Source organism: Mizuhopecten yessoensis, unplaced genomic scaffold (assembly GCF_002113885.1).
Source record: "Mizuhopecten yessoensis strain PY_sf001 unplaced genomic scaffold, ASM211388v2 scaffold7201, whole genome shotgun sequence".
Classification (NCBI taxonomy): Eukaryota; Metazoa; Mollusca; class Bivalvia; order Pectinida; family Pectinidae; genus Mizuhopecten; species Mizuhopecten yessoensis.
In genome coordinates this window covers 721,152-793,240 of record NW_018406931.1, presented here as the reverse complement: position 1 = coordinate 793,240, position 72,089 = coordinate 721,152, and the positions used below count along the sequence as shown (strand labels likewise).

Genomic DNA, 72,089 nt, shown 5'->3' with positions numbered 1-72,089 from the left:
TGTATCCATGTATGCAATAGAAATTACCATTCATTTAAATTCCAATAATTTTATTATGCTTTTGACACATTATATCCAGGAATTATATCATTATTCAGGGGTACATGCAATGCTTCACATATTAATAGTTATCTCCCAAAACTTTTTACATTTTAATAGTTTACTCCCTTTAAAAAATTTAAGCATTATCTGGCACATTACAGCATTATCTGAGTACGTTTAGTGCAAACATTATTTCAGTATGTGTCATTGTGTCATCAAATAATGAAGCTTGGCAACTACACCATTTTCTATGACATTTAAGGTTTCTAAAGTGAATCTCTTGTGTAAAGTAGATTTATACCTCCTTAAGTGACGATTTCTTCTTCCATGGAAAAAACAAATTATCATTGGGAAAACCCCAACATTTCATGCTATTATGATAATGTTTTTATTACAAATCAATGATATTTGTATGGTCCCTGTACAGCTTGAAGATGTTGAGGTTTCGGTGGCTGACCACGTCCAACGGGTGATGAAGCCTAACTTTGGTGTGTCGTGGGAAGAAGTAGGACTGGAGAATGAACTGGAGGATACATATGCTCTGTCGACTATGAAGACACTTGAAGGTAAGGCAACATTCACTTCTATAGTGAATGTTAACACATTACTGCTTTATTTTGATATTGAAAGTCTTGGGTTTTAGGTGTATAGATGTATATATTTAATCTGCACCAGCACTTAGAATTTAAAAAAAAATGTATGAGTATATTCTCTTAAAATTTGTTAGACAGTAGTAAAATTGTTTCAGGCAGTGAGAATTAAAAAAAAAAAAAATGAGTATATTCTCTTAAAATTTGTTAGACAGTAGTATAATTGTTTCAGGCAGTGAGAGATAAATTATATAATTGAATTGGTTGCTGACAATATTGTGTTTTATGTTTACAGAGGCTGTTCAGAACATTATTAAGTTTATGGGTATGCAACCATGCGAGCGTTCAGACAAAGTGCCAGAAGGGAAGTCATCACATACTCTGTACCTGGCAGGAGTTTACAGGGGCGGTCACGATGGCCTCGTTAGAGCAAAGCTCGCACTGTCTGATGCTGGCGTCACCATGCAGCTGACTGTACGGTCAACTGACCCGGATGTTTCAGAGGTCATGGCCACAGCCATAGGTTAACTGGACCTACATGTGTGGGATCAGCAATACCTTGTTGAGTCATTGTGTACCGCATGTATGGTTTCTGGAACCCTGTAGGGTTGTCATTACCACTGTTTTTGATAGACTGAGAAACATTTATATGACTTACACCAGAATAAGGACATTCTGATGTCAACCATTTAATATTTAGTACATTTACTGTGAACAAAAATTGGAATTACATTTTGTGGTGAAGGCAGAGAGAGAAAAAATAAATCTTTATTTTGATAATACAACTGTTAATGATTTAAAATATTCAAATATGAATTGTTGAAGTGTTTGAACACGTTATTCTGGTATGTTGGATTTTTCATTCATATTGAATGCTGTTATGGTGTATAAATTCCTTACTCTGATGCCTGTAGCTAGTAGAGTTTGTGATGGGGATATGGAGAAGGTCAAACAAGTAGATTCTTTTCTCAATATGAAATAGAATACCGCAGGAATTCCCAATGTAAAGTATAATTATGTTCAAAATTCTCCAGTTTTTATTAAATTCTGAAGAAAGACATTTTTAAACAATCATATTTAAGTTTTATTGCTTTTCATTAATGGAGAAGCAATGCATATATTTTGATTAAACTGAAATGTTACTTTGTAATTAAATTTTTATGTATGTATCATTGATGCTATTGTCTTGTGAAGAAGCCATGATATGAAGGTAAGCTAAATAAAAAAGAACAAGAAAATTTGTTTTTGTTTCAAAGTTATGTTTATGAACTTGTTAGCTATGACAAAGTACATTGACAATGCAAGCATGCAGTGGAATGCCCTGCTTCCATACATGAAAAGGTCAGAGGTTCCACTTTTAGTATATACAGTAGAAACTACAGTACAACAAAACCGTTACTACCGTAGAGAACTACTGGGATATTTTCTTTTGTCTAATAGAGCATATAAGGTCAAAGGCCAAAAATAGGCACTTCAACATGGCTTTTCAAAGCGAAATATTCTTTAAATATAAAATATCTGAAGTGTTTTAGATATAAAATATCTGAAGTGTTTATGCACACTTCGGTACAAAAAAAGGCAAAACTGCGTGCACAAGATTTGATATAACTTAGTAATAAATTAATCAATTTGTCGGAAGCAGCGTTTGAACAATGTGATCCCACAGTTTCACTAGGCCAACGTTAGCTGCGACAACATAGCTTCTAAAGACGAGACATTTTTTTATATAATTGTGTCTGGGCAGAGGAGGCCGGGTATCAATTTTAGTACTAGGCCAACATAGACTGCAGGGTCATATATGAGACAAATTTAAGAAAAGTCCCGGATTACAGAATTTATGACCTGATTACCCGAAAGTTGAAATTCAAATCAGTTTGTTCTAATTGATAATCACACAGGGACATATAATAACATGTATACCTCTCTGATTCACGGACTTGCAGAATCTAATTCGGTGCTTTTATCTTCTCCCTGAAATGTTTTGGAATATGCCTAAGTGCTTCAAAGTGACTTTCACTGAAGATTGATCGTAATATTTCACTTAAAAAACCCATTGTTTTTCGTTCTGTTTTTTCCACACAAATTATCTAAGGGTCTAAAGTTTTGCCCAACCCATATTATTACGATAATGAAGAGCTTCAGACAGATAAATTTAAAATTTAGCAGAATACTAATTCGTCTATGTGAGAAGTTTTGTAATGAAGATAGTGAGAGTGGACTGTTCAGGAAATAACGATTTTAGCATACAAAAACTCTCTTAAAAAATGAAGTTCAGACAGATATCATGAAAATTGAAAAAAATCATCATACGAATGTTAAATAGTAATCTGTTCTCGGACAGAAATGTCATTAAATCACGTCTCTGTTTTAGACTATTAAAAAAAGATCACTCTATAATTATCAAAGAGGTCAATAATGATAATGCAGTAGTAGTAATGAAGAGATTTGTATTGTGAATGTAAATGGAACCAACAACCACCGCCGCTCCATCAAGCAGAACAAACCAGACTTCCCTGTGGCAAGGCATTTTAATATGCCTAGCCACAGTTTGAAAGACATGCAGGTTGTTTCCATAGATCATTGCCCGACATGGGATGAAATGAGACGATGTACGAGAAAACGGTTTTGGATCACCAACAAACCAACAAACCCGCTACCCTCGAGGTATGAACAAACGATAGGCGGTTGCCATCCGCTCGTTTTCCTTCCCGGGGGCATTTGACCTAATGATGCATTACTGCACAGTTGGTCTGCTATCTTGCCTGCCTGCTGCTTCATGTCAGTGTGTGTGCCCCACGGCCGTTGTCAGATTAATTTTTCAGATTCATACAGTATCTTAGCCATTTCATCTACTTATTCCTCATGCACTCGCTTATTTGACAATTACATGTATTATTCCTGCAAACCAAAAGAGGCGACTAAGTGTGAACCCCCTGCTGTGACTGTTAGATCCACTGCAGAATTGAGAGGCGACTACTGAGACATTCTGTAGCAAATTGAGTTTTTTTACATTTACCGGGCCAGATTTCCACATGCACATGTTCCACGTTTTTGATATCTCTTGTTGACTCACTTTATGTGATAGTGCATCTTGCACAAGAATAGGTCCTCTACATCAGCGTTCCTTGTCCGCGATGCTCTCAGCTTAATTGCTACCTTCAGCTGTCTTTAGCCGAGGGGACTATTGGTTTTATATAATAGCTATATTTTCAATTATAGTATATCAGTTCTATCTTCTTGTAATATGATGTATATGTACATGTTACTGTTCTGTTTCACTGTGTCTTGAAAAAGGAGCGGACCGCTCCGAAAATTTGACAACCTAAACTTGTCCACACTGTTGGAATTACTTCCTTGCCCCATATGTAAATGGAATTATATAGTTCTGGGTCATATTTTAAGACTGGGACATATTTGATAGTATTGGATCATACTTTTATTTGGCAGTATTGGGTTATATCTTGCAGTTGTCAATTATTCTGCATCAAATCGCAAATATTTTAATTTAATTTCACAGTATTATTTGTTGCATAACTGGGTCGTTTTGAGTAGTATTGGATATAATTGGGTCGGTATCAGAGACGGTATTTAGTCCATTTATATTCGCCTCTGGTCGTATTTGGTTCTAGTCTCAGTATGTTGGTCAATTATTCTGCAACTGATTCTCTTAGGAAATATGACAGATAGAGAGTAAATTACTTCTGTTTTAGGTGATATTTCACAGCGTCGAAGTAGTATTGGGAGCGGCAAAGTTATGGAATAAAAAAGCGCTAACGGTCGAACTGACGAACTCAAGACAACAATTAGCTGGTGTAATGCGGTAAATAAATGTAAAGTGAAGATAATTAGTTAACATATTTACACTGGGTGGTACTGTGTGTCGTATTGAAGTAGAGCTGAACATAGACACCCATTAGGTCCTGGGTTCAGAATCATCATAAGGTATCAAGATATTTGGTTATTATTGGGTCAAATTAATAAGAATGATGTTGTATTGGGTTTAGATTGTTTGGTTTAGTATTGTTTAACGTCCTATCAACAGCTATGTTAATTTAAGGACAGCCTCCCCTGTGTGCAAGATGCATGTGTGTTTTGGGAGTCTGCGATATATTCGTGTTTGTGTACTTGTGATAACGCAGAACTGATGCCGACTTTATAGTGCTACCTCACTGAAACATACTGCCCCTCACCCACCCGGTACATTATACTGACAACAGGCGAACCAGTCGTCCCACTCCTAAATTGCTGAGCGTTAAGCAGGAGTAGAAACTACCATTTTTACAGACTTTGGTATGTCTCGGACAGAGGACAGAACATTAAACCTTCCTCACAGGGGCGAACGCTCAAAAGTGAGGCATTGTCAAGGGAGGCATTAGGATGAAGAAAGTGGTTTAGAAAGAAGAGAAAAGATAAGATCCCAAATTAGTCGCCACTTTCGATCATGCAATGGGGGCAGCAGGTACAATTCTTACGCCCTACCTGCAGGGACCCGTTGTATTGGGTATGATTGGGTTATAGTATTTCGGAAAGGTTTTCTGCACTAAATCGCATATTTACTCATTAAATATGGCAAATAGAAATATATAACTATTACAAATGATATATTTTACGGTATCAAAGTAGATTAGGGTGCATAACTGGGTCTTATGGGGTAGTATTTGGTCGTATTTAGTAGTATTAAGCCCGACCCCTGCATTCGTAACATTGTGTTATGTCCGTTTCTCGGATAATATTATCTGTTCTCATCGCAAGGACCATACCGCGACGGGTATGATACGTCCATTATCAAAAGTTTGGTTAAAAAGATTTGGTTGGAGCCGAGGGTTAATTTATGCATATAAATAAATAGCAAAAGAATATAACAAGGGTTTGCAATATTTAAATGTAAAGATTAAGTTATATGATATTTAGCTTGATTTTTTTTATGACAAATATCCCCTTATTATATGCTAAAGAAGCATGAAAAGTATCTAATATATTGACGTTCAAGAAATACGAAAAATATTTCGTATGATAGGGTAGAATGCATTGTTCGTCCATTTCTGATTGGCATTTGGCAAGGGAGATAAATCGTTGATAATCTTTTGGGGAAATTATTGTCGAAATTATTTGTTTTGTTATGTTTCTTTGTTTAAACAGTAAACTAAAAGGAAATTCCTGATCCCTGAGCTGTTGCACGTGATCCCAGACAGGCAGCATGTTTGTATACGTTATGAAAACGCATTGAAAATTTTGACAATAGCAAAAGACATCAATTTTCTTCAGCTTTGAATTTATCATGAAGATACCAAATATATATTTAGTTATCTCCCTTGTTTAAACGGGGGAATCTGAATTTGAAATAATTATTTAGAATACTTTTATATTGACATAATTCATATTTTCTATCATCCACAATATAAAACAGTATTTTTAGTAGTTATTTTACTGGAAAACCCGATAGTTGCACTTAAATACAAATCAATAATCAGTCCAATCAATGTGTATATTTAAATAAGGAACACCATCGTTACACTTTTCTGTTTATCATTCATAACATTTTTTGATGCATAATCAATTGACCTTTAATGCGTGCAAGACACGCATGACTTTTGACCAATTTTGGTAATAAGGACTCCGGCCCTTCGTGGTATTGTCCTTTTAACAATTTAATGAAAGATTTCATACCTCCGTTATAACAGAGGCGTATATAACACATAAACATAAACATGTAATATACGTCTCTGGTTATAGCGAGAAACACGCATTTACAGAGGGGCCCATACGAGTACCTCATAAAATGGAAGAGTTGCACATAGTAGCATTGGAAACATACCGAGATAATAAATAAAATCGATCCTTTATATACCCATGTTTGTTCAGAGATAGTGGACTATCGATTGCTCGCAATATAGTCCATCGTTAAATTTGATAATATTAGTTGGTCAACAAAAAATATCAGAGAGCGAGGGGCTGGATTTGCAAGGTTTATCATCTCAAATCTAGTACAAGAAATCATTGTTGATTACAGCACTTCCCGATTGTTACGATAATATCAGTGCAATCATGTCTTTGATGTTCGGTTTGCTAACTATGTCGTGTACGTGACAAAAGTGGTTTCTCCTGCTGACTCAACACATTCTGTAAGGTGGACCAAGTGCATTATGTTTCAAAGGGGTGTGGCTTAATTTATACACCGTCGAATCAAAACTTTGTTGCTATTTCTTTTATCTACATCACAGTCAGTCATGCTTCGGCCGTTCCTTCTTAATGGGTGACCAATCATCTGCCATCTACCTGATTCGTGAATGGAATTTTCTGATTGATAAATTACAAAGAAGTTGCTGCGTGTTCTCCAAGTGAAATGCTACATTAGTAAAGATGAAATTCTGTTCGTGACCAAGTCTTTCATTTTTCCAACTTTGATTATTTTAATCACAGTACATGTCATTATGTATTGGCTTTAACAACAACAAAACAACAACTGCAATCGCACCGCTACAAATAGATTNACGTCATCATAACGGTACCACCCGGTTAGGGTGGTGCTGCAGGGTGGTCTGCGGGGTGGTGGTGAGGATTATATAGGAGACTGCACTCAATGACCCTGTTGATGCAATCGGGGAAAATCCGTGATGTCATCATAACAGTACCACCCGTTTAGGTTGGTAGTGCGGGGTGGTGGTAAGGATTATATAGGAGACTGCACTCAATGACCCTGTTGATGCAATCGGGGGGGAAACCCGTGACGTCATCATAACGGTACCACCCGTTTAGTTTGTTACTGCAGGTTGGTGCGGGGTGGTTAGGATTATATAGGCGGGGGACTGCGCCAAAAGCGGTACTTTCCTACTACTCAGGTGATTTAGCATCCATAATATAAGTTGTATCCCCGTATGAACCGATATTGATATGGCAGTGACAATTGCACACAAATCGAGATATATTATCAAAGTAAGAATTTGAACTGTTATACTGAACTTGGCTTATATGACTCATTAATAAAATAATTGCTATTAAACAATAATCATTCTTCGTAGATGATAGATCCATATAAACAGGTAGAAAGCGAATATTCTTTGAAATTAACTGACATGTACCTTGTAACTGTTTACATTCTAGGCGCAATGAACAAAAGACACAACAAAATAGCAATGACCATGACTATCTTAACCCTTTCACCACTGTAGACCATAATGGACTCATCTAGATCAATGCATGGTAGAGTCTACTAAAGTAACATAGGGGTGAAAGAGTTAATGTGATTATTTCTTAGAATAGGAATTTGCGACGAGAGATGAGCATTTATTTACATTGTACCAATTTCAGGTTAATTTGTAAAAAACAAAACCTATAGGATTGTTAAATTACAATGAAGTGAGAGAAAAAAAAGACAAAAACTAAATTTAGGAATTAAATATTCATATGGTATTTAAAAATCATATCAGTGCATGTTGCAATAATAATGTAAGAGATGACAGTATGGATGTAAGTGCGAGTATCGATTATTGTTGTTTGCCGAGTTCGTTTATATAATAATAAACAACTGTCACTCTGGTAAATACTAGCTGCTTCCTACCACCTCCCTAAAGTATAGACATTCTCTTTAGCTCAATGGGTAGAGCACAAGACAAGTAAAACAGAGGTCCCGAGTTTGAGAAATGACCTCTGTTACTTCCCTTGTATAATGTAAATCAGAATTAGAGTAACAGTATTACTTATCAACAATCCTTTAGGATTTCATTGCTTTTTTGGTTTTCCTGTTAATAATGTCAAAACTTATCAAAATCGTTAGCGGTAATGAATGACATACTAGATATCCCTCATCGTACACTACCCAAGAATTTGTAATTGAATTTTAATATTAAGATAAAACAGATAGAATTCTTAACTTTTCTGCTACTAATTTATAGATCAAATTGATGCATTTATTACCTTCATTACTTAAAGCGTGACCTGGCACGCTTGGATTTGACAACTTTCGGAAGTGATTCATTCATTCTTTATTACCTTAAACCTTGCGGTTTGATGAATGCCGCTCATGGTGTTCATTAAAAACTTTGCGATTTCATCCGAATAAAAGATAGCGAATGAGGCTTTGTCATCTATTAAAATTTACATTTCAATTTATGTAATGTTCTAATTATTCCTTAATGTACGAAGTTTAACAAGTTGATTCAATTAGAAATCATGTGATGATATGCCGTCAGCTGTCTTAGATAATTTCTCGTGTGCTGTTGACAAAACAGAAATATTTCTAACAATAGTTATACCTGAAAGCTTGAAAATGTGTATCGTAGCAAGTGCGTACTATCCAATTTTGCAGTACAAATAAATGAGCATAGGTTAGTGAAAGGTCCCTCATTTAAACCATTTCAATGTAGCATTTATAATATGTATACTTGTGCATTTACTCATGTTTTAGATACCGCTATTTTACCAGTAACGATGAATATAAAGTTGATATCATTCTTTTGTGAAAATAAAACACTTAGTTGTTATCCACAGTTAATCAACTAATCAGACAACGGGGTTTAAAAGCATTGTCTACTGTGTCATTCTGTACACAAGTATAATGCTAGTCATTAGGTCTTTTTACTACCGATATTGTTATAAGGACGTTCTTACGCCCTACATTTCCAAAAGCTACTTTTTGCGATTATTTCTCGCAAAGCTAAGGTCATGGATCGCCTCATAGTTACAATTTAATATAAAAGAATTGCAGAAACGGGTATCGATGGTTTGTTTTATTTAAATATCAGAATATGTTAATTAATGTCATATCTTGTGTTTAAACATTAATGTGATAATTTATAAGCTATTTATTAAAGTGAATATTATTTTAATAATGTAGATTAAAATTCCATGAAAACGACTAAATATAAGAGATTTTTGATCAGGTATAATACCAGTTTGGTTAGAGTTCGGTACAAGGGAGATAACTCGTTGACAACTAGTTTCTCTATACAAATAGTCCCATATATACATATATATTGGACTATTTTGTATGTATACGTCCGTGTATTACAATAAAAATGCCCAATCTCATGGCGTCAAAATAACCATCCGATCAAAATTCCTCGTCATCTTTATGAAAGTTGTAGCAGATGTCTATAGATTATACATTCCAACAGAGACATATTTCAATCCAATTCAGTATTTTATTGCTTTATTTTAGTTACATGTTTACTTGAAGGCAATATAGATAACAACAAACAAATAAAGAAACTGAGTTAATGAGATTTTACTCCTAATTTTTGGGCATTACATTTTATAAGCACTACTCTACCATATATTAATACTCATGGCAAGAAATATCAACAGGGAAATGCTGAATCAAGAATCATTTGTTTAGTCTCATGCGGAATAAAATTGCACTTTCACTTATTTGTCTCCAGGAAAATATAATAAGCATTCAAGATAGAGTCGATAAAAAATGGTAATCTATTTAGTGATAAATTTAGTTTAGAGACTTAAAAATATTTACATATCTTATTTTTCGACAATGTTTGATTTCATTAATCATTAACTTAATTAAGAGCCTGCATCGTCTGTGTTAATTACAACAAAGCCAATTATTCAAAGGAAATGTGATCAGGGAAGCCCTAACAACCAACTCCTGCCTTTTATGGATATTGGAGATAACGGCATTATAAGCTGTGGGGCTATCATTTCATATATCACTCGCCACATTCACATAAAAAATGGTCCGGACATTACACACTTCTAAACGGTCACATTCGAGTTCAGAATATTTTTGAATTTACAGAAAAAGTTTGATGTCGCCCTACCAACACAACTTTCAAAACATTATTTCCGAATGGATTGCTTTCTTTATTTTGCAACTAAGTTTCTAAACAAATTTTAATGTTAAGGTGAAATTAACGTTCTATTAATTCGTTTACAGCATTTAAACTAATCAACAACCTTCCTGTTTTGCAGATATCTTTTAACAATTCAAGTTCGGGTTTTAGATAAATGATAATGTGTTGACCATGCAATTGCAATGTTGCTCACATATTACTGTACTGTTTCTTTATATAGGAACTAATTATGCGTTCCTCTTATAATAAGGTAGCTTTTGACGGTGGACTGACATTTTCTAACTTTACCTGTACCCGAATATGTTCACTCAAAATGACGTATGTCACAAACTTTTGCATTTCGATTTCTCCTTCTCTCACCGCAAAAATAACCTTCGGTTCAAGAAAGTTTTAAAAAGACATGGAAAACATGGATGTTTTGCCGTTTCTTTTCTTTTTCCTGTATATGTACTTTCAATGTATTGAAGAATAAACTGCTGCTTTCATAAAAACCGTGTTAATTTCGAATATGTATTTAACGTTGCATACCATAAACATATGTAACAGGAAAGAGAATAGTGTGCTTCCACCGGGGATCGGACCCTCGATCTCCAGGTTCCAAGTCGGACGCTCTACCAATGCGCTAAAGTGAAATTCCCTCTAGCTGTAAGCTAGAAGGCGACCGTAATCCTATTTACAACATTAAAACCTGCCATACAAACATTGGCTCGGTAGAGCCATTTCTGCGACAAACCAGGGATGTGTAGCGCTGGACAAACATAGGTATAATTTTAAAAACCCCACAAAAAACATGCAAATAAATATAGGCCTACATAGATGAAAAATATAATATAACTTTAGGATAAGCTCTTATAACTGAATTGTTCAATAATATTATTATAACACCATAGGTGCCACGTTATCGATGCCTATAGCTGGGGGTGGGTCTGGACTGGCTACCAGTTCAATAGCAAATTACTGGTCAACATCCCACTCGGGTACGGTCCAGTATATTGTGGGAAAGCTCTAATTTCGTTTATTTTTGTTTAAAGAACCACAACCACGAAGGATATTCGGTTCTGTCCAAAATTGGTCAAAAGTCATGCGTGACTTGCACGCATATAAGGTCACTGAACGTACGTGTCGAAAATAAATATAAACAATATTAACAGTTTGTTGTGATGGTTTTTCTAATTTAAATATTGATATTATTTTAGTTGAATTTTATTCTATTCTTTAAAATGAATTTGTAGTTATCAGACAGTTACATGCCGATATATATTTTACGAAATAAGACAACAATAGATAAAGAAAAAACCCATTGCTTTTGAATTTATAAACCAAAAACAATATTATCTAAATTACGATTTTTTCTATTAGCAAGGGAGCTAACCTTTGTTAAAGAGGTCTCTAGTTTTTGAAGATAAGAAAAGGTATCCATATCCTGTGTGGAAAAATCGCATTGGAAAATCAAAGTTACGTGTTTATCTCACGTAATATAGATTTTTTTGTTAATTCAACTTGAGAGTATGTCGGCGAGGGTTATTAGAAATGAACTGTATCCTGACTCAACCGTGACACTTGCACTCTTTAAAAATGTTGACAATGCGAAAGAACTCCGGCAGTGTGTAATGACCGGGAAATTCGAGGCAGCGCTGTTGAAGACTTCTATGGTTCGTCCAATAAATTATTACACGTTCTACGAACATACGAATTTTAAATTTAATCTGTGCAACAAATAAAAAGGCTATAATTTAATAAATGAAGCATATTCTGTATGGAAATAAAGCATAGACTATGGGTTTCATTTTCTATGTATGCTCTCTCAGTTTCGACCCCTCAGTTTGGATCGAAACACTGCTCTTTATCCGATAAAGAAATAATGCAGTGAAAACAGCGCAACGTATCAAGTTCAACACCACCTGACCAAAGCCGTTTAAAAGGGAAGGATGAAGTTATCTAGTAACTGATACTCTATAAACATTACAAGATCAGTAATTTAATGATTACCACTACTAGCCCGAGTTTCCTCTGGCCGTGACACAGATTTAGATATTTTGACAGATAGATGTCTGGTGTGATGTCCAAGGATTTATATATAAAAAAAGTGTATTATACTTTATTGAACAGGCAACAGAAAAAAAGATAGATTAATATGTGTTGTTAATACTTTTGAAGTAATTTAGACTTTTATTTTGCAAAATGATTTCATGTAATTTGCTTATGATATAATTAAAAGCATTTATACTAATGTGTTATTCGAATTTATATTCCAGATAATTGATCCATTCCAAGTGATTGTGGCTGCAAACAGAGCGGTACATTTAAACAAAGTCAACAAGATGATGACGAAGAATGTTCACACAGAAATTCTGTTCAGTTTATCACCCACCAAAAATGTAAGCAGGAGAGATATATTTTTACAGTAGACAATCACATTGATTGTGATATCTTCAGATTGTTGAAGTTGATCAGTACCCTTTAGAAGAAGTAGAAGTACCAAACAAAATTTTCATGGCGGAGAAAAGACTTTGTAAATTTTCAGATGTCTGCCTTCAATACAGGTACATTCAATGCCATATATGATGAAATCATATTATGAAGTTAACTTGTGCTAGATGTTCAACATTATATTGAGATTAAAAATCAAGACGCCTCCAAACATTTGAAGGTTTTACAGGTACAGTGTATCTCTAATCTTTATATGTGTATTGTAACTCAAATGATGACACCATCATTTTGATATATAAAGTAAATGAGAAAATGTCCTATTGCTTAAAAAATCTGTCTGTTGACTAAGATGCCTTGAAATTCTTAACTTATAAGTTTCGATTATTATTTAATCAGAAGTATCATTATAGTTTGTTCAAAACCCCCGAATACATGTACAGAGAAACCAGACATAAAAAGATTTCAAGGGAGACTACCCATCATTTGGTTAACTGTTTTAGTGTTCGTAATACCAAAAGACTAGAGATGAGATGTTTGCTGTCAGTAATGTCCATTTACATTGAGGAAGAAAGTACCTTCAATGTAAAAGTATTTTAAGAGAAAGTAATTATACTGTATAATGCACACATAGGTTTCGTTTGCTGATAACGTTTTATTTTTTATTTTCAGATTTCAGAATCCTTCAGAAAGTTTGGCCTTGCTGACACTGACAGAAGTGTTGTGGTAGCCATTATGGACGACATTGATGGAACAGTCCTCAACTCTGTACTTACTTATATGCAGGGAGAGCTCATTGATGTAGCAGAAGTGGAATCATTAGCTGATATAGCATTGATAAAGAAAGTAGGCAGTCCATTTTATACCTAAATTTTACAGCAGCATGAATTGGGAAAATGAAGCAATATTTGATTCCTCATTTTTTTCATTTTGGGAAAAAAAGCACTTTTTAGCTAGGGAAAGCAGCCTGGTTTTGGCTGCAAACAAGGCAAAACAGAATAATTGGTAATAACAAAGAAATTTCATTGAATATTTGTTATTTAATCAGTATTTCTCAGTCATTAGGGACAAGTTTTTTCCTAGTTCATAAAACCCTTTTTTAATTCTGCTTAAATAAAGCAAAAATTTATAAAGGAATATCAAAGGTCAACTTATCACGGTCAACATGTGATAAATAAATTGTTAGTGTGATCAAGAAATGTCTTTTTAAAGCTAATCAAGTAATGCAAATTTCCTGCTTTGTGACAATCAATACAAAATTTACCTGTAAAAACTTCTCTGGGCCTTGAATTTTAAAAGATTATAAATATGACAATGAAACTTGCCATGACCTCAAAGTCAATGGTCAAATGGGTGCAAAATGTCTTTATGAGGATAATTGCATCACCCACAGTAGGTGTGCAGTACACTGATTTAGGTCACCATGACCTTCACCCATAGGTCATTGACAATTGAAGATATCATCAAGTTCTTGTGTAGGTGGAACTAATAAATGTTGGTGATATTAATTACATGTATGGGTCATAAATATTTTATGATTTGGGTTTTCATATTTCTTAAGAAACCTGGCATTCTGGATCTGTTGACAGGTTTACGTTCTACATATCTATAGATTACACCTACAGTATTACTCATGGGAAGCTTCAGTCTATTCAGAGTCAGCGCTTCCTGTATTAGGAGGAACAGGACAGAATACTCAGAGAAGAAAGCTTCTGTGTAATTGCATAAACATGCAAGACACTATTCACAAACTGACAGAGCAGTAGCCTAACCCAAAGTCATGTATCAGTAGTAGTCAGTGTCATATAGCTTGTATTCATTAAGCGATATATTCTATTTCATGTCTCTTCTGAGAAATACGAAGCATCCTGGAGTATTAAATATGATAAAAATGGTTAATAAAGAAATAGTGGAAAGTCTTTTATTATTAGAACATGTGTTTTTTGTTGCAGATTTACAAGATAACTGACACTGAGTTGACGACGTGTTCTCTATCCAATGCTATTGTTGCCAGAATCTCCAGTAAGGACATCGTGATCGTATGAACTTTAACTGCTATGGGCGTGCAAATTAAACACCAAGAGTGATCGCATAATCTTAAACTATTGCTAACGGCACAGTTAATGGATCAGTAAGAATGATTGTTTCTTATCCAATTCTGTCATTGCCAAAATCTCTTGACATCATGAGCATATATGTCTGAACTTAAACTGATGTGGCTGAGCAAACGAAATGCCAAGAATGATTGTATGATCTTGAACTACTGCTGACGGCACAGTAAATGAAGCGGTAAGAGTGATTGTTCCTTATCCAATGCTGTTGTTGCCGAAATCTCTAGCAAGGACGTTGTGACTGTGTAAACTTTAAGTACCATGAACGAGTAAATACAAGAATGATTTTATGATGTTTAGCTACTGTTAATATCAAAGTAAATGGATTCCAAAAAGGATTGTCTGCTGTTTAACTCCATGTTAAGGAATGTAAGGAAAATCAAGAATGGTTTCATGATCTGTTACTGAAGTTAAAGAATAAAGAAAACAACAAGAATGGTTTATGATCTTTAATATTAAATGTGTAAATGGAATGCATAGAATGGTTGTAGGATCATAAACCACTGTAATTGTCTTAGTGAAGGGAACACCAGTAATGATTTATGTTGTTTATTTAATGTTAAAGGGGCAACTGGAACATCAGGAATGTTATTTGACCTTTAAGGTCATAGGAGTGTATTGATAAACGGAAATAGGAAGTGCATCCCTAGTTGAAAATCCAATGTAGGGAGACAGTATCACAATTTCCACATATTCTGATGTTTAATATTAAACTGATAAATATTGCATGTTTATTATTGACAGAACAGTGTGTTCTCTCAATATTAAAGTATTTCAAAGCAATCCAGGCATTAATTCAGTTGTTTTTTATCAATGAGTCACATGTGTCCATTTTTCTGTACTTCAGGAACCCGGCTACCTATTTCACTACTGTGAAGTTTTTCAAGAAAGATAACTCTTTACATGCATGTACATGGTTTTATTATAAAATGTCAATTTTTAAACGTTTATAGATAATTAATTTTACACTATTTCAGCCTTTATTAAATTGATATACATTAATGCAATACTAATCTATGTCAATATCATTTTTATTGACATTATTTTGCCTAAAATTGTGTCTTTCATTTTTTTTTCAAAACTCACTCCTTTTTACATAAATTTTCATTTCAAATCCTTTAAATTCTGACAACCTCTATTTTTTTTGTGGCAGAAAATTTTCTTTACTTCAACGCAATATAACTACAAAATTGGAAGAAATTCTACTGAGAAATGGTGACACAATCCTATTAACTTAACCAATGTTAAGGAGTAAATTGAACAACCCCAGAATGAATATATGATCTTCAAGTTCTGTTTCATGAGTAAATGGAATTAGACTGGTCGTATTCTCTTTTAATTACTGTAAATGTAAGCGTGAAAAGAAAACTAAATGTTCATATCTGTTAAGGAGTGAATCAAAAACAGAAAATGATTGCAAGGTCTTCAACCTTTGTTAAGAATGAAATGGAACACCAGGAATAATTGTATGATATTTAACTCCCACTTAAGAATAAATGGAATACCAAGAATGAATGTAAGATCTTTAGGACAAATAAAAAAAAAATCTTTTCTGCTAACCCTACCTACCCTAGATGTTTGTGCCTACCCTGAAGTTTTTATTGGCATTTAGTGATATGCAGTGTAACTGTGTTAAAGTCAGAAATCAGGCTCTATATAAAAAAAGTAAAAATACTTAATAAAATAAAAATAAAAATTCCTCCCTATACTTTCCCTATTTTTTGTGTGGATGAAAGATCATAGGAAAGAATCTTTTTTTGGGCCTTAGCTATGTTAATGTCAGAGTGAGGGAAAAACCAAGAATGAATTATTATTATGAATTGTTGGAGGTGTAAAATGGAACATAAAATTAATTGTGTGATCTGTAACTATTGCTTAAGCATAGAAGGTTCACTAAGAATGAAATTAAGATTTGTTACTTTTGTTAACATGTAAATGGAACACAAAAAATGAATATATGATCCTTAATAACCATTAAAGAAGTAAATGGTATAATGCAGAATGTTTGTATGATCTTTGACTGTTGCTTAGGAGGAAATTGAACACAATAAAAGATTCATATTTTTAAAACTACTATTTATTAGTAATGAAAACACCCAGTATGATTCTGATTGTGTGAACTTTAACTGCTGTGGATGATCTAGTAATGAGAACACCGAGTATGATTGTGTGAACTTTACCCGGTTTGGATGATCTAGTAATGAGAACACCCAGTATGATTGTGTGAACTTCAACCGCTTTGGATGATCCAGTAATGAGAACACCCAGTATGATTGTGTGAACTTCAACCGCTTTGGATGATCCAGTAATGAGAACGCCCAGTATGATTGTGTGAACTTTACCCGGTTTGGATGATCTAGTAATGAGAACACCCAGTATGATTGTGTGAACTTCAACCGCTTTGGATGATCCAGTAATGAGAACACCCAGTATGATTGTGTGAACTTTACCCGGTTTGGATGATCTAGTAATGAGAACACCCAGTATGATTGTGTGAACTTTAACCGCTGTGGATGATCTAGTAATAAGAACACCCAGTATAATACTGATTGTGTGAACTTTAACTGCTGTGGATGATCTAGTAATGAGAACACCCAGTGTGATTCTGAGTGTGTGAACTTTAACTGCTGTGGATGATCTAGTAATGAGAACCCCCAGTATGATTGTGTGAACTTTAACCGCTGTGGATGATCTAGTAATGAATACACCCAGTATGAGTGTGTGAACTTTAACTGCTGTGGATGATCTAGTAATGAGAACACCCAGTGTGATTCTGAGTGTGTGAACTTTAACTGCTGTGGATGATCAAGTAATGAGAACACCCTGTATGATTGTATGACATTTACATGATCTGGATAGATAAAGTGAACACCTAGAACAACTATGATGTCTAAGATGGTGAACAAGCAACACACATTGAATGCTGTGATCATTTCAATAAAAACCAGTGTTTAAATTCTTGTGATTTAATAACAACGTTTGCAATTTTGTGAAAATATTCGCAATTATAACTTATAGCACATTCTGTTTTGTTAATATAGATATGTTTATCCCAGATAGTTAATAAACACGTTGGCCTACTTTGTATTGGAAATAATTGTTATTTCCTCTCCATACTTGCCAGCTCTAGAAATGTATACAGTTTTAACTGTCAGTGTCACCAGTTTCCATTGTCATTTTGTCACATCTGTTTGTTTAAGTGAGAAACAAAAATGTAATATTTACAATTTCTCTGCATCTATTCGTTGCAGTGTATACGTAACATTGCAATGCACTGAGAAGGCAATTGTTGTTGTGAGACTATAGCAACATCTGCTAGTGTAACATCATCAACTTCTTTTGTGACGTCTTCAGTTTCATTGTTGTCAACACTTAATTAATTTGCTATACAAAGAACTATTCTATATAATTAAATAAAGCATTATAGGACCATAACAACATTTGCTAAAACGTTCATTGCTTAACTGAATGTTAAAGAATCTTTACAAATAGCATGGGAGAGATTGTATTTTTTGTTACATACATATTTTCAATGAGCTTTCATGTGGATTTTATCCATAACGTTATTAAAATGAGTGTATTTATCATTGAATTTTTAATGTATCTTGTGTCGTTTGTTTAATGTAAACTTAATGTCCATCCTTCAGAAAAGAGTGTTAATTACTTTCTGTATTTAATGGACGATCTCGAAAAGTCGAAACTATCATCAGGAGGTGTCATCCAAAATGAGAATAAATGGCGGCCATGTGAAGTTAGTTGTTTTAGTGATGAATAAGGTTCGCCATCAACGGCATTGATGCTCTCAGAATGGGAACATAGGGCGCGTGACGGGTATCGTATGGTCAGTTTATGTTCTAGCTGCAATTTGGCGCATGAATTCATACTTTGAGTACGTTAAGGAGGACCCATACTCAGGATGACACAGCTGTCAATTTGCATTCTTCTCTACAGACTTTCCATTCCAGAATACATTGTCCTCTTATATCAAGTGTGTTCTTTTGCCCTGGTTTTGTCGTTTTTGAGTTCGAATTGCGGTTTTGTTGACGGTTAAATTATCTTCGGTTGTTTTTATCTTCTGACACTTGATGAGAATAAGTACTTTACAATTATATTTAACACAGTTTATTATAGAAAACATATATATATATATTCACAACATTTAACACAGAATAATAGGCCTATTAAATTATACCTACACGAATCTAACCCTAACGAAACTAACCCCCAGCTTCCCATTCTAACACTACATCTAAATTATTCCTAAGTACCTAAAAATATACCTACTGCAGAGATGAACCCCAGGAAGTAAATCCAGCGCTCTGCGTCCATATAAGACGAACACCCCAACCTACACTCAAAGTTAACAATACGAAACGATGGACCAATCACAACAGAGGCTTTACAAGTAAACAGACCATAGACACAGATTAGAAAGCAAGAAGCACCCGACAGGATTACAAACACAAGTACACTGAATACAGACACAACAAAGGTCAGGTAACACAGGTACACTGAGTACAGACACAACATTAACCTGATACACAGACCAAATCAAGCACACCAATGCTTATTTTGCATTGTCAGCTTGAGCTAGCCGTCATAAATCATACATCAATAAATGCCCCCCGCTACAGAACTAACAAAGTTTAGTTTACTATCATGTGTCTTGGTATTAAATAAACTTTCGTGGAAAAAATCTCGTTAATGGTTGTCAGCTTTCATGGACATCTTGTTGTTGAATTTCTACTTGATGAGCGAAATAATTTGCAGGGGCCAATTATATAAACGACACAGAACATAGTATACAAGCATAAGCAAGATTGAAATTTAATTTTGTAAAGTTACATTGATTACTACAAAACAGTCGATATTCAGACATGTAATTTCTGTCTTTTTGCCCGTTGGAAACAAATGTCGAATAATGATGTATTGTTTTCTTTGTCGCTAAATCACTGAATAACACACACACAGTATGCATTTCTGTCATTATTTGAATAAAGAAAAAGAATCCTGCATTTCGCCTTTCACCGGTCTCCTCAGGTTAGGGACCTATGCTTCTCACTGATTATTCCTTTGAGATTCTGGGAGTTCTGGTGCAGGTATATATGCGTTCCTAGATCCCCGGCGTCTTCGACCTACAATTGGACCTTCACCTCCGAATGGTTCCAAGGTTGTCGTCGGTCGATGGACATCTTTAAGATACAAAGGCATTTTAGACATGGCATGGATGGGTGTTTTTTTTGTGGAAAATCGTGAATGCTTACCAAGCTAAGTATCGTTATTAGATTATCAAATTTCTATACGAAGTGATTAGCCACAATTTATAAATTGGTATTGAGAATGGATTGCTCTCCTAAATTTGTGTTTAAACAAATGCTCGTGATCAACATAGTTACTCTTACTACAAACTATACCGAAGGGCTTTCTATTTGTGGAAACTGAATGAAATATCGAGCATTTTATTTAAATCACATATGGAAAAAGAACAGTGAAATAAGTATGTATTTAGTCAACCGTCATTACGATACCAACATGCACAGGAACAAGATGATATAGCGATTTTCTTATAAATTGTTAATTGAGAAATGTTTTAATACGAGGTAAGACTTGTGAGCATTGATAGATATATCACAGTTCTTAATAAAACACTGGAAATCCTCAAATTAAGAGGGACATGTCGTAGGTATAGATTAGATAAGCTAATTTATACATTCTTGAAATTAATAAATCTACTGAATTATAAATCGCACATCTATCGCATTATCTAACGTGACAGAAAGGTAGACGTAACACACACACAGGTTGCCAAAAATGAAATACACTGCATCACACAGCTGTTCCGTCCTTCTAGGACTCATTGGTGTCTTTTAGCCATACCTACCAGTAACGGTTTGATGAGGAACTTTTGTGGTAGGATGACAGCTATAGAGGTTCTCCCGGAAGGGTGATGGTGGGAAGTCGTGGCAAACTGGAAAGCCCACTGGTGGTGATGGATGTAATGGATACGAGCTGTTCAATAGCATTTTCATACCAAGCGTTGCATGATACTGGATGTGACAGTGCATGATCCAAACTCCAGGATTATCGGCCTTGATCCGTATTATAGCGTATCCACCGCTAGGGACGATCAGTGTATCCTTTCGAGGAGGGTTTTTCAGTTCCAAGCCAGGAACATTGTTTCCCTGCCAGTTTGGATTACTCCAAGTGGCGTTATTACAATAGCTGGTTGCTTCTCCACCACCTCTACAATCTATGTCCATGTTCCGAGATATATATTTTGCGGTCGTCTTGTTGTAGGTAGCATACCCCATTTTCAGTACGTAGAAAGAATAGCCATGGAGGTGAACTGGGTGCGCATCACCTGTACCTATGCCCATATTCATCAATACAAGTTGTACGACGTCGTTGTGTTTAGTGGTCAGTGAATGAGTACACTTACAAGTTTTGTCCTCGCCACAGTCTACTTTGTCGCAAGACGTCTCGATCTCGTATGGCTGTGTCAAAGCTGAAACAGGGGGATCTTCGAACTCGATTCCATTAATTGAGGATATTTCCGTTGGTAGAGCAAAATTCAGATAATGTTCTTTAAATGTATCAGCAGATGTTGGCTCTGGCGCCGGGTCGTCGTCCACAGCTGACCTGAGATGATCAAATCGGAGGCAGTCGGTGTGTTCACCTAATGGATAACTTGAAAATGGGCAGTTGACAACCAGGCATCTTTCTGTCGGTGTGCAAGGTCGCTTGGACGTGGTGGGTTCTGCTTCTGGTGCTCCACTGTAGCGAAGAATAGCTTCTACCCTATGCAATTTAGTTTCAAGTGTTTCTGCCCGTATCCAGTAGTTTGTAGCACTCTGGTTTGCTGTTAAAATAAAGTCGTATCTTTCCCCTGGATTGATTATGAATGATTCTGCATCCACAGGTTTGACATCGTAACCATCTGATGCGACAAGTGTTAGAGGGTGATTGTCTACTGATACTCTAATGGGATATATTGCTCCAACATTTATAACCCTAAATCTATATGCTTCTCCTCGAACTACGGAAAACACTGACAGTGGAGCGCCATTGTTTTCTCCTGTCGTTGTGTTTGTGTAGTATCTACCTCTTCCGTTTATCAGAACAGAGGTAGCATAGAATGGATCGAAGAAACCACCATCGACAGATGTTCTTGTTTCCTCGGGTACTCGGTTCCAGAAATCGCCATACTTCAACTTAAGGTGATCCATATCGGCACCCCAGAAATGGTTCCAGTCCTGAACTGTCATGATATGTTCCTTCATTGTTTGGTCCCGTTCTCGTATCACCAGAGCTCCGTTGATTCCCTTGGTACGCTGATTGCCTACATGAGAATGATACCAGTAGGTTCCTGTTTGGTCGAGTGTGAAGTCATACGTGAACTTCTGGCCGGAGAGGATTGGACACTGTGTGACAAATGGGACACCATCCATCCACGGTGTTCCGCTCTGGTGAAGCCCATGCCAGTGAATTGTCAATGTGTCCGAATAAAGCATATTAATGACATGGATTATCAAGCGTTGTCCCTTGTACACAATGATCGGGGGACCGGAAAGAGTTTCATTGGCGACAACGACGAGTCTATTTTCCTCCCAGCCGTCAGCTGTCATAACTTCATCAGTAGGGATGGGAGTAGCTTTTGATGGATCAACTACGTCGTATTTGTAGATTTTGCCGTTATAAGGGTAAACTTGCTCCTCAACATCGCGCATCATCGTCAATCTTTTTTCGATCACTAAAGTCGTTTCACAAACAGAGGCTGCCCTATCACACTCATATCCGAGGCCAGAGCCAACGGACACAGCCAGGATAGCGAGAACGGCGAGGAAGACCTGTCAAATAGCAACGACATAATGACTTCAATTTATACCATTTAGTTTAGTTAAAAGTTTTCTGTGACGAAATTTGAGTTAAGTAAAATGATTGTTAACTGGATGTAAAAATTGCAAATACAATTATTATGTAATTATTTCTGACTAAACAAATTATACAGTTGAAACCTCTTTAAGCGACCACACACACTAGGCTGTTGAGAAGACTGGTTGTTATTTAGACAACCGTAGAATGACCATCATCTAAAGCGCGCATTCGTACATGTTTTTAGGTAGGTTTTTTATTCAGCATTTAGTGTGCTTGCAATGTTAAGATCATGTAGAGACGCTGAGAGCAAATAGAGATCGATGCCACTTTAAATTACTATCTCGGGGAAATGTTAACGTTGAAACGTTACAATGACACTCCAAACTCTGACAATGGACAAACAAGAGTTATATAAAAGACACTATCGCAATGAAGGAGCAGATGACCCCACACAAGTCACCGCATACGATCATGCAGAGGAATACAGCAGGTATCTTATTTCCCCGAACATGTGCTGGTGGTCTTTAAATAGGTTATTGACATGCCATAAAACATGCTCACCGCCATAAGGAATCCAAAACATGCCAATGTTTTTTTTTATTTTTTTATTTTTTTTTAAGTCGATAGGCACTTTGAATACCTAAATATATCTGTACTCTAGCTGTAATGGAATAAGACTACTGTTTGGAGAGTTACAAATATTTTGAAGTCAAGACGTTATCTCTAAATTATTTTTCACTTATTTTAGAAAGTGTTAACCAACACTACACTTATCAGAGAAGTTAAGAACCAACTAGTGCGTACATGCTTGATCTTAAAACGTTTATAAATGATCAAACTATTAGTATTCGTATGCTATAATTTCATCGAATTTCGCTGATTATTTTTGGCAATTTCATATGTGTGTTAATAAAAGTGTAACTATCAGCGGAGTAATGGATACCTAAATATTGTCTCATCACAATGATACCATTGTGACCTCATTGTACTTGAAAGCTATGGACACTTTTTAATCTGATGATAACCTAACTCAGTTGTCCCTTTACATATAGATACTAAGCAATGCTATTTCTGGTTATGGGCCACATGACTACCGTGACTACATGAACACACGTGTGCCATAGTTTTGTAACAACTGTTGTGTCGTCAGAGTTAAAACAATTCGACTTTACATTGAATACAATTATTAATAAGTTGTTAAGATGTTAAGCTCAAGATTTTATAATTTTAAAATATTGCTTCGCGATGTTTTGCTTACTTTTATTTAATGTGGTGAAAGGTTTATTTAAGTATAAACTTTGTTTATTTAATTTATTGTTACAATATGAAACAAGTTATTCCAACTTATAAATAAATAAAAATCACTCTTATTGGCCAAGATGTTAGTGCGCGGGGGTCTTAATCTGGAAGGAAACCAGAGTACCCGGAGAAACCCACGTGGGTAATTCATACAAATTCTATTTTAATTGTCTCTATTTCATAAAAGCAAAACTCTTTCAAATTAAAAACAAGTACCTTTTACGTCTTAAGACCTTCGCTAAAATCACGACGTTCAGTCTCATTTCATAAATATCTCGTATGAATAATACATTATTTATAAATGTATTGAAAAATTGCTTTAACAAATAAAAAGCAAGTGCTTAAACTTTTTCCGATCCGTAAGGTATGATAACGAAAGAAAATCATTTATCTACAGTTAAGTAATTTGATGGCTATAAAAACCATCTCATAAACATTTAAACAATTCGCAAAATCTTTGCAAAGGGAACAACTTTGAATAATCATTTAATATTAGTGAAACATGTTGTATAACAAATGCGTGTTAAAGGTATTTTTATATCTTGAAGGTATGCTATATACTTATCTTTGTTTTGTAAAGCAATTACGTATGGTTCTCTGAAGTGAATATATATTATATTATATCGAAATATGTTATGTACTAAATGTGCAAATGAATGACACATTGCAAATACTTTAATCAGGTTAATAATATGAAAGATTACTTATAAATTAAACATGCGATTGATAAATATTTTTTTTCATTGTACAACACATATCACATGTACGACTATAAAATACCTTTCATTTAATCGGTACTATTCTAGATCGATCTTGTATGTTATTAGGATTTGTATGATTTTAGGTTTTATTCATTTATATTTTTATTTTGGGTTTGTCCATGAATTAAGAGAATCTTTCAAATAAAACTGTTCGAAAACATTTGATTGATACAAAATAACTAAAGTTAATAATCAAAGGGTTTCAGTTTAACTTACCATTGCAGCAGAATGTCCAGAGTATTACTGTTTCCTTCTATGCTTCACCACTAGCAAATCACTCTCTGACGTTAAGCAGGTTTGGCATGCTTTGATGATACCCTATGTGGCTTTATCTATTTATATGGGACTTATTTGTTTATGTAAGGTCATCATGTTTACCAATGGTTTATCTAGTGACATATTATGAAATATCGAAATTGCACTGTTTCTCCCCTGGGATACTAAACAAAATGGATTTTTCAATACCAATACAATATTACCTTCTAATACAATTCTCTCCTCATATTTAATAGCAATGTTGAGGTACTTATATAAAAAAAAACATGTAATTCGTAAGTTGTCATCATCTTTCACAAAGTGTTATAATGTAACCTAGAGTTGTTTCATGTAGTCCAACGTGTCGTTATGTAGTATGTTTCGACTCCTAACGCTAGGCATTCCTTTTTTCTAAACTTGATACAATTTGTTTTATCGACGTTTTTATTGGCATGCATGTTTAATAAATCTAACGCTAAATCATAAGTTTCATGATTTTCCTATAGAGGCGAAGCCCGAGATTCCTCTAGCCCTGACACCAGATATAGACATTTTGACTTGTTGAGATGTCAGGTGTTAGACATCTAAGTCTGGTGTCGGGGCCATAAAAAACTCAGGTTAATAGAGACGTATACTTTATTATGTGGGACAGACTTAAATCCTTCAATCTCGTGGCCGTTTCACAAGAAAAACATATCGAAGTTATAACAAAATATCTTTTGGAACACACCAACCCTACAGAAAAATGTATTTTTGGTTAAAAAATATTGATGGTTATCAATGATTTCTTCGTGTTGATATTTTTGTTTCCAAGGGTCAATTTCCATCAAGACGAAAAATACCACAATATCACTGGAATTACTCTCGGCATTACTGCACTATATTTCGATGTACTAGCATCCTGGTGCAGATTAAAACGTGCACATTCATACGTTCAACTTACAACTTAACAAGTTAAACTATCCTAATCAATCTAGGGCTTTCTATTTTGCCATATATTCAATATATACGTTCTTAAATGGAGTTATCGCCTAATAACCTGACGCGAAAAACGGCATTGGAATTTAGTAACATAAATTCCATTTCTGACAACTCTGCATTTCACATTTAATGTGTTACTAATTAGTTCGTTGTAATTGCCGTTCTAGAACTTCTATCAGGGAGAAGCGTATCAATTACCTTACCTCAGAGCATCTCGGTTGTCTTGTACGGGTAAATGTGTGTCCCTAGATCTACGATAGATCTTCGCCTCCAAAAGACTTTTAAGTTGATTTATTCCATGCACATTTTTACGATTCAAATATTGTTATGAACAGCATTTTTATTTATTTTTGAAAATTATAAATGCTTTTTTCAATGTAAGTATCGTTAAAAGATTATTGCATTTTCAGAAATAGTTATTGTACAACTGCTTGTGTTAACACAATTCGTCCTACACATTATTTAATTTATTATGCATAGCTTTATCATTCTGCAACCTGAATGATCATCAAGCAAATAATGTTAAATTTAAGACTTTACTAAAAAATAATCAAGAGTATAACTATTAAGGAAAAGTCACAAGCATATGCTTACAATATTGAACTGATAAAAGGGAAGACACATCAACATGCTTTCAGTATTCGTATTCCAGAAATACCATAAAGTAGCAGATATATCATGTCTTAAAAACAATGCGTCAAATTATATGAAAATATTTTCATATCGAAACACATCACACAATAACTAAGGAGACAACGAACGTCAATGTTGACAGAAATAACGATGTAACTTAATATCTGTTGGACTCAATGTTGGATAATGGGTTAATGTAAGTCGAAATGTGAATAATGAAAGATAACGTTTGATCAATGGTCGTGAATTCCTTACTCGATAGCTGAAATTCTGCACATCACACTGACTCTAGGTGACTGTGTGGTACTTGAAATGTCTACATAACAGGATTGTTTCAAAATGTGTACATACTGTTTTACATGCACACTAATGCTAACTTAGTAAGAATCAGGTCACGTGACTACCGCGTTATGCAGTGTATACACGATGTCATAGCATTAGCTCCAGGTATAATATACTCATGAAGATGTCATATTTAAGATAATTTTACGTCGCATTTAGGTAAAAACATATTACGTCACAATGGCGAGATTGATTTGTTGATTGTGGTGGAAGAAAACATATTTTCGCGAATATTCGTAGACATCTAGGTTATGTGATACAAGGTTAAAAAAGTACATGTATTGGATATGTTTCTATTAAACATTCATAAAGTAAATATGAAATCTATCAAAAATCAAATCAGCATCAGGAGAATCCAGAAGTTTTCAAACAAACAAAATATTTTCACAACAAAATGACCTTATTTGTTTTATAACAATTTTGATTTTCTTTTAAATCATATTGATCATAAGGAAGAACAGAGGGGTATTTAGATAAAATGGTACGAAATCAGAATACAGAAAAAAAGTATTATATTGATAGGCACCATTAATTATATAATACAAACATGACTATTGCCAATACTCGAACGGTAGACTCTTGTTTCACGTCTGTAATTTATTTTGATGTGCGGCGGACTCGAGATTGCAATTAAGTAAATAAAAGATCCTTACTAAGTAAACATTCTAAGATCACTAATGAAACGCGGAATGTGTTTGTATAAACTAATATGCAGGTACAAAGTTTGAGGCCAGGTATACGTGACAACACTCATTTGCGGTTGTATAAATGTTTTGAGGTAAATATAAACGTGTGCAAACGGCTTGATGGTGTAAACTTTTTTTGCCATAAGCTTTTAAATTAGCTGTCCAACAATCATCCAAGATAACAAATTATTCATTTTCTGCAAAGGTATGTGTTATTTGCTGTAAACATAGTTGAAGGTTTAAATTTTATACTAGATTTGAACATCCCGGAAACGGCTTTTGTCACGTACACAAACATGGTAGCATGCCGAACTTCAAAGAAACGTTGCAAAGATTTACTGTTCGGAGTTTGTATACGATCCATCCGGATCTGGCTGTATATTGTCTTCAATTCGAAAACAAACCAAAACATCTGCACCACACGTACCATTATTTACAGTTAAGACTGAGGTAACCTACATGTTATATTTATTCTATATAACAATAAGAAGAGCTGCTCAGCAAGCAACAAGATCTCTGAATAGGTTACATCATATCAGAAAAACAATATTACAAAATCAAAATCCATTGCATAAAACTCAATTATCTGGAAAAAATACGTATATGGCAATTCAATCAGATATCATTTGGATTAATATTTGTTCAAATTGAATACATTTGATTTGTTTGACCTGAATAACAAAGATTTAACAATCAAAGATATTCTTAATGTTCCAAAATGGTAAGTGTCTTCTGCTTCGTCGACGACACGTCATGATATAAAAATCGTGTCCTTCATATCACACAAGAATCCCTTTGAAACTTGCTGTAGTCTTCATTACCTTGCCTATTTGGAGACTCAGTGTTGTAAGTTTGTCGGTCAGCAGACGCCATATATCACAGAAGTAATGGTATTCGGAGCAAGCTCCTGAATACCGAATCAACTGTAAATACCGTAGGTTCGGACAGCAGTGATGTTACAATCAAGATCGGCTAGTCAACATTTTCCCGCTATTCGTACAGCTTAGAAGTAAGGCATCCCGTCATAAAACTTGCTAGATTGGTCAGTCAGATACACGAGAAATGGTGAATGTAAGCCTTTTATTATATAAATTTAATATCATGCATTTCTACGGCTCTTTATACATTTTTGAAACATGCGTATAAGGCCGGTAACTCCGACAAATGTATTCCATTTATATGTGATGGTCTCAAAACTGACATTTAAATTGTACAATAATGAATGTAATCTCGAGTTGTGGTTGAGCTTACACACAACAAACAAACACATTTTCTTTTATGTTAATATTTTCATATACCAGTTATCGCCTGTCGCTAGTCTAGCCACCACCAATCTACTAGTCGTCTCATTATCAAGCTAGTTTCCCCAGTAATCCAGCCGTCCCACAATCAAACCATTTACGCTGGTGACGAAGATGGCTGAATCATCGACAAGCCGCTAAATACTTCATTTAGTATTTTGTATTCCCGGTGATTGACTGTTATACATGTACCTGTCGACAGTTACCATTGATGGCAACCAGGTCTCCTGGACTAGCGAGGTCAAAGGTTACTGATACTTCCGGCGAAAATGCCCGGAGGTCAAACACATAAGTTGTCCTTATGTAAATGCCTTATACCAGAAACTGATATTGATTTTAATGCCAAGAGAAAAACCATAAAGCCTTTTAAGATGTGTATGATTTTTTTAGATTGACTTCAATTTGCTTAGTACAAAGTGAGCACTACTCTTGTTCAAACTTCATGATAGCATGCTGTACATCGACCATCGTTCAATCACCAGGTATATAGAATCGATCAGGCAAGACATATTTCTAAAATAAGTATAGTCCGTTTAATGTTGTATTATAAGGAGTGTGTCTTACGTCGGTTGTTTGTTTGTTTTCATTTGAGCAGAGACATATCACCCCTTGGTAAATACAATGGTGGTTTAATAAACTTGTAAAGGGGCATCACGTGAAGAGCCATATTGTTTTTAATGAATGTTTGTGTTGTATACACGTCCACTTATGTTATCTTGCTATCCCCATATTCATAGTTCGTTCCAAATTAATGTCCAGTTTGACCACATGAATTGTTCGGGAAAGCCCTAATAAAATGGTGCCAATAACGTCACATAACGGTTTTGAAACGAGGCAGTTAACACAGGTGGTTTGACCGAGATGCAAAGTTTCCAAAGGGGCCCCCAGTCATGAGGGACCGTCAGGCAACTGCAACCTTTTACCGCACTATGAAACCAAGTAATATGATTTCGAAGTCCGTGTTGAAACTTATTGAATTCCCTTAGCAGTACTTTTCATCATCAGAAGTTAATTGCACACATGCCATTATTCAAAATTCAAATGTAGAAATATGTGTTGGCCTCCCGGCATTATTTATAGATTCCAGGAAATATCTATTACCGGAATGTGACCGGTACAAATGGATACGGGGCTGAACACCTTCCTTCAATCATTGGACAGATCTTTCTGTAAAATGGAATATTCACGAGACGAATATCCTATTTAAAATGTTTTCATAAAGTGTATTGTCAAGTATAAAAAAAGAGAGAAATGGCCTTTTTTCTAGACCATCCATATATATATATATATCCATGTATACCCTCTTTCCCACTTTTACTGTCTTCATACGTTAACACTTCGTAATCATATAAGCCATCACAAACAATTAACAATTAACAATTAACATCTGACAAAACCACTACGTGAACATGTAGAATATGTGTCGGATATGGAACGTGTTGAGGTGCTTGATAATGACATGTTTTCAATACTTTACAGATATTAAAGCATACTTGTTAATGGACCCTTATTATGATGAGACAACTTTTCTTTAATCAGTATCTTTTGTCCGAAACAGAAGCCGTAGTTATCGGTAGCACGCCCCATTTTTATAACGAAAACAAATGACTTCCCCCCCCCCCCCCCCCCCCCCGTTTTCAATGCGTATTCCGCTTCTATCTCGAAGTCGAAAATTAATCATTTATAGACAAAAGTTGTTGCATGATCATACATTCAAAGTCTACATCATGTGAAAACATAAACGGTTAAAACATTACGATTAAAAGGTTTTTTTTTGTTATGCGATCCTATTTACTATAAGGGGTTCCCAGTTATTCATCTTGACCCGTAATTTTGATATACTTAAATCTTGCATGTGAATACAAAATTGTTTACTTCAGCAATATAATTAAATCATACCATTTTACTGAACCCGGGAATATTGTTAATTATGTAAATCTAATAGCGCACGTATCTCCTTTGACCCCGAGTACCGACAGCGAAGAAGACATCACAACATGTACAGTTACCCCTTGGAGGGCCCCATAGCAAAATCAAACTGACCAGTCACTTTTCCCTTCCACTCGCATAAACTACTGTATATAGAAACGCAACGTAAACTCTCTCCGATACATGCCTATTACCATAACAAAATAAGTTCATCTGTGTTCCAACTTAGACAAAGATACTAGCGATGTTAATATTTTTAGATATTTATTCTTAATATAAACAGCATTTCTGTCGATTTCATTTCAGCTTTATACCGGCTAACCGGAAGAATACATAAACCGTACCAACTGCCCTAAATATTTTCTCCTTTGAATACTTCTGTAACGTAATCCTTGCGCCATCTTTTAACCATTTGGCAACGTTTCGCTACGTAGCTGACGCGGTAACNCCCCCCCAATGAAATGGTGTGTTATGCGCATACGCTAGAAGAGGGAAATCCTTGAACAAAACGTTGGTCAGACTGCAGGTCGTTAAATTCTCTTGCAAGCAATTTTCAGACCACGAAATATAACCTTCTGTATTGCACATGTGCAATACGGAATGTTTTATTTACCTACTAGCCGGAACAACTTTTTATGGGAATCCCCTTGTCATGACGAACTGAAAAGTTCACGGTATTTGCAAAACATATCAACGTTTATAAAATCTTTGTTTCGACAAGACCACACTCTTGTGTTATTCTAACGAATCAGAAAGCTCAAGTGTATTGACCAGACGAATATATTCACGAGTGCGCGGATGTGGTCTGGCATATATATCAGCCAAATGACCGTTGTTTTCATAAGGAGACTCACTTGATATGTTTATGTAGTATTTAAAACAAATATATGCTTCGCCGTGATGTCCCTTTAATGCATATGATAATTTCGCTGATGTTTTATTTACCCATTTGTTGGTTTTTCAATATATTCAAATTTGTAAATATCACTCAGGGATTAAGAAAGTCTTACTTTACATAAAGTGTGTTTACAATTTTTGTAATTTATTTTGGACATTATTAAGCTGTAAGTACCACACTCGCCTCTCACCAAGACGGCTGGGTTTCGACTATCCGATCGGCCTTTCAACCAGACGGCTGGGTTTCGACTCTGTCATCGGACATGAATAGATATTGCGTCACCTGCACGACAACGTGGGTTTTCTCAGCAGTACTCAGGTTTACTCCAACATAATGTTTCTCTGAGTCTTTTCCTTCGGGCCAACATAAAATATCAATATCAGTTGATATATAAATCTTTACATTTTTTTATGATGAGTTGTACGCAATATACGCAGGTTGTTTATATCCACACAGTTCACTGATTGATATACACATGAAACGTTACTGTTACATAGAGGTTCCCCAACCAGTGTTGGCTGGTTATCATGTTGATCTAACTCTCGTAAGTTGATTTTCAAATTGTAAAGGACACTTGTTTACCGAGTGTCTTTTACAATTTCAAAACTAACCAACGAGAGTAAGATAAACATGATGATCAACCAACACTGGCTGGGGACCTTTTTCTCCCGCAACGTTCACATATTCTATTAAGAAAACCATGAGCTTCTCTTGGGAACAATGTTTACGGTGAAACAACTACCATGAACTATGACCTTGCAAAGCACTGTTACTTGACGTCATTATTAGAAAATTGACCAATGGAATAATGTCCAGGATGTTACCCAACTTTTTTACCAACTCCTAGCAAGGTTGCTAGATGAGTCTGGAGTGAGGAAATCCATTGTGGTTGTGGGAGAATAAATGTTCTTGTTATGTCAGAAAAAAATTGTGCTGAGTACTACTTGGTTAATCTCGAAGTCGAGATTTATTTAGGTCCGGAGAGAGATCAGTAGTATGACGGACAGTGGTGCCTAGGGGGTCAACAGTATCTGAACACACAACATTTTCACGTCTGGATAGGCTTATGAATGAATTAAGGCAGTCAAGTGAAAACCGTTGATAATAAAATTGAATCAGGATAAAAATTAAACAATTTCTGATACTGGCAATCAGTTATTTTGTCGTTAACTAGCTCCTCAACAGATCTGCCATGCACCCTTTACATGTTTGCTGGGAATGGACGGACTGTACCTTACACCCCCTCCAGCCACTTGCAGTACACACGTGACCCACGCTTCGTTTCACATTCAGCACATATGCATTGGATCCTTTCGTAAGACAAAACTTAGTGGTAAACGACTGTACCGAGCTGTACTGACTACTACGGAAGGTAGGTTTACTTTTATTTACACTATCCTAATTAATTTCAAGCAATATTTACTTATTCTAGAATACTTATATTGAAAGTTTGCAAGATCGGTTCATTTAGGATTCAAGAAATAACAAGAACGTGTGTAAAAGTAACACATATACATTCCGTATTTTGAAGTAAATTAAGCCATGTATGTGATTTGAATGTTTTTAAATGTTTTATGCTTGGTGCAATGTTTTAGAATCCCATTGAAGGTAACCACAGGTGAAAAAACTCGCGTAAAAAATACTATATGAGCCGACTCCCTTGTTTGTCTATATATTTTTTTTAATTTGTCTTAGTCAAAACAACTCAAAAGTATTTTACTCTGCCACCGTATTGCTTTTATTTTTGTTCTACAATCACTGTTGCTATATTCTTATTGGCTTATACTTAATCTTGCAAATAACAACACGAGTAGCTCAGAATATAATTTGTTAACGCTGTGGATTTCTTTATGTAACATATATGACCTATTTTAGGGTACACACACCCATGTGTGTCCTGCTTTCATCATTCTACTTATCAACCTCATTCAATATTATAAACAAAGTCCAACACGAAAGGCTATACATCTATATTTGTTTAAAAAATATTATACGAGCCGACTCCCTTGTTTGTCTGAAGTGATTTGAGTAATTTCATGTACCATAAATAATTTACCAATATTCAATTACAAAAACCCCCAAAAACCCCCACACTTTGTAAGATGGAAAATACTTCTAAATGATATATAAGCAAGTCTTTACTTATATAAATAAATCATGATGAAGGAAAATAATTGAGGTGGAACATTACCCTTAAAGACGCCCCGGTAGCTATGGATAGCCTTCTGACACGGTTTCCAAAATATTGTTTTTGCGTTTCACAATAATCACGGAGGTGGTATGTATCACTGAGCTGTGTAATTGGAAATAAGAAAGAAGGCTAAACCAGACAAACATTTTACACTGTTGGCGACATTTTGATCTATGTACTAAATCTACCTTTTAATTATTATTGACTTGGGGTCTTTTTGATTGGTTGATCTGTTGATTGGAGAGTAACTATATTTCTATACAGAAATAGTACAAGTACACGTATCCTTCTCAACAGGTGAAACTTGTTTGTAAATGTTAACCGGACTAGATATATCTGATAAAACGTCTATATATCATTTCGCGAATGTCGAAACTTTGGGTAAACTCAAACGACATGCTAAATAAAAGTCAATGGGAAATCTTGGCGAGACAATGGAGACTTATTTCATATGTCTGTCAATGTAGACCTTCTATGCGAATTTAGCCTTTAACAGAAAAAACTGAAATGGTATAATTGTGAGTAAACTTATGTATTTCCCATGAATATAACAATTTACATGGATTAGATCATTTTCTGTCAATGGCTTTTTTTCTATACAACGAGAACACAACGCCCCTTAGTGACTTTTGTAGATATTTCAAAACATTCATAGTTTTGCTCGTTAAGAACGTTAGATTGTGCAATGATTAAATAAATTAATAATTAACAGACATATTAGTATATTTATATTTCGATACTTTGCACAAAAGTGGTACAAGAGTACATACATGTATTATGCTATCAATGGGATTCATTCGGATGACGAATAAATAAAGGTTGTGGAGGTATATATTGACTGTATCCGTCGACGGAAGGTAAAACCTTAAAACTCTTTATCTAAAATTACACCTGTTCAATGCCATACAGTTGCTTTATAATATCGTAATGGTCCTGTGCTCTTCGCTGTCTCGTTGCTCAAATCGTCTATTTCATTGCGGCGTTGTCTCCATGGATACCTCTTGTCAGCCAATCGTCACCATAATATGATTGTATGGAACCGTGTGCAATTGAGTCCAGATTATGAATTGTTTAATATAAACTTTATTTATTTTACAACAATTATGAAACAAACTTATATAAATCACTCTTGATGGCCTGCATGTTAGCGCGCGGGGTCTTAATATTGGAGGGAACCGGAGTACCCGGAGAAAACCCACGTGTTCGGGCAGGGTCCCCATACCTTTTCACGTCTGATCGTGGAATCGAACCGTGGCCGCCTTGGTGAAAGGCAAGAGCGCTATCCACTGAGCCGCCTGACCAACCTTATATACTATTTAGTAAGAAGACTCTCCAAAGGAAGTTTTGAGTTACTCAATCAAATGTGGACACTGTCTTCATATGACTTAACCTGTTGCGTCAACATAAAACTCTACACACAGAAAGTGTTTAGTATAATGGTTTCAAATACATGCCGATTAATCTAAAATAGTGATGTATCATCGATATCCTTGTCTGTTCATGTTTGTTATCCTTTGTCTGTGTCTGTTGGTGTTGAGATATATTTTGTCCTTGGCTGTTGATGCTGTGGTATATTTTGTCCTTGTCTGTTGATGCTGTGATATATTTAGTCCTTTTCTGTTGACGCTGTTGTATATTTTGTCCTTGTCTTTTGATGTTATAATATATTTTGCCCTTGTTGGTAGAGGCTGTTGTGGTATATTTTGTCAGTGTCTGTTAATGCTGTGGTATAGATTGTACTTGTCTGTTAATGTTGTGTTTATTTTGTCCTTTTCTGTTGATGCTGTGGTACATTTTGTCTGTTAATGTTATGATATATTGTGTCCTTTTCTATTGATGCTGTGGTTATTTTGTCCTCTTCTGTTAATGCTGTTGTAAAGATTGTCCTTGTCTGTTGATGGTGTGGTATAGATTGTCCTTGTCTGTTAATGTTATGATATATTGGTTATTTTGTCCTGTCTGTTAATGCTGTTGCATATATTGTCCTTGTCTGTTTATGTTATGATATATTGGTTATTTTGTCCTTGTCCGTTAATGCTGTTGTATAGCTTGTCCTTGTCTGTTAATGCAGTGGTTATTTTGTCCTTGTCTGTTACTGCTGTTGTATATATTGTCCTTGTCTGTTAATGCTGTGGTTATTTTGTCCTTGTCTGTTAATGTTATGATATATTGGTTATTTTGTCCTTGTCTGTTAATGTTGTTGTATAGATTACCCTTGTCTGTTAATGCTGTTGTATGGATTACCCTTGTCTGTTAATGCTGTTGTATATATTGTCGTTGTCTGTTAATGCTGTTGTATAGATTGTCCTTGTCTGTTAATGCTGTGGTTATTTTGTCCTGTCTGTTAATGATGTTGTATATATTGTCCTTGTCTGTTAATGCTGTTGTATATTTTGTCCTTGGCTGTTGATGCTGTGGTATATTTTGTCCTTGTCTGTTGATGCTGTGATATATTTAGTCCTTTTCTGTTGACGCTGTTGTATATTTTGTCCTTGTCTTTTGATGTTATTATATATTTTGCCCTTGTTGGTAGACGCTGCTGTGGTATATTTTGTCATTGTCTGTTAATTTTGTGGTATAGATTGTCCTTGTCTGTTAGTGTTGTGTTTATTTTGTCCTTTTCTGTTCATGCTGTGGTACATTTTGTCTGTTACTGTTATGATATATTTTGTCCTTTTCTATTGATGCTTTGGTTATTTTGTCCTCGTCTGTTAATGCTGTTGTGAAGATTGTCCTTGTCTGTTGTTGGTGTGGTATATTTTGTTCTCGTCTGTTGATGCTTTGGTATACTTTGTCTGTTAATGTTATGATATATTGTGCCCTTTTCTGATGATGCTGTGGTTATTTTGTTCTTGTCTGTTGATGCTGTTGTGTAGATTGTCCTTGTCAGTTAATGCTATGGCTATTTTGTCCTAGTCTGTTAATGCTGTTGCATAGATTGTCCTTGTCTGTTAATGTTATGATATATTAGTTATTTTGTCCTTGTCCGTTAATGCTGCGGTATAGATTGTCCTTGTCTGTTAATGTTATGATATATTGGTTATTTTGTCCTGTCTGTTAATGCTGTTGTATAGATTGTCCTTGTCTGTTTATGTTATGATATATTGGTTATTTTGTCCTTGTCCGTTAATGCTGTTGTATAAAATGTCCTTGTCTGTTAAGGTTATGATATATTGGTTATTTTGTCCTTGTCCGTTAATGTTGTTGTATAGATTGTCCTTGTCTGTTAATGCTGTGGCTATTTTGTCCTTGTCTGTTAATGATGTTGTATATATTGTCCTTGTCTGTTAATGTTATGATATATTGGTTATTTTGTCCTTGTCCGTTAATGTTGTTGTATAGATTGGCCCTGTCTGTTAATGCTGTGGTATATATTGCCCTTATATGTTGATGCTGTTGTATAGATTACCCTTGTCTGTTAATGCTGTTGTATATATTGCCCTTGTCTGTTAATGCTGTTGTATAGATTGTCCTTGTCTGTTAATGTTATGATATATTGGTTATTTTGTCCTTGTCTGTTAATGTTGTTGTATAGATTGGCCCTGTCTGTTAATGTTGTTGTATAGATTGTCCTTGTCTGTTAATGCTGTTGTATAGATTGTCCTTGTCTGTTAATGCTGTTGTATAGATTGTCATTGTCTGTTAATGCTGTGGTTATTTTGTCCTGTCTGTTAAAGCTGGTGTATAGATTGTCCTTGTCTGTTAATGCTGTGGTTATTTTTTCCTTGTCTGTTAATGCTGTGGTATATTGGTTATTTTGTCCTTGTCTGTTAATGCTGTTGTATAGATTGCCCTTGTCTGTTAATGCTGGGGTATATTTGTGTTATCCATTAGCTCTATGGTACCTTTTGACAATTGTACATTACTGGTACCTGTACTCAAACTCTGCACATTTCATTTTTAATGTAAAGTGTACTAGGAACGAACTAACTATCGACGTTTTGAATGTGCTTGATGCATAAAACATTAGACGTTACACAGTTCTAAAACATACTACATATGTTTTTCTGTAAATACATTATCATTGAACAATTTATCATGCAGCAAAAACGCAACCAATGACAACCAAGTCATAGTTAAACAACAACTAACTTAGGTAAACAAATGGTTTGTCTTACAAGAAAAATCATGCAATAGGCCTAACTCTGCGAATGACTTGCCAAACATATACCATCTTGTTCTAAAATGACTGCAAACAAGACTCTAAACAGAATGTTTATGCCAAACTAACATAATCTTTCAAGGTAAAATATTTCAAAGGATATTTAATATGAGTAAACTATAACAACATGACAGTTCAGGTAATTACAATCTAGGTTTAGAGTGTTTGATGTTTATTCTATATCCTATACTGTACAAATATGTTTAAATATATAAGTACTGCCTTTTAGCAATGGTTTATAAATAATTTGAAGTTAACTCGAGTGTGATCTATGGTGGTTGATATGTAGATTCTCCAGATCACATTTTATCAAACGTTTGTCAAATGTGAACAGTGGTAAAAATATTAGCTTTGTCTTTGATAACCCCATATCCATTATGAGTCAGTAATATGATACATCAATGACGTGATTCAATTTAGGGGAACAATAAAAAATACGTTTTTCGATATAAAGAGTAAGAGTGATGTTATAGGTTTTAACTTAGGAAAACCTTGCAAGGGAATGCAAACCGATATCAAACGTTTGATCATTTTAACAGAATTCAACTCACGGAACATTAAAAAGACAACAATTTAAGCTATATGAAAAAAGCGATATCATATAAGGTTTTACTTTGGTGACAGGGCAAGTGAATGCCTTCGAATATACGGATTATATTTTTTTTTTTATAGAATTTAACTAAGGGAAGATTACAAGACAGAGTTTTCATATATATAATGGTTTGAATAATATGAATTGTTTCACTTTTAGGAAACCAGGAAAGGGAATGCCTTACGTTATAAAGATTAAGAGCATTATTATATGTTGTATTTTAGACGCGCATGACAGGTAAACGACTTACAATATAAAATGTGAAAGTATTGTTAAAGAAACTACCTTTGGGGAGCATTACAGGCGAATGCCTACCGATATACAGTTAAAGTATTTATTTAGTATTGGTTTAACTCATGGGAACATAATAAGGGGACACATTCCGATACGAAAGGCTAGAGCATTATTATAGGGTCTAAACTATGGAACATTAAAACTGAGCATCTTCAGGTATATAAAGGTCATAATATGTTCAAAGGTTTTCTATTTGGGAACATGGTAAGAGAACGCCTTCACCAATATCATTTAAAAACAATGTTATGGATAATAGAAATTACCTTCAGGGTATCAGGTTTCAGGATTCAAGGATCATTTCAATCTTGTGAGAAAAGAATTTCATTATTCTTGTTCTGCACAACTAAAATGTGCGACAGTGATCGATATTGATTTAAAGTTTCAAAACTTATTTTGAAAATTGGTCGAATATTCAAAATGGTCAATGTGGTCTCGGATAAGACATATTCTGATAATTCCATAAGCAATATTTCAAAGTGCATTCAGTGCAAAAGAGTCACTCTTAAATTTATGTATAGACTTTTACTTTTATTTCAAATATCAACACCAGATTCTCACTACGGGATAAGATCAAGGTAACAAATGACGATTTCAAAAAAATACTTTAACTGACCTTCATGTTAGTTCATATACAGGATAGGGTATCTGGGACAATTCAATGGCAAAACTACCATTCGGAATACACTTTTCTTTCTCCTTTAGTTCCATCAAGTAAATATTCAAATAATTGACTAGTAAGAAGCTGGAATCAAGGCTGACAAGTTTGGAACAGCTATGTAGGTCAAATGGAGAGGCAATTGAGCCATAATTCTTGTTTGTTGTTTGCTTAATGCCTAGCGAAGTGAAAAGTTGACCTACATTCTTGAACCGTATGCAGTGGATTATTTTAATGATATTGTATCTGTTGCATGCAGCGGTAGCATCAGCTTCGATTCAAGGTCACAATAACATGTAATAGATCATGTGATAGACTAGTACATGTTCAGGCTTGTGGATAGGAACAATAACCTGCCATAGTCCATGTGGTAGACTAGTTCATGTTCAGGCTGGTGGATAGGGACAATATTCTGACACAGACCATGTGATAGACTAGTACATGTTTAGGCTAGTGAATATGGATAACAATAACATGACACATACCATGTGATAGTCTAGTACATATTTAGACTGGTGGATAGGGACAATAACCTGACACAGACCATGTGATAGTCTAGTACATATTTAGACAGGTGGATAGGGACATGAACCTGACACAGACCCTGTGATTGACTAGTACATATTAAGACTGGTAGATAGGGATATGAACCTGACACATACCATGTGATTGACTAGTACATATTTAGACTCATGGATAGGGACATGAACCTGATACATACCATGTGATAGACTAGTACATATTGAGACTGATGGATAGGGACATGAACCTAACACAGACCCTGTGATTGACTAGTACATATTTAGACTCATGGATAGGGACATGAACCTGATACATACCATGTGATAGACTAGTACATATTTAGACTGATGGATAGGGACATGAACCTAACACAGACCCTGTGATAGTCTAGTACATATTAAGACTGGTAGATAGGGACATGAACCTGACACAGACCATGTGATTGACTAGTACATATTAAGACTGGTAGATAGGGACAATAACCTGACACAGACCTTGTGGTAGACTAGTATATGTTTAGGCTGGTGGATAGGGACATGAACCTGACAAATACCATGTGATTGACTATTACATATTAAGACTGGTAGAAAGGGATATGACTTGATACATACCATGTGGTAGACTAGTACATGTTTAGACTGGTGGATAGGGACGATAACCTGACACAGACCATGCGATAGACGAGGACATGTTTAGGCAAGGCTAGTGACTGTAACATGAAAAATAAATATCTCTTGAAAGTTCGAGTTTCAATGAATATGTGTAAGATGACTTAATGCATGAAGGGCTCAGTCGGGTACGGGCAAGAACAACGTCGTCTCTATGTATTTCTCTACAATTACGACATGCTTTCATCAATGACATACCTTATATAGTTCAATTTACTACATTTTTATTCTAAATAGTTTGCCGTTCTAATCTTATAACCGTTTTTATCAGCGGCTTGAAATATACAAAATCAAATTCCTAATCAACAGGTGGTGGCGATTAATTGTCGTCATTTCCGTATTGCGTATCGGGCATTTCAATACCGTAGTGTAAATAACAGAAACACCGGGTAAACAATATTACACCTGCGTGACGATGATATGTCAACTTCTGATATCGAGACTTAACTGTGAAATGCGTAACCACACGTATATACAAATATAGATTCCGATAAAAAGACAAAAACTGACTCATGGAAAGAACTGACATGTGATCAGACGACTTCACGAAGGTCATATATGAAGCGCATGGAATACGGACTGATGCGCTACGATTTTCGGTATCGAGCGAGTTACGCTCTGTCGAGTAAATAGTTATTATAAAAGCAGTGTTAAAATTGTATCATGTTTGCTTTTAGCTTGTAGATAATCACTTTTATTCGTACAATTTCAATAAAAACACTTTGTGTAGCGTGTTTTATACATTTTGTGATAAATACAATATGTGTAGGGTTAGTTAGCAATGCTTCTTTTCATTTTTATATTGTTGTTAAAAAATGAAAAAATATTAAGATTGGTGAACACTTTTTTTCTTTTTCTTTTCTTAAAATCTGCAGTCTACCGGAATGCTTAGATTTTCCTTAAATCGCCTCTACATAGTTGCATAACTATTATGTGAACGTTTCAACGAATTCCTCTGGTTAATTGCGAAAGGACTGAGCCTCCTTAAATGAAATTGGTCTCACAATCTGGATATGCACTTTCCATTATTGCTATTTCCAAATGTCTTGGACCCTAGCATAAAACGATATGACACTTTGAAGTTATATTATCTGACAATGTTAATATTGACTGATACATTCATTAAATGGCTATTGTAAACGCCTTTCTAAAATTCATAGAATATATAATTCATTTCGGTGCAGTATTTGTTATATGTTTAAGGGTGAGATTGTATCATGGGCTTTTGCAGAGAATATTAATGCGTCATTTGTTAGCTCATCTCTTTCGTAGTCATGGCAGAGGTGAAAGTATGATCATCTTTCAAACATCAGTATAAAATTATTGGAAAATTATCATTTAACTGATGTCTCGAAAAGCAAATTCAACAGTCATGAAGTTTTACAAATTATGTAAGAAATCTGGACATTGTGGATATAAATTTGGGCATATTCAAAAGGGATGGAACTCGAATATCAATACTTTGAATATAGGTGTTTTTTTTGAAATGCAGTTTTATAATTTAGATTTAGTACGGGTGAATCAATTTGATTTTAATAATGTAATTATATTTAAATGCATAATGCTATAATAGTTTCTCTCGACGATTATATAACGATGGCTCGTTTGCTTCCATGTAGACAATCGATCCATCGTCAAGTTTAGATGCGTCAGACATGCGTTTTGATAATTGTCAATTTAATAGATTTTGTCCGGTAAAGGAAAGTGATTAATAAACATGTTCATGTATATATATATTTCTGTTTTCTATAGATGGGATTCATCATTTTCACCATTGCTGTCCTATTGACATTTGCCTTACCCAGCTCTGAATATGAATGTGACAAGTCCGCCACGCTGTGTGAGACCACGCTGGTGATCCAACATAGGCTAACCATGATGCACCCTACCGCACAACAAGTCTTTCCAGCCAATGGTAAACTCTACAAATATGACGACCTGACACAAACTACAGAAATACCAGTGGATGAAGTAATGACTACCGATGGTTGGGAGGATAACAGACTGGTTGTTGTAGCAAACGAAAGTCTTCCAGGCCCTCCAATTATAGTGTATGAGGGACAAAGACTTAAAGTTCACGTCATCAACAAAATGACTTCAGATACTGTGACTATACACTGGCACGGTATTCCTCAAAGACGAAGCCCTTGGATGGACGGTGTTCCTTTTGTGACACAATGCCCAATCTTGTCTGGACAGACGTTCACATATGACTTCATTGCTGAACCTAAAGGAACGTATTGGTACCATTCCCATGTCGGTGATCAGCGAGCGAAAGGGATGAATGGTGCATTCATCATTAGAGAGAGGACATCAGTTATCAGGGAACAGATTATGACGGTACAAGACTGGAACCATAACTGGGGAGCCGATATGGATCACCAAAAATTGCTGCTTGGAACTTTTGTGAATCGTGTACCAGAACCACTGAGGCAATCTGTAGACGGGGGTCTTTTTGACCCATTCTATGTAACTTCAGTTCTAATCAATGGTAGAAGCCGTTATTACAACAAGTCCGGTCAACATAATGGTGCTCCTTTGTCAGTTTTCCATGTGGAAAAAGGAATGGACTACAGGTTTAGGGTTATCCACGTCGGAGCTCTATATCCCATTAGAATATCAATTGACAATCATGCTATTACTCTTGTCGCTTCAGACGGATACGATTTCCAACCAGTAGAGGTAGAATCTTTCATCATCAACCCAGGTGAAAGATACGATTTCATCATCAATGCCAATCAAGTCATTGGAAACTACTGGATAAGAGCTGAAACCCTAGAAGTTAATGCACATAAATCTGAGGCCGTTCTCCGCTATAATGGTGCAGATGTGTCCCAATACCCTTTAACGACTAGGAAAATATGCACTCCTGCTGAGAGATGTTTAGTTGTCAACTGTCCTTTTACAACCTTCCCTGCTGACTATTACACCGACTGTTTACGGTTTGATCATCTTCGGTCCTCTGTGAACAACGACCCTGCGCCCGAACCGACATCTCTGGACACATTCAAAGAACACTATTTGAACTTTGCTCTTCCTGATGAAGTTGCGTCAGTAAACGGAAGAGAGTTTATGAATCCCACAGTGTCTGCACTTACACAGCCATTAGAGATTACGTCCACATGCGACAACGTAGACTGCGGTGAGGAAAAAACATGCAAATGTACATATTCACTTCCCACTACCCATAACGATGTAGTGCAACTTGTACTGATGAATATGGGGGTAGGGACAGGTGACGCCCATCCAGTTCACCTCCATGGTTATTCATTTTACGTGCTGAAAATGGGATATGCTACTTATAATATGACTACCTCAAAGTTCATATCCCAAAACAATGACATCGATTGTCGCGGAAGTGGGGACATGACAACAAGTTTATGTAACGACGCTTCATGGAGAAATTCTAGTTGGCTTGGAAATAACGTCCCTGGACTGAATCTTATCAATCCTCCGCGGAAGGATACTCTGATTATACCTAGTGGTGGCTACGCTGTTATCAGGATCAAGGCTGATAACCCAGGTGTATGGCTATTTCATTGTCACATCCAAGTGCACGGAATCTTCGGAATGAGAATGGTCCTCAATAGCTCATACAACATGCATCCAGCACCTCCAAAATCATTTCCTGTGTGCCGTGACTATCCTTCTTCCTTTCGTGAAGACTATGTTGACCAGCATCAGAGTGGTGACCAGGATCAGAGTACCCCCAGTGTCAACAAAGTGAAACAAATCGGCCCTGATGGTACGTAGCAAACCTAAAATGTTTTTGTCATATTCTAGCTATGAAAGATCTAAAGTGTGATACCTTTTATCGCACTAAATATGATAAAGCTTAAACATATATTAAGTCATATTAAGTGTTTACTCTATGTATTTAAGTTTCGATATTTCAGTTAACTACGTACCTGAGATAAGTACTTAGTAAATAGTATGATAAATTGTTACTCTCATATTTAAATTAAACATTTTTCATTTTTTTATATTTATATTATATTTTTTTCATAATTGTTATTTTTTTGGCTTAATATAAGAAACTTTAACGCCGCTATACCTTTTCAACACTATTATCAGTATATACAAAATGTGCCTACCTGTATCTTACAAAAGTGTTTTTTATTACAGAAAGTGGTTATGGAATGAAGACTTTCTGGATAATGTTCACATTGATGGGTATTATCATCCTACTTTTGATTGCCTATATTCTGCACGTACGGAAGCAAGCCCAGCATTTCAAGAAGAAGTTGGAATCATCTTCAGAACCAACAAAAAGCGGGAAGGAAAATCCGGTCTTTTCAAAAATTTGACATTCTTTGTAATTACTTTCATGGGTAAACCCTTTCAAATAATGAAGTTGGTACACACAATCTTGGTTAATATATAGAAGGCACAAGTTTACAATGCAGTATTTATTGCTGCCTCACTGTGACCGTGCAAACAACGAATATTATCACAATGCAACAATTTTACACTATACTGTTTAAAAAATAACCAAAGATGTGTTTGTATTTCTGTAGAATATATAACGAGGGTGAGAAAATGCTTGAAACATAATCAACAAGGACAGATTGTCAATATATTTCAATATAATCAATATCTTCAAAAGACGAATTGTGCAGTTATAACTTCGAGTTAGAGTTGTTAACGTCACGTGTCTGAAGTTTAAGACTTATTTTGAACAATCTAATAACAGTCTCGATACCAAGGTAGCGAAGGAAATATTCAAGTTTAAAACAACTGTCTAAAATTGAATTACGTTATTAACAGGAATTAATTCTAATATGAGGTTTTTGCAAGCTTTAATTTCTGTGTAAAATTTATAATTCAAGATGTAGTGGAATGTTTGTATTGCTACATTAACATACTAACGATACCAAGCATATCAGCCTTCTAAATACGCCAACGTTCAATTAACTCAATGTATTGCGTTGTGGTTATATCTCAGTTATTTCCATGATGAGGTCTACCAAACCTTATACAACAATAACATAAATAATGTCTTCGGATTCTTCGGATGTTAATGTCACTATGGAAATCTCCACACACCGTTTGTTTTTATTTATTTATTTTAAAAAGACTCATTTTAGCGTCAAAAAAAGTAAGAAAGGAAAGACATATTTGAACATGAATATTTTAATTAAATTACAATTTTACCATTTACCATATTTATCAACTGGGAAATCGTTTTCGATGTTTAAATCAGGTGCAGACTTGATATTATGAGTTAACTGCAGTATGGATATGTGCAAATATGCTATTGTACAGATCTTTTTTTTTTTTTTAATTTAATTTTTTTATTTTCAAAGATTTTCAGAACTTGTACATTATACATCACATCACATCAACACATATCTACACATTCACACATATCTACTATTGAAATTATCAGCAACCTCATCCTCCTCATCATCTGATGCTGATTTTATACAATCACAAAGCCACATTCAATTTTCACACACTTTCACACATAGAATAGACAAAACAAATGGACAAAGAGCACTGAGAGAGAGAGAGAGAGAGAGAGAGAGAGAGAGAGAGAGAGACTGCCAAATCTGAGAAGATACTAAATAAAATAAATAACTGCTGTGAGTATTTGTCAATATTTTGTTTTTTAAAGTAGAATAACAACTAATAACTTAATATAAATAGTCATAATACTCAGGGTTAGTTGAGGTCAAGCTCTACTAATTTTAACCATTTTTCCCATTCAGAAGTAAATCTTCTAAGGCCTTGTTCCCCTTTACCACGAGCAATATATTTCTGAACCTTATAGTAATCTTTAATCGAATTGACTAAAGCCGTCACATTAAGTGACTTATGAAAACATCTGGTTTTGTATATATATTGTTTAATGAACAGAGTAATTTCATTATCAATTCTGGTATAAATTCCAGTTTGGTTGATAAAACCAAAGATCATTGATTCTTTATTTAGTGAGAAAGGAATAGTGAGAGCACTTAAAAGACTTTCAAAATTGCTCAGAAATTTTTGTACTTCCCTGCATTCCCATAAAACGTGGGTAATTGTCTCCCTTTCTATGATACAAAAAACACAGTGTGGGTTATTTACAAGTCCAATTTTGCATAAATAAGAATTGGTTGTTAAAATATAATGATTAATTCTAAATTGCAACCATTGCAATTTTGTATTTTTTGTAACCCTGAAAGGAATAGCATATATTTTCCCCCAAGTTTCCTGATTATAGTCGAATATAGTTCCCCATTTTGTTTGAGCAGTTATTGATGCATTATTTCTGATAAGTATATTATAGAAGTCTTGAGAACCTTTTTTCTTCTTTAAAATTATTACAAGATGTAACGGTATAATTGGGTATATCACATTTTTGTTTGGCAAATTAAGTTGTTTCAGATAATTCTTTATGCTTGTTATCAAGCCATGATATTCTAGATAATTAGTTATTGTACCATGTAGATCACAAAATTCCTTAAAAGACAAGAAAGAGTAGTCTGTGTTGTTTTTCAACAAATCATTAATTATCATAATCCCGTTTTTAAACCACTTACTATAAAAAACAACTTTATTACCAACAGAAATATTTTTGTTATACCATAAGGGTGTCTTAACTAGGGCAAAATTCTCATTTTTTTTAACAGCTCCTCTTTTGCTCTTAATTTATACCATGCCCTAAACACATCTTTCCAAAACACATTTTTGCAATTTCCTTGAACTTTATTAAGGTACTCGTTTCCTGAGTTTGCCAAGATATGAGGATTTACACAAGATTTTAAAATGCTTACCCATTTACCTTCTGATCTAAAAAACCTTCTTATCCAACTTATTTTCAGAGCTTCAATAAAAGACATTAAATTAACCATTTTTAGCCCACCTTCTTGATAATTTTGGATTATTATGTCCCGTTTAAACTTATCAGTTTTGCTATTACATAAAAAATTGAAAAGAACAGAATTGAGCTGTTTTATAAATTTTTCAGATAGATTAGGTAAGGAAATGAACAGATGATTCATCTGAGAAATTAATAAAGATTTAATGACATTAATTCTACCAATAGGTGTGAGCAACCTTCTACTCCAGCTCTTAATAAGAGCTTTAAGTTTAACTAATTTTTTATCAAAGTTCATTTTAGGTATTTTGCAAAGATCTACATGGAAATCTATCCCAAGAAGAGTAAATTTATTAACTCCCCATCTAAGATTCATATTTGGAAGGAGAACATCATTGCTGTATTTTTTACTGCCTATCCAGACAACTTCAGTTTTACCTACATTTACTTTAAGACCAGATATTTTTGCATAAATATTTAGTTCATCAACCGCCCCTTTCAGTGATTTTTCAGAACCATCTAATACCAGAGAAGTGTCATCTGCATACTGAGAGTTTAAGATGGGACAGTTATTAACCTTTATACCAGTTATACTCTTATTGTTTCTAAGGCGGATTGCTAAAACTTCTGCACATAGTATAAAAATATATGGAGCGATGGGATCTCCTTGACGACATCCACGATTTATTTTGAAAAAAGCTGATAAATTACCCCCCTGGTTTATAGCAGAGCTTGAATTACAGTGTAAAATTTTGACCCAATTTCTGATATCGTTTCCAAATCCAAAATATCTAAGTACTTCGTCTATGAATTTCCAAGAGACAGAATCGAAAGCCTTTTCAAAATCAACCATTAATAACATTCCAGGGATATCATTTTCCTCTGTATATTGCATAATGTCATAAACCAGGCGAGTATTTTCTCCTACATAGCGTCCCGATATAAATCCTGATTGATCAGAGTTTATAATTTTTTGTAAAACTAATTTGAATCTACTTGTTATTGATCCAGAAGCAATTTTGTATACAATGTTTAATAGAGAAATAGGTCTCCAATTCTTTATAAAATACTTTGATTTATTAGCCTTAGGTATACAAGTAATTATTCCCTGACGTTGTGTAATAGATAGCTGACCATTTGAAAAACCATAATTTAATGCCCTAACCACAAAATTACCTAACTGATTCCAAAAACATTTATAAAATTCTGATGTGAATCCATCTGAGCCTGGGCTCTTATTACTTTTCATATTCTTTAGTGTTATAGATGCTTCTTTAAGTGTAATAATACCTTCCAAACTGACCGCTTCTTCAACATTTAATCTTGGAACATCAAAATCTTCTAAAAATTCATCCAAATCTATGTCATCGACTTCATTATCAATAGAATACAATTGTTCATAAAAAAATTTCACCTCATTTAATATATCTACTTGTTTAGTTAGAAATTCCCCATTTTCCTGTTGTAACTTTGGAATGATTTTTGATGTAAAATGTCTATTTTCTAAATTAAAAAAATAATTGGTAGGTTTTTCACCCTCATCAATCCATAAGGCTTTTGCACGTATTATACTCCCTTTTATCCTATGTACTCTAATCTTTTCCAATTCCTTTTTTTTCTCAAGTAACTTGTCTAAGTCTACATTATTCTCATTTTCCAGTTCCTGTATTTGATCTATTAAGGTCTTTTCCCTTGCCCAACACTGTTTCTTTTTATAGGAAGAATATGAAATTGACTTACCTCTAATTTCCATTAATAGTGTTTCTAAAAATAACTGATCATTTATAACAAACTGTAAATCTGAATCAGGTATATCATCTATATTTTCAGGATTATATATAGGAAGGCAATACTGTAATTTAACTGTTTTAATAGTATCATTAATTATATTAAGATATTCCAGGTCATATAATAAGGAACTATTTAACTTCCATAGACCTTTACCTTTTTTAAATTCGTTAAATTTTAACATAATTTTGGGGAAAGAATGGTCTGATCTGTAACCTGGATCTATACTTGTCTCACATACACTTTGTAATAAGTTCCCAGAAACCAAAAAGAAATCTAACCTAGCCTGCTTGATAGGTTTACTCCTGCGCCATGTATATCTGGAAATGTCAGCATGCTGTTCTCTAAAAACATCCACTAAATCAAAGTTATTTATTATTTCTAATATCCTTTCACGAGCCTTTGGATTATTAACATTTTTGTAGCTTTTATCACAATCTAAATCAGGATTAAGAACTAAATTAAAATCCCCACAAATAACACAGCTATCATTTTTAAACTCATAGAGAGTTTCTTCTATTTTATCATAAAAAGTTGGGTTGTCAGAGTTTGGACCATACAATGTAATTAAAGTTATTTTCTTACCTTCAATTTCTAGATCCAATGCCAAAAAATTCCCTGTCAAGTCTTTTTTTTCCTTTATCACCTTGACTTCAAAATTGTTATTGATAAGTATTGCTACCCCCCTTGCATTAGATTTAAAAGAATTAAAATAGCAGTTATAGCCCCATTCACTCAGTAATATTTCTTCCTGTTCATCGGTAAAGTGAGTATCTTGCAGACAGTAGATATTGTATTGCCTATCTCTTAAATAAGTAAAAACATCCTTGCGCTTAACCTTGTCACCAAGGCCCTGGCAATTGGCCGTTTATTATCTTAATTCCCTCCACAACTGTTTAAGAAATTACAATGCATACAACAATGTATGGAGTTACAGCAGGCAGTAAAAATTGACTGACGGAAACTACACAGCAGTAACAGTATTTGCCCGGCGTGATGTCTGACACAAGAGATGAAATAAAGAACTGAACACAGAGAAAAGACACACAAAAGAAACACATAACGGACACAAATAAACATTTAAAATATCAAAAGTGGTCAAGAAAGACTGACTCACTATCACCTATACACCTTCATCTAATATTCATTCACCTGCATGCCACACCTCATCCATTCGACCCAATTTATCCAGTCTTTCGATCCTCACTCGTCATCAAACGACGCTGAACTTAACCGGAAGTACATATAGGCTAATCTAGTCTCAATCAGTTAGATGTTTAATGGCATAGATCTTACGGGCTAAGCATCTGACTGACCCAGAAAACATAACTAATTACATAGACTGGAACCGACATTGGACTATATTATCCGTCATATACTATATGATATCAATATACAGTTTTTGCATGTCTAGAATGATTATCCAATATCTATCACCATTTATGTAGGTAATATATTATTCAACTGTTTTCAATATGTCATCATAATATATATTTATATTAAAAATGGAGGGGAAAAAAATAATGTAAACTGTTATTCTGATATTACATTCTATTTACTAATACTTATACCAGGAAACACATAATATCATAAGATTCAGTTTCATATACAATTCACTTTCAGCCCTTTCATACTTTCATAGTTGCGCAGCATCAGTCAAAATTACATAATAAATCAAAGAGACTATAACTATAAACAAATACAGTATTATCAATATAGACATATAATAGCACGTAATATTTCATTGTCAGAGGGAAAGAATGTCAATCACTACCTGATTAATCAATATGTACATAAGTATCGACAATTTCACTGAATGCCAAATCAATATATTTTGCACATATGTAAAGTCACTGATTTTCAGGTATGATTACTTACGAAAATTGTCATCGTTCACCAGGAATGTCTCCGACAGTATTGTATTAGAAAAAATTCTCCGTTTTTTTCCATTTTTCAATAATGCAAAAAGTTTTCCATCAGTACTCCATGAACGCGCAACACACTGAAGTTCAAAAGCAGCCTTCAACCTCTGTTGATTGATACGGGTCAAGTCCTCTGTGATAAATGTCCCCGATCCCTTTAACACTTTCCTTGTCTGGATGATTTCCATCTTCTTCCTTCGGTGGATGAACTTACAGATAATGTTACGAGATTTACCTTGCTGGAAACGCCCTAGTCTGTGTGCAATGTCAATATCAGATTTGCAAATCCCAACTTTCAGTTTGTCCTTCACGAAACTCACAATCTTTCCAACACAGTCTTCCACAGTCTCATTTCTATCTGCGTCTTCAAATCCCACTATCCTAATAGAATTTTTCCTCCCATGTTGTTCCAGATCATTTTGTTTGTTTTCAAGTTCCAGCCATTTGTCTTCTGAATCTGTTAATTGCTGTTCAAATCTGGTTACTGATTGTTTTAAATCCTCATTCTGCTCCTCTAAGTCGTAAATCCGACCCTCCATTCGCTCTATCAGTTCCCTATTTTCTCTTCTGATTTCTTCTCTTAGGTTTTTCATCTGTTGACACATGTCCTCCTTCATCGTTGACAGTATAGTGAATATATTGTCCAGTTTCTCATCTGTCGACATTTTCCCTTTCGATATGTCACTGAGCCGTCCAGACTGAAGTCCCTTGGATTTATCTTTACTATTACTGATGCTCCCGCTCCTGGTTGAAGCCATTTCACAAGACAAACTCACAGTTCAGGAAAAAAAAAAACCCAACACTTTCAGCACAACAGTGTATAGTCAGATGTCCATACAGGTGTGTAATACAGGTAAGGTTACCTGTGTGTCACTAGGTACAGTATAGGTGATAGTGGTCACTAAGAGTGCTCACTGGACCATGGTGAGATCTGGTCTATCTTCAAAAGAAATGTTTCTCAAAATCCAGAAAAGACAGAAAAATCTGCACCAAAGACACCACAAATGTAATCTAAAGCACCTCCAGAATACACAGTGCAACATTCGTCATGAATGCATTGTTATTTTCAGCATAACAGACACTTTTCTAGAGAGCTCATAAACAACACCTCTGGCCAGGTCCTCCGTCCTTGACCCCTTCATAAATAATGTCTTCGGATTCTTCGGATGTTAATGTCACTATGGAAATCTCCACACACCGTTTGTTTTTATTTATTTATTTTAAAAAGACTCATTTTAGCGTCAAAAAAAGTAAGAAAGGAAAGACATATTTGAACATGAATATTTTAATTAAATTACAATTTTACCATTTACCATATTTATCAACTGGGAAATCGCTTTCGATGTTTAAATCAGGTGCAGACTTGATATTATGAGTTAACTGCAGTATGGATATGTGCAAATATGCTATTGTACAGATCTTTGTAAAAGCTTGTTACATAGTCGAGGAAAATGAAAACATAAACAAAAATGTTGATACAATACTAACAATGCCTATATAGAATGAGTATAACGACAAAATAACCTTTTTAATGTAATTGATCCGTTTATCGTATAACTTTATTAATTATAGAAATGAACATAATAAATGACCTGATGAAGGATTGGAACTACAAGGAATTCTGTATAATGGTTGAAATAAAAGGATTTAAAAAACAAGTATAATGAGACAGTCATGAGTAATAAGACAAATGTCAGAAATTTCACCAAAATACAGCGGTTAAGTACCCTTATTTTCCTTCGATTTAAATAATAAAATCACCAAACGGAATAAATATCAAACTTTTTATTGTATTCTAATCAATCGTATGCCAATGCGTATAGTTTTGGACAATATAAATGGGAAACATATTTGACTGAACAACGATATACTGGATGCAATTTTGCATTTTACTGTTACCTTTAAAAGCAACTAAAACTTAAATGTCTCGATGGTTGAAATTTAGAACGTTATGCCTATGTGTTAGGCTTACAGACAACTCCTGTTTGTATAAATTTTAATAGATAAAGGGAGACAATAATGCATGAATTCATTGCGAAGTCAACAATTTGTAGATATTATATCTATTCTTTAAACAAGTTGTAATAATCTTCTGGATCTATTGCCTTATCAAAGTTTAAAAAATGCATACAGATTTGGTAACGAAATTATACTTTCGATTAAGATCAACATATACAACATGGATATAGTTCACACAATAGGAATAATATCATCACTGATAATAAGATACAAAAATCACTATATGGATACTAATGTTTATCGCAAATCGTAAAAGTAAATATAGGATTGGAAAAATGAAAAATGACAAACCTGGTTGTAGTTGCTTACCATCTGACTTGTTTTTGTTTACTGTAGCTTTAGAATATTAACCTACTCCAAAGTTAAGACTTTATTATTCAATATCTGCTTCTGTTACACTTCGTCTCCGCTTAGCTAGTTTTACATGTAATATCACTGAATTTATTCTTTCAAAACACAATATTATAAAAATATATATTCAGTTTTATAACTAAATCATACTTTCTCTTTTTCCTTTCTTTCCTTCTCATTTTTATCTCTGCATCCAATTAAGATATAAATGACAATGTTATTCCAACACTGAAAGATCATTATATAATGATCTCGATTTTTGGTTGGTTTTGACATGTAATACGGTTGGAAAACTAAAGTGTGTATATATTATATTTATCCTTACTAAAACAATGCATTCAAAAAGGATATTACTGTATATGTTTCTTAACATTTGAAATAACCACTTTCATCAGATAATAGTATATTCATCTTTACGGTATTAAGTAGGTTATTTTATAAACGGCATTTTAAAACTGAAGTGTGTAGATATTATATGCGACCAAAATATATGTGAGCAAGATTACAATTAAATTGGTAACATTTGAAATGTCTTATGTTAATATATCATATGTTTCTATGTAAATAAAATGCGAAACAATACAAATAAAACTTTATGAAAATGATACATTCATAAATGTTAAACATAATAAAAATAATTTGAACAATGAATAACATACAAAATATTGTATATAAGGAGTATGTTGGTGATAGATACTGCATCCCCTAACATAGTACCGTCTATTTTAGTCGAACGTGCCTAAGAGACCATCTTTATTAAAAAAAACTATGATAATTGAATTTATAATAATTTTGATGTCACTTCGATATGGGACCGACTCATGGAATCCCTAAATATGGTTCCTGCATGAATACGGATTTTACTCTACTTTTAAACATTGTACAATGTATATGTCTTTCAATGACTATGTATTTACTATGACCTAGGGCGTTGTGCGTCAAATTATATTTAATAAACACATATAGGGGATACGTGTCTATACTGGCGATTAGAACATGAAATTTGGTTTAAACTCTCGACCTATCGGTCTCGAGTTCAAACCCAAATTTCATGTTCTAATCGCAAGTATAGCCACTCAAAACAACGTACTATCCCCATTCTAACCCACCTTAACAAATATACTACGCTAATATGTTTAAAAACATTGTATTTCCTTGTTTAAAAGTACGTAGTAAAATACTTAGCGACCTGAACTGGCGACGTGTCATTCTGCAGCGGACTGACCAATCGGAAAGAAGCTTTCAAAAGTCGGTCATTTGGCCCCGCCCATACTGGCGAGCGCTCGATCTGTATGTTGACGAGGCGGACTACTTGGATTGTTCGTGAACATCCTGTTACCAAAGTTTATAAGACACATTTGGATTAATATTGACCAAGTTCTCTGTATGCATACCAATCTGTGCTTATCGACAAAATCGGTGATTATTTGTATAGATTTGTGAAGAGTTTTGTGTAAATGCATACGACACATGTGAAATGTTTCACTTGATTTCGGATCTAAATAGATGCCTTCACACGGATGGAACGAACGTTTCAGTATTAAGTGGAGGTAAGAACAAGGAATGTGTACAATTTACTTTTTAATTCATTCAACAAATACATTTTATCGGTCGATTCTGTTCTGTTGCCTACTAGCCTTATCAGCGGGATTTCGCTAAGAGACGAGCTTGATGCCATATTGTTTTGGTTAGAAACGGGGTGTGGCTTAAGTGCGATGGGAGGAGCTTATCACGATTGATCATGATTCTATCGCAGATTAGAACATGGTCATTATCCAATTAAAACACGCGTTGCAAACGAATCGTGTTAGAATATATAATAATAATAAATATTGAAAACAAAACCATGGATATACTGTGTTATATATAAATCTGATTATCTGAAGAATCTCATTGAAAAGATAAAAGCACTTAATACGTTTTGTTGAGTTTTCCTCTTTTAATATTACTGGTATTTCCTCGTCCCCAATGATCATTTCACTACTGTTATTATATATATCTATATCACAACTTAATATGGTGTTTATATTCATGGTATGTGTTGTTTTGGAGATAACATTTGATCATCCATTTGTCAACACTTAATTAACTGGTAAAAGCTTTTGACAAACCAATGTTTCAATTCGACTCCGATGAAGCCAGGTAAGATGAAAGTGTTATGCAGGCTATTCGACTCCGATGAAGCCAGGTAAGATATAAGTGTTATGCAAGCTATTCGACTACTATGTAGCCAGGTAAGATGAAAGTGTTATGCAGGCTATTCGACTCCGATGTAGCCAAGTACGATTAAATTGTTATGAAGGCTATGAAAGTTTTGTCATCATAGAGGAAAAACATCTCCACCTCTATAGATATATGCAAACTAAGCTACCATACTAAGGTTATAGGCATGTCATTTGGTTACATAATACTGGTAATTATGTTAACGTATACCCATATACCTGGTTTGTATGACATATTTGTGAAGTACAGCAAACGAATAAATCCATCGATAATAATAACATCGATTACATTTTTTTCTCAAACTTTTGCAGCTTTTTGACACCCTTAGTGCTAATGAAATCTCCAAAAATTATTTATAATTTCGCAATAATATTAATTTTATATTCGTTTAAATTACTATCGATATGATGTGTATGCACAGTTTATAACTTAAAGAGAGGGCTTTTACAGGTTTTGCAAATTACACAATTCTTATTGTATGCAAAATATAAACAATAGAATTTTCCGAAATCGAGATACCCAGGTATGTATGTGGGCTTTACCATAGTTAACGAGTGTAACTAAAATGCACCGAAAATAAGGTTCGAATCATGTGAAATATGAAGTCTTGATAAAAAATATCATCATTACTCCTTGCTCAGTTAACAAACTGAATCTCATCACATACTTATCCGTATTTGTTTATATACTTTAGCATTGGATAAAGAATATATATATATATTTTATAATAGAATGAAAATATTTTAAATGTTTGACTACAATGGATTTCAAGAATGCATATATTTGTCATTGCGTTGTGGCCTGACTCCTGGTTCACTAAGGATTCACAAATAAAACTTTAAAGTCATTTTCTTATTTCATTCAAGATTCATGGAAAGAATATGTTAGATAACAATTTTGTCATAGAAGATATTTTACTTATAATATATAATCTTAGATTTGAACACAAAAAAGTAATTAATAGATCTTCATTTATTCGTGTCGATTACGGCAGACGACCACAGTGTATCACTTTTCATTAGTTTCTTTATTTTTGAAATACTGAACTTTATTTATTTAAATAATTTTTGTCGAGTTGTTCCATAAAAAAATAATAGATTAAAAAACGAATTCAACATTTATGACAGGTAAAAACAAGCGCACTACAACAGTAATAACAAGAGTACGAGGAAATAGTGTTTGGGATTATTTTTTCTTAGCTGTGGATGAAGGGATAATATATATATAAAAATTATAATTCTGCTTGAGGCTTTTTAAGAGAATGACAAAGAGCTAACAGCGAAATATGTAAGACTTTGGAAAAAGAATTTCTTTCAATAAAAAAAAACTGAAGAAAAAAAATCGAATTTCGAGGTATCGGATGCAGTATAAACATGATAAAATAAGCTGATTGATCTTCTTATATATATAATAGATCATTGTGTTGCACAATTCTTATATTTTTATAAACGAATAACTGGTAACGATAATATATATTTGTGTCGGATATATCCAACCGAGTTATCGCCCTTATTACGGAAACTGGTAACTTTTCATTGTTTCATCGTCTCTCGCTTATGCAGTTTTAACACAAGTAAGATTCAGAATTATTAAAAAACAGAAGGGACGGATACAGACCCCCGTTAGTTTGGTTACACAACGGAAGCTTACTCTCCGAGATCAAACTTATCCAGACTATAGTATTCTGGGTTACAATTTTATGTTATCATTACATATGTACTTTTACTAAGTAAATTTCAGATGAAAGTGGTTAAAATGCGCCAAATCTCTGAAAGATCCCAGCCGACCACCATACGTTTTTTTATCGATTCCAGAAAAATTTATCAATAAAACTGAATGTCCCGTCTCTAAACACATGTAAATACATGATGTAGGTAGCCTTCAGCCGTAACATACGTACATCAGACACTGATTTATCAAAGTATGATAGCCTATTTTCTGATTTGGTGAAGTTTTGAATCCACCATGATTTAAAAAAATACTTTTGCATTATTTCTATCTAAAAGCATTATGTCCATAATTTGTCGCTATATAGACGCATGGCGTCCGATATCGACAGAACCAACAACAAACCGTGAAGATAAATGACACACATAACATCAAAAATATAATAAACATGCTATCTTATTACAACACACTGTATTACAATATATGCTATATTTGACCTCAAAATAATGTAAGAATAATTTGTTTTACAAAAATATAATAAATGATATTTAAATATTATGCAATTAATGTTGATTCAATTGCATTTTGAATCAAGCTTTTCTAAAATATATTTTCTCTAAATCTAAATTGAGCTGTCGTATCAAACGGGACCCCTTCTATACTGCTATATTCATTCTGGCCTATCTACACCGACATAGCATCAGCAAAAGCACACATCACATCAGAACAAGATCCGAATAAACAAGAATAAAGATTTACTAGTGTAAAAACATGTTCTATAAATCACGATATTGAAATAAGGTATTAAGATAAATCTTATATTTGAAAGCAAAATAATTAACTTGATATAAGAATGCATAAAAACATGTTACTAAAACAAATATTTTCATCCGATATTGAAATGACGTATTAAGTTAAAGATTTGACATGGCATTAACACACCATTGTACTGCCTTAGAGTTAATGTTTCATCCGCTATACAAATAATGTAAAAAAATAAACTTTTTAGGGTCATATTGGAGATCATATCTGATATCAATATATTATTGGAATATACATAGAATACATAGAGAAGTAAAATAAATGTTTCATTAAACAATTGTAAGGATACACATGGAATTATATCAGAATATTCGATATAAAATTAATGTAAAAATATGTAGTATAATAAATGTTTCTTCGGACATCAAAATGTAAGGATATGCGTGCTGATGTTTTAATATAAATTTATGTTTAATATCAAAGTAATGTATAAAAAAGTCTAGTCGTGGTAATAAACATGTTTCTAATTAAAGAAACCCCGTCCGACTGCATTCTTATTTTTTTGTATATCGATTAGCCTTCCCTTAATTTAAGTTTCAGTTTGAAAGAAAAGCAGTACAACACTTCCGTTAACAATATAACTAGGTCGGATAGAGCGACGTATAATAAGTTTAGGGATCGAATTCCACTCTCTCCCCGCTGATATTTATTTATCTACTCAACCATTATTTTGTTTAATAAAAGTCTCGCAATGTATGGTTTTCCTTTCAGAAATGATTTATCATAACTACAGTCAGGCCGAAAAAACAACTTCCAATGCGTCGAAACAGTTTTTGGAAGAGGCAAGGATCCTTAAAATATATTTGACACATGATATAAAAAATATTATTCCTTTTATCTTGCTTTTGTGTTTTAAAAATATACTGTATATTATCATCTAAAGACAATTAGGATTGAATTATACATGTTCTACAACAGGAACAACATAAATTATTTAAAACAACATTGTTGTTTATAGCATTTTTTTTTTATTTGGCCCCTTGCCATGATCACAAAAGTTTATATACAGTAGAAGTTTCGATGATTTGCAATTGTTCAGTTTTGTCCAGATAAACACCAGAACCGTTTTATTGTTGACCTTTTGCTTTGATATTTCTATCTAACAAAACTGAGGACCTGATTAGAAATAATGATCTAAGAATTGTAACACTATTAAATGGCCCTTGGTGGCTCTATCCTTCAGGGACATCGTCATTATATGACCTTAGCTTTGGCGAGAAAGTAAAACCCCCAAACCAGATCTATAAAGCTTCATTAAGAAACCAAGCCAATTGGAATAATGCTTCGGACAAGCAATAGACAGAATTTGAATTTAAGCAATTTGAATTTAGCTTTAATGGTGATCTTTCGGAATAGTCTTGAGAGCTTTGCGTGACACGCTGTACAATCGTGAACATCCAACTTTGTATTTCAATTAAGAACAAAACCATAATTCGAAATCGAAACCCTTGAAAAAGCACAAGAAGAATAACACCATGTGTTCGGAAAGGGTAAGCGTCTTCTGTTTCTAAGACGACGCCCGCAATGTTAATCTAGGTAAAATCGAGGTGATATCACGTCATCACATCAAGAACTCGGGCAGTGACAACAAAACCACAAGGCACTCTTATGAGCAAAATCAAAAACAATTACCTTCGTATCACACACATGAATAGCATATTTCCATGTGAGATAGGGAATAACACATTAGGTAAAAAAAGTAGAATAAACCAATTCACATTGTTTTAAACAATTTGTAGTACTTCCAAGGATATAAAAATAAAAGTTATCAATTTACGACACAGTTTAAGTTCTTCTGCTTATCTCTGTGCCGGCTACCGATACTCTTGTGAGCTTCTGATTTTGTTTTCGAAGGTATACGATATAGGCAACAGTAAGGAGTATTACAACCAGCATCACCGGAAACATCACCCAAAAGGCCAGCTTGTACACGTCTTCAAAGACAAATATTAAAACAAAACTCAAATGCATCCTTCTGTCATTATGGCAGCTTGAAACAATTCCTATCATCGACATTTTATCAGTTCGATTTGGTACATGTCTACAGAGAAAAATATTAATATAAAACTCAATAGCATCCGTCTGTCATTATGGCAGCTTGAAACAATTCCTATCATCGACATTTTATCAGTTCGATATTGTACATGTCCAAAAAGACAAATATTAAAACAAAACTCAAATTCATCCTTCTGTCATTATGGCAGCTTGATACAATTCCTATCATCGACATTTTATCAGTTCGATATTGTACATGTCTACAAAGACAAATATTAAAACAAAACTCAATAGCATCCTTCTGTCATTATGGCAGCTTGAAACAATTCCTATCATCGACATTTTATCAGTTCGATATGGTACATGTCTACAAAGACAAATATTAAAACAAAACTCAATAGCATCCTTCTGTCATTATGGCAGCTTGAAACAATTCCTATCATCGACATTTTATCAGTTCGATATGGTACATGTCTACAAAGACAAATATTAAAACAAAACTCAATAGCATCCTTCTGTCATTATGGCAGCTTGAAACAATTCCTATCATCGACATTTTATCAGTTCGATATGGTACATGTCTACAAAGACAAATATTAAAACAAAACTCAATAGCATCCTTCTGTCATTATGGCAGCTTGAAACAATTCCTATCATCGACATTTTATCAGTTCGATATGGTACATGTCTACAAAGACAAATATTAAAACAAAACTCAATAGCATCCTTCTGTCATTATGGCAGCTTGAAACAATTCCTATCATTGACATTTTATCAGTTCGATATGGTACATGTCTACAAAGACAAATATTAAAACAAAACTCAATAGCATCCTTCTGTCATTATGGCAGCTTGAAACAATTCCTATCATCGACATTTTATCAGTTCGATATGGTACATGTCTACAAAGACAAATATTAAAACAAAACTCAATAGCATCCTTCTGTCATTATGGCAGCTTGAAACAATTCCTATCATCGACATTTTATCAGTTCGATATGGTACATGTCTACAAAGACAAATATTAAAACAAAACTCAATAGCATCCTTCTGTCATTATGGCAGCTTGAAACAATTCCTATCATCGACATTTTATCAGTTCGATATGGTACATGTCTACAAAGACAAATATTAAAACAAAACTCAATAGCATCCTTCTGTCATTATGGCAGCTTGAAACAATTCCTATCATCGACATTTTATCAGTTCGATATGGTACATGTCTACAAAGACAAATATTAAAACAAAACTCAATAGCATCCTTCTGTCATTATGGCAGCTTGAAACAATTCCTATCATCGACATTTTATCAGTTCGATATGGTACATGTCTACAAAGACAAATATTAAAACAAAACTCAATAGCATCCTTCTGTCATTATGGCAGCTTGAAACAATTCCTATCATCGACATTTTATCAGTTCGATATGGTACATGTCTACAAAGACAAATATTAAAACAAAACTCAATAGCATCCTTCTGTCATTATGGCAGCTTGAAACAATTCCTATCATCGACATTTTATCAGTTCGATATGGTACATGTCTACAAAGACAAATATTAAAACAAAACTCAATAGCATCCTTCTGTCATTATGGCAGCTTGAAACAATTCCTATCATCGACATTTTATCAGTTCGATATGGTACATGTCTACAAAGACAAATATTAAAACAAAACTCAATAGCATCCTTCTGTCATTATGGCAGCTTGAAACAATTCCTATCATCGACATTTTATCAGTTCGATATGGTACATGTCTACAAAGACAAATATTAAAACAAAACTCAATAGCATCCTTCTGTCATTATGGCAGCTTGAAACAATTCCTATCATCGACATTTTATCAGTTCGATATGGTACATGTCTACAAAGACAAATATTAAAACAAAACTCAATAGCATCCTTCTGTCATTATGGCAGCTTGAAACAATTCCTATCATCGACATTTTATCAGTTCGATATGGTACATGTCTACAAAGACAAATATTAAAACAAAACTCAATAGCATCCTTCTGTCATTATGGCAGCTTGAAACAATTCCTATCATCGACATTTTATCAGTTCGATATGGTACATGTCTACAAAGACAAATATTAAAACAAAACTCAATAGCATCCTTCTGTCATTATGGCAGCTTGAAACAATTCCTATCATCGACATTTTATCAGTTCGATATGGTACATGTCTACAAAGACAAATATTAAAACAAAACTCAATAGCATCCTTCTGTCATTATGGCAGCTTGAAACAATTCCTATCATCGACATTTTATCAGTTCGATATGGTACATGTCTACAAAGACAAATATTAAAACAAAACTCAATAGCATCCTTCTGTCATTATGGCAGCTTGAAACAATTCCTATCATCGACATTTTATCAGTTCGATATGGTACATGTCTACAAAGACAAATATTAAAACAAAACTCAATAGCATCCTTCTGTCATTATGGCAGCTTGAAACAATTCCTATCATCGACATTTTATCAGTTCGATATGGTACATGTCTACAAAGACAAATATTAAAACAAAACTCAATAGCATCCTTCTGTCATTATGGCAGCTTGAAACAATTCCTATCATCGACATTTTATCAGTTCGATATGGTACATGTCTACAAAGACAAATATTAAAACAAAACTCAATAGCATCCTTCTGTCATTATGGCAGCTTGAAACAATTCCTATCATCGACATTTTATCAGTTCGATATGGTACATGTCTACAAAGACAAATATTAAAACAAAACTCAATAGCATCCTTCTGTCATTATGGCAGCTTGAAACAATTCCTATCATCGACATTTTATCAGTTCGATATGGTACATGTCTACAAAGACAAATATTAAAACAAAACTCAATAGCATCCTTCTGTCATTATGGCAGCTTGAAACAATTCCTATCATCGACATTTTATCAGTTCGATATGGTACATGTCTACAAAGACAAATATTAAAACAAAACTCAATAGCATCCTTCTGTCATTATGGCAGCTTGAAACAATTCCTATCATCGATATTTTATCAGTTCGAAAGGGTAAATGTCTACAAAGACAAATATTAAAACAATAATCAAAAGCATCCTCCTGTCATTATGGCAGCTTGAAACAATTCCTATCATCGACATTTATCAGTTCGATATGGTACATGTCCACAAAGACAAATATTAAAACATAACTCAATAGCATCCTTCTGTCAGCATGGCAGCTTGAAACAATTCCTATCATCGACATTTTATCAGTTCGATATGGTACATGTCTACAAAGACAAATATTAAAACAAAACTCAATAGCATCCTTCTGTCATTATGGCAGCTTGAAACAATTCCTATCATCGATATTTTATCAGTTCGATATTGTACATGTCTACAAAGACAAATATTAAAACAAAACTCAATAGCATCCTTCTGTCATTATGGCAGCTTGAAACAATTCCTATCATCGACATTTTATCAGTTCGATATGGTAAATGTCTACAAAGACAAATATTAAAACAAAAATCAAAAACATCCTTCTGTCATTATGACAGCTTGAAACAATTCCTATCATCGACATTTAATCAGTTCGATATGGTACATGTCTACAAAGACAAATATTAAAACGAAACTCAATAGCAACCTTCTGTCATTATAGCAGCTTGAAACAATTCCTATCATCGACATTTTATCAGTTCGATATGGTAAATGTCTACAAAGACAAATATTAAAACACAACTCAAAAGCATCCTTCTGTCATTATGACAGCTTGGAACAATTCCTATCATCGACATTTTATCAGTTTGATATGGTACATGCCTACAAAGACAAATATTAAAACGAAACTCAATAGCAACCTTCTGTCATATCAGTTCGATATAGTACATGTCTACAAAGACAAATATTAAAACACAACTCAAAAGCATCCTTCTGTCATTATGGCAGCTTGAAACAATTCCTATCATCGACACACATATCTCTTCACATTAAGTGTAACACATACGCGATGCGTGAAAGATCTTCAAAAGTCTTAATGATTACCAATTTTGCCGGGGGGAGGGGGTCGTCAAAATTAAATCACGAAAGATTGCGATGACAAGAGAAACCATCGTGTTCCTTCGCGATCGCGCTCTCTGAGGCGTGAGACGTCGACTCTATATTAACCTGTAAAATGGAGATGCTAGGAGACGATAGTATACTATCAGTAAGAGAGATGACTTTGACCAGAGATATATAGAGCCGTATCTAACAGTAAAATGTTTTGTTTTTTAATGTAACTGAAATGTCTCTCTTTTCTCTCTTCTCTCTTCCTAAGAATGTCATAAAATACAGCAGCATACGAAAGTGTTAACATTGCTTACTTGCCGCAACTGTCGGCAACAGATGACACGATGACTTGGAAATGTTATTTCTTTGGTAGTTTATGTAACATATTACATCCTCACCTTGAAATATATATGCATGTAGGACTCTAAATCAATGACAATTCCTTGAAAATATTTAACATTTCTTGTTCTAGAAATTATGAAGATTATTTGTTTCCAACTATCTCACGGACTAAACATTTCTGGAAGAAAATGTGGGTTTGTTTTTCAATTACCAAGATTTCGCACGCTTGCACCTATGAAATAAAAACATTATAATTGAGTTAAAAAGGACGAAATCTAAGTAGTTAATCTTACAAACGAACCCGTTTTTTATTTTTTTTTATTCAGTATACTATTAGCTGGCATCGTGTGATCCCTGTGTTATATGAATTTGAACCATAGGTAGGTAGTTTTCAAAGCACAAAATTGTATTGTAAAATGTATACAAAAGTCTGCGGATAAAAACGAAACGTATGTATGTCTTTAGTATCCATATAAATAGATAATAATATTTCTGAGGCTTATATATATGGGCACTAGTACGCTTTAACACAAAATATGCGTAACTTTTTTCATGTTAATGCTGTAAAGAACGGGGATGTGTTCAAGACACTTTATGAATGTTAACAAAATATTCCTGCTATGATATTGCTTTATTACATGAAATATGGTTCACATCAACGAAAAAAGTGCCAATTTTTTTCTCATTACGTCTACCATTCCGCGTTATTTTGACGATAATTGTCAAGGTTGTCTCCCCTTATCTATAGAGATCGGTCAATACATGGACATTCCCTAGGAAGTGGTGATTTATTTAAAATGTGATTTATTGTAATGTAAGAGCTGGTATTTTTAATTATGCAAATCTATTTTCTCAGAGTTTTTCATAAAAAAAGATAAGTAGACGTGTCTATTGCAGATGCACGATATCCAATCATTATCAGGGGAACCTGTATTTATCCTTTACCACGTGAGGACTGGACATTGCTTTTCAAGCAGTTTATTTACGTATATAGTGAGTACTGTGATTCGTGACACTCAATCATATAAACGTCTGTACAGAATAGTGAGTAATTATGTTAAATGACAATTGTTTGTGTGTTTTCATTTGAGCAGAGACATATCACCCCTTGGTGAATACAATGGTGGTTTAATAAACTTGTAAAGGAGAATATTGTTTTTAATGAATGTTTGTGTTGTATGCACGTCCACTTATCTTACCTTGCTATCCCCATGTATATAGTCCGTTCCAAATGTCCAGTTTGACCAGTAGTACCAATAACGTCACCTAACGGTTTTGAAACGAGGCAGTTAACAGGTGGTTTGACAGAGATGCAAAGTTTCCAATGGGGCCCCAGTGAGGGGGCCGTTAGGCAACTGCAACTTCTTACCGCACTATGAAACCAAGTAACATGATTTCCATGTCCGTGTTGAAACTTATTGAATTCCCTAAGCGGTAATTTTTCATCATCAGATGTTAATTGCACACATGCTATAATTCAAAATTAAAATGTAGAAATATGTGTTGGCCTCCCGGCATTAGTTATAAATACCAGGAAATATCTATTACCGGAATGTGACCGGTACAAATGGATACAGGGCTGAACACCTTCCTTCAATCATGGGACAAACCTTTCTGTAAAATGGAATATCAACGAGACGAATATCCTATTTAAAATGTTTTCATAAAGTGTATATATGCATTGTCAAGTATCACAAAAGAGAGAAATGGCCTTTTTTTCTAGACCATGCATATATATATATCCATGTTTGCTCTCTTTCCCACTGTCACTGTCTTCATACGTTAACACTTAGTAAGTCATATAAGCCATCACAAACAATTAACATTTCTGACAAAACCACTACGTGTACAGAGTATGTGTCAGATATGGAACGTGTTGAGGTGCTTGATAATGATATGTTTTCAATACTTTACAGATATGAAAGCATTCTTGTTAATGGACCCTTTTTATGTTGAGACAACTTTTCTTTCTTTAATCAGTTTCTTTTGTCCGAAACATTTTTTTGACAAAAAGTTGATGCATGATCATGCATTCTAAGTCAACATCATGTGAAAACTGTTAAAACATTACGATTAAAAGTATTTTTGTTATGCGATCCTCTTTACTATAAGTAGGTTCTCATTCCTCAGTTATTCATCTTGAACCGTCATTTTCATATATTTAAATCTTGCATGTGAATACAAAATTGTTTATTTCAGCAATATAATTAAATCATACCATTTAACTGAACTCGGGACTATTGTAAATTATGTAAATCTAATAGCGCACGTATGTCATTCGACCCCGAGTACCGACAGCGGAGAGGACATCACAACATGTACAGTTACCTCTTGAAGGGCCCCATAGCAAAATCAAACTAACCAGTCATTTTTCCCTTCCAGTCGCATAAACTACTGTATATAGAAACACAAAGTAAACTCACTCCGATACATTACCATAACAAAATAAATTCATCTGTGATCCAACTTAGACAAAGATACTAGCGAGGTTAATATATTTAGATATTTATTCATAACATAAAAAGCATTTCTGTCGACTCCATTTCAGCTTTATACCGGCTATCCGGAAGAATACATGAACCGTACTAACTGCTAGGGCAGTTATTTTCTCCTTTGAATACTTCCCACCTGCAATTATGCTTCTGTAACGTAATCCTTGCGCCATCTTTGGAACATTTGTCAACTTTTCGCTTCGTACATGTAGCTGAAGCGGTAACGGTTTTCTCTCGCTAACTTCCCACGGCCAGTCATTTTTTACAATGAAATGGTGTGCTATGCGTAGCGCTAGAAGAGGAAAATCCTTGAACAAAACGTTAGTCAGACAGGTAGAAATCCCGATAATTATCTTAAAATTATTAATTTTTATGAATATATTTCAGCCAAATCCGACCGTTATTTTTCATAAGGAGACTCCCTTGATATGTTCATGTAGTATTTGAATGAAAACATGTCTGCACGGTGATGTCCCTTTAATACATATGCTAATTTCGCTGATGTTTTATTTACCCATTTTTTGGTTATTTGATATATTCAAATTTGTAAATTATGACGTTGCAAAGCATTGTTACGTGACGTCATAATTAGAAAATTGACCAATGAAATACTGCCCAGGGTGTTACCCAAATTGTTTTACCAAATCCTAGCAGGATTGTTCGATGAGTCTGGAGTGAGGAAATCCATAGTGGTTGTGGGAGAATAAATGTTCTTGTTATGTCAGAAAAAAATTGTGCGGAGTACTACTTGGTTAAATTCGAAATCGAGATTTACTTAGGTCCGGAGAGAGATCAGTAGTATGACGGACAGTGATGACTAGGGGGTCAACAGTATCTGAATACACAATATTTTCATATCTGGATATGATTATGAATGAATTAAGGCAGTCAAGTGAAAACCGTGAAATTGAATGAGGATGAAAATTATACAATTTCTGGTACTGGCAATCAATTATTTTGTCGTTAACTAGCTCTTCAACAGATTTGCCATGCACCCTTTACATGTTTGCTGGGAATCGACGGACTGGAACTTACACCCCTCCAGCCACTTGCAGTACACACGTGACCCACGCTTCGTTTCACATTCAGCACATGGCATGCATTGGATCCTTTCGTAAGAGTAAACTTAGTGGTAAACGACTGTACCGAGCTGTACTGACTACTACGGAAGGTAGGTTTACTTTTATTTACACTATCCTAATTAGTTTCAGCAATATTTACTTAATCTAGAATACTTATATAGATCGGTTCATTTAAGATTCAATAAATAACAAGAACGTGTGTAAAAGTACCACATACATTTCGTATTTTGGAGTTAATTAAGCCATGTATGTGATTTAAATGTTTTCTGTTTGGTGCAACGTTTTTGAATCCTATTGAAAGTTACGACAGGTGAAAAAACTTATTATTTTAGCCAACTAACTTGTTTGTCTATATTTTTTTTAATCAAAACAACTCAAAAGCTTTTTACTCTGCCACCGTATTGATTTTATTTTTGTTCTACAATCACTGGTGCTATATTCTAATTGGCTCATACTTAATCTTGCAAATAACAACACAAGTAGCTCAGAATATCATTTGTTGTAATGTTCGTACATAATTCATGATAACGGTGTGGATTTCTTTATGTAACATATATGACCTATTTTAGGGCACACACACCCGTGTGTGTCCTGCTTTCCTCATTCTACTTATCAATCGCATTCAATATTACAAACAAAGACCAACACGAAAGGCCATACAGCTATATTTATTTATAAATCAACATTCGTAGAAACAAAATGTTATATGAGCCGACTCCCTTGTTTGTCTGAGGTGATTTGAGCAATTGGTTTTCCAGATCATTGCTATAATTACACGTGCAAAATATTGTTTTGCGTTTCACAATATATCATGGAGGTGATAAGTATCACTAAGCTGTGTAATTGGAAATAAGAAAGAAGATTAAAAACCAGACAAACATTTTACACTGTTGGCGACATTTTTATCTATATCCTTAAATTTCCTTGTGCTATTATTAGTTTGGGGTGTTTTTTATTGGTTGATCTGTTGATTGGAGAGAAGCTATACAGAAAAAGTGCACGTATCCGTCTCACCAACCGACAAGTTTCAAATTTCATCTTTACGAACTAAATTTGTGTTTAAATGTCAACCAGACTGGATATGTATGAGAAAACGTCTATATACATTTCGCGAATGCCGCAAATTACTCACACGACATGGTAAATTAAAGCTGTGGACACTGTCTTGATATGACTTTGACAGTTGCGTGAACATAAAACTCTACACAAAGTAAGTGTATAGTATAATGGTTTCAAATGCATGCCGATTAATCTAAAAATAATCCCAGCATCGTTTTCCGACGCTTTGTACATTTTGTCCCTGTGTGTTGACGCGGCAGTATTCTTTGGCTTTATATTTGTCGCTATTGTTTATTTTGTCCTTTTCTGCTGATGTTGTTATTTATTTGGCCCTTGTTGGTAGACGTTGTTCTGGCTCATCTTGTCATTGTCTGTTATGTTGTGGTATAAATTGTCCTTGCCTGTTTGTGCTTTGGTATACTTGCCCTATACATGTTGTTTTATATTTGTCTTTGAATGTTAATTTTGTGATATATTTTGTCCTTGTCTGTCGATGGTGTAGTCTATTTTGTCTTATTTTGTTTTTGTTTTGTCCTTTTCTGTTAATGTTGTGGTATGTTTTGTCTTTTTCTATTGATGTTGTGATATATTTAATCCTTGTCTATTCATGTTTGTTATCCTTTGTCGCTGTTTGTTGGTGCTGTGGTATATATTGTCCTTTTCTGTTAATGCTTTCGTATACTTTGTCCTTGTCTGTTAATCTTTTGATTTTTTTGTCCTTTTCTGTTGATGTGGTGGTATACTTTACCCTTGTCTGTTGATGCTGTGGTATACTTTGTCTGTTAATTCTTTGATATACTTTGTCCTTGTCTGTTAATATTTTGATATTTTTTTCCTTTTCTGTTGATGCTGTGGTATATTTTGCCTTTGTGTGTTTTTGCTGTGGTTATTTTGTCCTTCTCTGTTGATGCCGTGTTATAGTTTGTCCTTGTCTGTTGATACTGTGTTATAGATTGTCCTATCTGTTGATGCTGTGTTATAGTTTGTCCTATCTGTTGATGCTGTGTTATAGTTTGTCCTATCTGTTGATGCTGTGTTATAGTTCGTCCTATCTGTTGATGCTGTGTTATAGTTTGTCCTATCTGTTGATACTTTGTTATAGTTTGCCCTTGTCTGTTGATACTCTGTTATAGATTGTCCTTGTCTTTTGATGCTGTGGTTATTTTGTCCTTGTCTGTTGATGCTGTGTTATAGTTTGTTCTGCTCTGTTAATGTTGTGGTATATTTTGTCCTTGTGTGTCAACGATGTGGTTTGATTTGTCCTTGTCTGTTAATGCATTGGTGTACTTAGTCCATGTCTGTTGATGATGTGGTATTCTTTGTTTGTTATTGTTGTGATATATTGTGTCATTTTCTGTGGATGCTGTCGTATATGTTTTCGTTGTCCGTTAATGTTGTGGTATACTTTGTCTGTTAATGTTACGAGATATTTCGTCCTTTTCTATTGATGCTGTGACTATTTTATCCTGGTCCGTTCATGTTGTTGAATAGATTGTCCTTGTCTGTTAATGGTGTGGTTTATGTTGTCCTTGTCTGTCAATGCTGTGGTTTATTTTGTCCTTGTCTGTTGATGCTGTGGTTTATTTTGTCCTTGTCTGTTGATTCTGTGGTATATTTTGTCCTTGTCTGTCAATGCTGTGGTTTATTTTGTCCTTTTCTGGTGATGCTGTGGTATGCTTTGTCTGTTAATGTTACGATATATTTTGTCCTTTTCTATTGATTCTGTGACTATTTTGTCCTGGTTCGTTCATGCTGTTGTATAGATTGTCCTTGTCCGTTAATGTTGTGGTATATTTTGTGTTATCCATTAGCTCTATAGTACCTTTTGACAATTGTACGTTACTGGTACCTGTACTCAAACTCTGCATATTTCATTTTAACCTGTACAGTGAACTATAGGAACGAACTAGCTATCGACATTTTTAGTTGGTTTTATACATAAAACATTAGACGTTGCACATTTCAAAAAAATACTACACATGTTTTGCTGTAATACAATATCATTTAACAATTTATCATGCAGCAAACACGCAACCAATGACAACCAAGTGATAGTTAAACAACAAATAACTTAGGTAAACAAATGGTTTGTCTTACAATGAAAATCGTGCAACAGACCTAACCTTGCAACTGACTTGTCAAACATATACCACCTTGTCCCAAAATGACTGCAAACAAGACTTTAAAGAAAATGCTTAATTAACAAAATCTTTCAAGGTAACATATTTCAAAGGATATTTGATATGAGTAAACTCTAAAAAGATGACAGTTCATGTAAATACAATCTTGGTTTAGAGAGTTTGATGTTTATTTTATATCCTATACTGTACAAATATGTAACTATTTGAAACTATGAAACTACATTTGGGGAGCATTACAGGCGAATGTCTACCGATATACAGTTAAAGTATTTATTTAGTATTGGTTTAACTCATGGGAACATAATAAGGGGACACCTTCCGATACGAAAGGCTAGAGCATTATTATAG

At 34.3% G+C, this 72,089-nt stretch overlaps 5 protein-coding genes across 5 annotated transcripts in view; 4 read left to right on the top strand and 1 right to left on the bottom strand.

The window, feature by feature from the left end:
• LOC110453228 (coatomer subunit gamma-2-like) overlaps window positions 1-1,874 on the top strand; it is a 17,334-nt gene extending 15,460 nt beyond the window's left edge. The window contains exons 23-24 of the mRNA XM_021502093.1: window positions 470-608; window positions 928-1,874. Of these exons, the coding sequence (XP_021357768.1) occupies window positions 470-608; window positions 928-1,160 (372 nt within the window). The 3' untranslated portion in view covers window positions 1,161-1,874. The remainder of the gene's footprint in view (window positions 1-469; window positions 609-927) is intronic.
• A 9,972-nt stretch (window positions 1,875-11,846) lies between these two features.
• Window positions 11,847-15,405, top strand: LOC110453233 (EKC/KEOPS complex subunit Tprkb-like). Its single transcript, XM_021502098.1, has 4 exons — window positions 11,847-12,087; window positions 12,691-12,813; window positions 13,535-13,708; window positions 14,815-15,405. The coding sequence occupies exons 1-4, from the start codon at window positions 11,944-11,946 to the stop codon at window positions 14,905-14,907; spliced, it is 534 nt and encodes a 177-aa protein (XP_021357773.1). The 5' UTR covers window positions 11,847-11,943; the 3' UTR covers window positions 14,908-15,405.
• Window positions 15,406-19,778: 4,373 nt separating this feature from the next.
• On the bottom strand, window positions 19,779-25,230 carry LOC110453234 (laccase-5-like). Its single transcript, XM_021502100.1, has 3 exons — window positions 25,125-25,230; window positions 20,855-22,820; window positions 19,779-20,165 (listed from the first exon to the last, which is right to left on the bottom strand). Exons 1-3 carry the CDS (start codon window positions 25,125-25,127, stop codon window positions 20,032-20,034), a joined length of 2,103 nt encoding a protein of 700 aa, XP_021357775.1. The 5' UTR covers window positions 25,128-25,230; the 3' UTR covers window positions 19,779-20,031.
• Window positions 25,231-33,231: 8,001 nt separating this feature from the next.
• LOC110453227 (laccase-2-like) lies at window positions 33,232-46,284 on the top strand. The gene is made up of 3 exons (XM_021502092.1): window positions 33,232-33,305; window positions 42,770-44,762; window positions 45,143-46,284. The coding sequence occupies exons 2-3, from the start codon at window positions 42,770-42,772 to the stop codon at window positions 45,322-45,324; spliced, it is 2,175 nt and encodes a 724-aa protein (XP_021357767.1). The 5' UTR covers window positions 33,232-33,305; the 3' UTR covers window positions 45,325-46,284.
• A 21,822-nt stretch (window positions 46,285-68,106) lies between these two features.
• LOC110453239 (laccase-like) overlaps window positions 68,107-72,089 on the top strand; it is a 16,036-nt gene continuing 12,053 nt past the window's right edge. Inside the window, exon 1 of the mRNA XM_021502106.1 lies at window positions 68,107-68,630. The gene's annotated coding sequence lies outside the window, so the exon portion shown is untranslated. The remainder of the gene's footprint in view (window positions 68,631-72,089) is intronic.

Excerpts from the sequence above, each read along its gene's own strand:
- LOC110453233 (XM_021502098.1), top strand. The coding sequence starts at position 11,944 with ATGTCGGCGAGGGTTATTAGAAATGAACTGTATCCTGACTCAACCGTG. Across the intron at positions 12,088-12,690 it reads CGCTGTTGAAGACTTCTATG|ATAATTGATCCATTCCAAGT; the intron begins GTTCGTCCAATA and ends TTTATATTCCAG. Across the intron at positions 12,814-13,534 it reads GTTTATCACCCACCAAAAAT|ATTTCAGAATCCTTCAGAAA; the intron begins GTAAGCAGGAGA and ends TTTTATTTTCAG.
- LOC110453234 (XM_021502100.1), bottom strand. Across the intron at positions 20,166-20,854 it reads TCCTCATCAAACCGTTACTG|ATGTCCATCGACCGACGACA; the intron begins GTAGGTATGGCT and ends TGTATCTTAAAG.
- LOC110453227 (XM_021502092.1), top strand. The coding sequence starts at position 42,770 with ATGGGATTCATCATTTTCACCATTGCTGTCCTATTGACATTTGCCTTA. Across the intron at positions 44,763-45,142 it reads GAAACAAATCGGCCCTGATG|AAAGTGGTTATGGAATGAAG; the intron begins GTACGTAGCAAA and ends TTTTTATTACAG.